General features: G+C 46.5%; 5 protein-coding genes across 5 annotated transcripts; all 5 read left to right on the forward strand.

Moving 5' to 3' along the window:
• Positions 1-9,721: 9,721 nt before the first annotated feature.
• LOC123106421 (uncharacterized) lies at positions 9,722-10,768 on the forward strand. The gene is made up of 3 exons (XM_044528593.1): positions 9,722-9,776; positions 9,872-10,068; positions 10,169-10,768. The coding sequence occupies exons 2-3, from the start codon at positions 9,895-9,897 to the stop codon at positions 10,535-10,537; spliced, it is 543 nt and encodes a 180-aa protein (XP_044384528.1). The 5' UTR covers positions 9,722-9,776; positions 9,872-9,894; the 3' UTR covers positions 10,538-10,768.
• A 3,042-nt stretch (positions 10,769-13,810) lies between these two features.
• On the forward strand, positions 13,811-14,784 carry LOC123106422 (uncharacterized). Its single transcript, XM_044528594.1, has 3 exons — positions 13,811-13,865; positions 13,961-14,157; positions 14,258-14,784. The coding sequence occupies exons 2-3, from the start codon at positions 13,984-13,986 to the stop codon at positions 14,624-14,626; spliced, it is 543 nt and encodes a 180-aa protein (XP_044384529.1). The 5' UTR covers positions 13,811-13,865; positions 13,961-13,983; the 3' UTR covers positions 14,627-14,784.
• Positions 14,785-17,900: 3,116 nt separating this feature from the next.
• LOC123106423 (uncharacterized) lies at positions 17,901-18,931 on the forward strand. Its single transcript, XM_044528595.1, has 3 exons — positions 17,901-17,955; positions 18,051-18,247; positions 18,348-18,931. Exons 2-3 carry the CDS (start codon positions 18,074-18,076, stop codon positions 18,714-18,716), a joined length of 543 nt encoding a protein of 180 aa, XP_044384530.1. The 5' UTR covers positions 17,901-17,955; positions 18,051-18,073; the 3' UTR covers positions 18,717-18,931.
• Positions 18,932-22,060: 3,129 nt separating this feature from the next.
• On the forward strand, positions 22,061-22,917 carry LOC123106424 (uncharacterized). The gene is made up of 2 exons (XM_044528596.1): positions 22,061-22,243; positions 22,344-22,917. The coding sequence occupies exons 1-2, from the start codon at positions 22,142-22,144 to the stop codon at positions 22,710-22,712; spliced, it is 471 nt and encodes a 156-aa protein (XP_044384531.1). The 5' UTR covers positions 22,061-22,141; the 3' UTR covers positions 22,713-22,917.
• A 3,140-nt stretch (positions 22,918-26,057) lies between these two features.
• Positions 26,058-26,715, forward strand: LOC123101168 (uncharacterized). The gene is made up of 2 exons (XM_044522747.1): positions 26,058-26,240; positions 26,341-26,715. The coding sequence occupies exons 1-2, from the start codon at positions 26,139-26,141 to the stop codon at positions 26,713-26,715; spliced, it is 477 nt and encodes a 158-aa protein (XP_044378682.1). The 5' UTR covers positions 26,058-26,138.
• Positions 26,716-71,730: the final 45,015 nt, after the last annotated feature.

Consider the following 71,730-nt stretch of genomic DNA (forward strand, 5'->3'; position numbering starts at 1 on the left):
ATCCTATTTGACGCTCGTGAGCGTCCAAACGTCGGGCCTTCGCTGAAGGCGCTCCGAGGTAGGCGGCCCAACTATGCATCGCTGTTTTTTCTGCTTCTGTTTCATTTCATTTTCTGTTACCCTTTTTGTTTATTTTATTTTATTTTTACTTTATTCTCTTTTGAAACATTTGTTCTATCATTAGAACAAAGATATGAATTTCAAAAAACATTTTTATACAAAACTGTTTAATCTAAAATTAAATATTGTTCAACGAATATCACAAAATGTCAAATGTGTATTTAAAATTTGTTCAGCACATAGTAAAAAAATGTTCAATATATAATTTAGAAAATTTCAACATGTATTTAAGTATTGTTCAGCGTATATCAAAAAATATTCAATTTTTATTTACAAATTGTTCAGCATATATAAACAAATGTTCAATATATGTTTTACAAAAAATAACGTATAAAAAATCAATAAACGTTTGGAATTGTTTTTAAAACAAATCACGTTTTCAATAATTGTTCAGGTTTTAAAATTTTTCTCAAATTTCGATATTTATTCATGATTTTCTAATGTATTTAAGGAAAATCATTCACATTTGTTTGCAAGAATCCTTGGAAATTTTGAAGGAAAAAACAGATTTGTCGTTGCACATTGTACTTTAGTGTTTGCGCTGCAATTTTTCTATACTTAGGATGTAGGTGATGTGGTTGGCGTCGCCGCTACTTAGCGTGAGGTTGTGTATTTGATACTATCGTCTGTGCTTTTCTTTTTTGAGTCATTTTTACTTTCGCTCGTTGCCTGGTTATGGGCCGTCCTGTTTGCCCGAGCTTTTCAACGAAAGCTCTACTGTTGGACGCCCGCGAGCATCCAATAGGAGCTCTCGGGTGTGGTTGTGCTGCTCAGGTCGTCCAATGGGCCTGTGCGGGCTGTGCGACCGCACATGACCCCTAAATTTCAATGACGCCAGTTTTGGGCCAAGCTTATATTTTTCTATAAAGCTATCTCTTTTGTTCGGACGTTTTCCGGCCTGCCGGCCTTGTCTTGTCGTCCGAACATCTTCGGTGCTCCGTTCCAATTGGGACCCACTATTTGGCGCGGTGTGCACTAGGGATCGTGAGACCGCACATCTTCCCTTCCCCCGGCACGCCAATTTGCGCCGGTCTATTTGCGGGGCAGAACACCCTGTTTTTTCGTTTTTACTTTTCATTCTCTATTTTTTGTTATTATTTTAGTATGTGTTAAAATAATTCGGGACTACAAGAGGTTCTAAAATTTAAATAAATGTGAATTGTGAAAAAAATTAAAAAAAATAATCTAAAAAGGCTTGCAGATTAAAATGTCCGTAATTGTTTTAAATGTTGACATATTTTAAAATTGTTTAGGAAATTAAAAAATGTTCACGAATTTTAAATAACTTTTTGTGAATTTAAGAAACGATCATATATTTGAATTTTTTTCGACATATTCAGAAAATGTCCACAGTTTCAAAAAACAAATGTTCAGGAAAAAAATGTTCTTGTATTCAATCAATGATCAACAATTCGAAAAAAATGCTTGAGAATTCAAAAAATGTTCATGATGTTTTAAAATGTTTTGCAAAATTAAAAAGAATGTTCACGAGTTCCAGCAAATGTTTGCCGATCGAAAAAGATGTACACGGTTTCAAAAAATGTTCATAAATTTGTAGAACATGTTCACAATATTCAAAGAGTAAATTGTGCTTCATTGGCACCAAGCTAAGATCTTCAGTTATATCTTTTGAAGTAGTTTGTTATTCACTCATGTACTTCACTTATATTGTAGAAGTAAATTGTTGAATGAATTGAATATTATAAATCTGAAATTATCCATGTTTCATATGCTTAATGGTAGTTTCACTTTGGGTGAATTATAGAGTGAATTGAAATTTGACAATCACTATATTGGTCATATAAGCAAATCATGAAATATCTATACCAATATAAAAAGACCCAAAAAGGCAGATCTAATTAATCTTGGCCATGAAATCATGTCAATCCAACGACCTAGACTACTTCAATGTCGAGCACTCAACACGTTTAGAGTGCAGTTACCTTCATGCCAAATATACTGCTAATCACATAATAACACATAAATAATATATTACTTAATGTTTGTATGCACTTAATATACTTTCAAATTAACGTGCATTGCACGTACACATTGACTAGTTAGTATAAGAAAGAGAAATTTCACATACAAATATATTACATATTTTATGATTGTGAATAACCATTGATTATTTTCAAACTTGATCGAATAAGTTGAAGTTGGACAAGGAAGACAACATAATGAGTTATGTTTGGATATATTTGCATATAAATTATAGTGTTATGGATTCTCCAACATGTGATGCTTGTTTATAATCTTTTGCTAGCCAAAAATTTCTGTACTAAGTAGGAATCTGCTTATACATCCAAAATACTTGGGCCAAGTTTATTTCATGAGTGTCCACCATATCTACGTGTATATGGTATTTCACTGCCATTCAACTAAATTTGCATGTGCCACCTCTAAAATCTTCAAATAAACGTCAGTTTTGTGCACCCTGGCCCGGGGAGGGCACAGCCGCCGCTGCGCGCGCAAGCTCTGGCCCTGCAAGGCACCACAACCCTGTCGCCCCACGAGCTCCGGCGGCATTCCTCCCCGGCATAGCCGCATCCACATGATGGGCGTCATTGTCGTCATGTTCTTCTCGCCACAGTGACTGCAGGTGGGGACGCTTGTTTGTTGAAGCGACGTGAAGCATTGCTCGGACATGTCCGGGCACCCTCATATTGTCCTCAGATTTGAGACGGGTTCGAGGTACGCAGGTCAGTCCGGTCGTTTACGATGAAAATAAGGAGCCCGGTTCGATCAGCTTTTTTTGACCGGGCACTGACGGGCGGGTGTTTTGGACGTTTGAGAAGTATGGATCCGGTTGTAGATGCTCTGAGACCAACATGCCGGCCGTGTGTCCGTGCATGCATAGAGCTGTACATGTTGGTCGGACGACCGCGACAATCGCAAAAGTTATATCATGCGGGGCCTCGTGGGTATGCAGTGGCGGGTCGCAGTGAGAGGAGCTCGGTCTCCACGGTCTTCCGTTTCAAAAAGGAAAATGTCCACACGATTCAGCTTGTTGTCATCGGAAAGAAGAAAAAGGGTCATGTTGATTCATAACACTGGTGCACGTCTCCATCATCTATCTCACCTTATTTCCCCTGAAAAAAACAAAAGCAATTGAAAGCAATCACACTCGCTGAAGAGCATCAGAGCTAGTGGCCTTGACAAAGTGAGACGGTCACTGTTCAGTCCACGGTGCACACACATGAAAAGTCTGCCGTTCAAAATTAAAGTCTGTAATCCAGAGCCAGTCTCTCCCCCCGACCCCCGCGTCGCCTCCCTGGCGGCTCGGGGGAAAACCCTAGCCGCCGCGACACCCATCCCCTCCTTCTCCTAGTCTCGCCGCTGCCGGAGGGTGCCTCCCGGCAAAGCTCGGGCCGGCCCTGAGGAAGGCGGCGGCGGGGCTTCAGCTCTCTCTGGCGCGTCGCGGGCGTGGGTGGTTTCGCTCGGCCCGGCGGCGGCTTGAAGCGGCGGGCGTCGGCGCGGTGAGGAGCGCGGGCGAGTCGCTGCCGGTGCGTGGAGGTCCTTGTGATTCGCAGTGGCCGGGCCAGATCTGGGCCTTGCCAGGCCGTGTCTTGACGGCCTCGCTCTGGGGCGTTGCGGTGCTGCCGGTCGGGCACATGGGTGGTGGCCGGCGCGGATCTGCTGCGCCGCTGCCTCGCGGTGCTGCCGGCCGGGCACCGCCGTGGGCGCGTGGTCCGGATCTGGGCTTGCACGAGTGAGGGCGCGACGTTGCCAAGGCGTGGGCGCGGCAGAAGATGCGGGAGATGAATGGCACCCCGGTGTTGCATCCTTCTGTTGGTGGTTCGGCAAGCTCGACGTTGCTTCGGGTGGGAGGATGAGATGGTGGTGGCTGGAGGGAGAGGAATGGCCTCGCTGCAGTTGTTGCATCCTTCATTGGGAGAGGAATGGCCGGCAGGCGTTGCATCCCCGGGGAGATGAATGGCGTTGCGCTTGGTTGCATCCTTCCGATGGGAGACGAATGACGCTGCTAGGGGTTGCATCCTCCGTCCAGTGGGGGATGCGGATGCAAGGTTGGAAGCACGTCGAGCTTGTCGGGGAGGTGCGGTTGGCCGTGGAGGCAGGGATAGTGGTTTGGTGTGTAGGCTGATCGGATCCTGGGTTCGGGCTATGCAGGTGAAACTGCCGGCGAAAGTCGTACTCCGGTTGCGGCCAGAGTCGTTGATGGCGGCGCTTTCCGGCGTCGCTCCCTCGTTGGAGGCATCGATGTAGCTGCTCTCATCTTGCCTTTCCCGACATGCTTCGGGGGAAACCCTTGATCTAGTTTAGATCGGACGATGGCGGCGCTATTTGGTGTCGCGTTCTCTCTTGGGGGCATCGTTTCTGGAGGTGGATTCGGTCAGAGGGACTCGTGGCTCGTGAGGGTGTGTGTGTTTGTTTGCTGAAAGGCGCCGTTTGTATGGTTTTTGGGTCCGGTTTCCCTCATAAACTGGACCAATCTTCTTTCTCCTGATCAATGAATTTGGTAGATCAACTACCAACATTCGAAAAAAATTAAAGTGTATGTAGACCTATCAACGCATGAAACATGTTAGGGTCCAGCAAAAATTCAAGATCCTAGCCAATTGATCCCTCACATGAGATCTCGAGGGAAAAAACACCTTACGCTCACAGCTTACCGAACGGCTATTAAATCAACTAGGTGCCCATGTCAGCTCCAGTGGTTCAATAACACCTGGTTTATTCCATTTAGGCCTCCTTTAGTTCATAGGATAGAAATGTTATAGGAATAGGAAAATTATAGGAAATGAGATGACATGCATCTCAATTTCTATAGAGAAAGAGATGTCATTTGATGCATAGGATAGAAATTTTTTCGTTGAGTCTTTATCTAATGTTTTTTCCTTCAAAATGTGAAGGATTGATTCCTATCATATATAGGAATAGAAATCCATTCCTACAAACCAAAGGGCCTCAAAGAAAATTTTCCTATGTAAATCATATCCTATAGAAATCCTATGACATTCCTACAAACCAAAGGAGGTCTTAGTTCAACCTAATTCCCATGGAAGAGTCTGCCTCTTCCTAACAAAGTAAAGAGAGAAGGAGAATAATAAAGAATGTGTTGTCCTCGTCTAGGAATTAGGAAAAGTTGTAAAAAAGAAGACGAAAGTAAGCTCACCCAAGATATTGCCGTAAAAACTTGAGTTGTTGGGAAGCACGTGATGCCTCACTACTTTATAGCTTGGTGAAGCCACACCATCGATTACCATCACATTTTTTTTCTTTTGACACGCTTTTCAAGTAGATGACAAGGGTCAAGCTGAACTGCATAGGCCTTTCAGAGCCCCACCATCCATTCATGACAGAAATATCTTAGTTGTTTGAAAACACACGATGCCTCATCACTTTGTGCCTTGGCGGAGACACATAAGACATCAATCATCATCATATTCTTTCTTTTCCTGACACGCTGTTTAAGTACATGACAACATGTGGACATTTGAAGCCCCACCTTACATTTTCAACAACAACAAATAAGTTGATGAATGGACTCGTAAAAGATCTAATCGATGATCTGTCAACAAGTAATGTAACTTAAAGTTGAGGTTGTACCCGCTGATGGCGTTCAAGCGTGATTGATCTATGGGAAGTTTTACTCCAATAAGTTTAGCGAATAAGTTTAGCGGACCGGCTAGAAACGACCAAAATTTAAAAGAGTAAAATTACTTCACTTAAGGATACTCGTTAGTTTACTCCTATAAATTATAGGGGGGCGGATAGAGTCCTCTAACATGTTTAAACAATGTTGTTCATAGAAGTTTGATAGATATTCCATGGGTTCATAATAAATTAAACAATGACCATCTCACTTTGTTAAAGCAACTAGCTAATATTTTAGGCTCTGGCAGTCGAACAACATTTTGAATCGTTGCTTTGGGAGGAAAACTAAGTCTTGAAGAGGATCCAATCTCTTTCAAGCAAAGTATAGAGAAACAAGATAATGAAATAGAGAATGACTTAGCTTTGTTACTCTAATCTAGAATTGTAGAAAAAAGTGGTGAAAAGAATAAAAAATAAAGCTCACTCAAGACAATGGAAGTGCCCCCCCACAACTTGGCATACCACGTGTGCGTGGGATATGGCCGAACACAACAGAAAGCACCGTATATGAACGAGAGGACAAGTTAGATGACTAGAAACACATATTTTACAAATTTATGCATCAAACTGACCGTCACGTGCAAGTTCTATAACTCCTAGTGTGTTTACCTCTATGTTGTTGAAAAGCACATGATGCCACATCACTTTATGACTTGATAGAGACATACCGTAAATCGCCATCACATTCTTTCTTCTGTTCACACACTTCCCGGGTAGATCACAATTTATAGACATTTGAAGCCCCACTTACCATTTTCAGCAAGGATAAAGAAGTTGACGAATGGGCTTGTAAAAGATCTAATAGATGATCCACCAACAATTAATGTAACTCAAAGCGGAGGCTGTACCCGTTGATGGCATATTTTTTAGAGTACCCTTAGGCGTACCATATTTATATAGAAGACGGAAATCAAGTACAAAAAATTACGACTTGCTGCGAACAACAAGTGTAGTTGGAACTCCACAACTAACGTGATAGTTACAGACACAACGCAAAAGGGCCTGCCCTAAACCAATCATCTAGCCGTGTCATAACAAATACCGACTGCCTCAAAGAGCAACAACTCCAACCGGATTTCCCTTGCCAACGCACTACCCACCCTTTAATACCGACAAGTGGATAGCGGGACTCGATCGGTCCCGAAAAAGGCATCATCTTCAAATCACCATCAGTTGTGTACGTAGCGCCCACAAAGGTCAACTCGGGCAGCGGCAAACACCAGAGAACCATCGACAGAACCTCCAAGCCAAGTCTCCACCCGCGATGCTCTCAATAGAGTAACGACGCCACACCGCCGCCATCGTCGTTCGTACAGTGGACCAAGGCTTTCGCCTAAAGACCACAATTTGATCAAGATAGGGAGATGGTGACACACCTCGACAAAGCCTCCAAGGAGGGAAACACCTGCAGGGTCGAGGAAAGACCTCTCCAGTTCCCATCCATCCTCATCCGCTGGCACCATGGGCGTGGGCTGGCACACCACCACCAGGCAACCACCCCATGCCACTTCTGCAATACAGGGCCCCTCAGAGAGAATCCGGCGCGCCGAGCTGCCCACACGGATGCGCGCGCGCCCTCCAAAGCTCCCCTATGCAGGCCTCTACTCTAGCCTCCATATCAGATCCAGCACCGATCCCGGCTGTGATTCCACCATCTCCCCAAAGGAGCCGCCTACCTCAAGCACGCCGGCGTCAGTAGCAGCTCATAGCGTGCCCGGGCCACCGCAGCAATTCCCGTCCGCCGCTCCCGGCCACCACATCTAGCCTAGATCCACAACCGCCAAGGTCCCGTGCCACGATCTCTAGCTCCCACCTCAGACCGCCGCGCCGCACCACCTCGCGACCGCGCTCTGCCACTCCCCGTGCTCTCCTCCATGCGCCGCAGCACCGAGAACCACCGGCCACCACGCCGCCCTCGAGACGGCTATCCCGCGCAAAGGAGCCCCGACATGGCAAGCAGACCTGGCCCGCCGCCTTTGTCGACCAGGCGCCACCCCATCGCCTGTGGTAGTGGCGGCGGCCAGGGATTACGCGGAGAGGAGGCGCTCGAGGCTAGGGTTTCGCCTCCGGAGCCGCCCGGGGGTTGGGGCGAGTTCTTCTTCCTGAAAAAGGCGGCCCCTGCTGATGGCATTTAAGCATAAAAAAGAAGAGAACCAGATAATCCAGTCACAAATTTGTACTTCTAGGCAGCTAGATGATCAAAATGTTGAGTGAGCCACGGTTTGACTGGTGGTTAGAGTGGTATGGGTGCTGGTAGTGCACGAAGCAACGTGGGTTACATGTGACCCTTATAGATTTAATGTTAAATTTAATGGGACCTTCTTAGATTCTATTGCACCGTTTAACGCATTTATCATGTAGCCTTTTCACTTTTCGTATGTGGGCATGTGAAGGATTAGTATCGTAGGATTTTGATTTGTCATGTTGGATGCTACAAGTTTAACGTATTGTGATGTCCCGAGACTTTTGATTGATTTTCGATGTGTTCAAAATAGGTTAAAAAATGACCATCTCACTTGTTAAAGCAACTAGCTAGTAATGAAGGCTCACGCAGTCCAACGACATTTGATTTGTTGCTTTTTGACCAAAACAGAATTCTGGAGAGGATCCAACCTCTTCCCGGCAAAGTAAAGAGAAACAAGGCACAACAATAGAAAATGACTTAGCTTTGTTGTCCTCGCCTGATATATATAAAAAAGTTATCAAAAGAGTGAAAAATAATGTTCACTCAAGATAATAGATTGAAAACTTGGGTTGTTGGAAAGAACACGATGCCTCATCACCTTATGCCTTGATGGAGACACAAGCCATCAATCTTATCACATTCTTTTTTTTTGACATGCTTTTCAAGTAGATGACAACATGTGAACATTTAAAGCCCCACCTCTCATTTTCAACAAGGATACATAAGTTGATTAATGGACTCGTAAAAGACCTAATTGACGATCCGTTAACAATTACTGTAACTCAAAGTTGAGGTTGTACCCGCTGATGGCGTTCAAGCGTGATTGATCTATGGTAAATTTTACTCCGCTAAGTTTGGGGATCAGTTTGAAACGACCAAAATTTAATGGAGTAAAATTACTCCACTTAAGGATACTAGGTCGTTTACTCCACTAATTTACAGGGGATCGGCCAGAGTCTTCTAACATGTTTAATGTGATGTGATGTCCATAGACTTTTTATAGATTTTCCCTAGGTTCATAATAATAAATTAAACAATGACCATCTCACTTTGTTAGAGCAACTAGCTAATAATTTAGGATCTGGTGGTCGAACAACATTTTGAATTGTTGCTTTTTGAGGAAAACTAAGTCTTGAAGAGGATCCAATCTCTTTCCAGCAAAGTAAAGTGAAACAAGCTAATGTAATAGAGAATGACTTGGCTTTGTTACTCTTGTATAGAAGTTACTAAAAAAAGTGATGAAAGAGAGAACAAAGCTTGCGTGGTTGAAAAGCTCATGATGCCTCATCGTTTTATGCCTTGATGGAGATATGCCATCAGTCGGCATCACATTCTCTCTTTTTTGTCGCGCTTTCTGAGTAGATGACAACATGTAGACATTTGGAGCCCCACCTACCATTTTCAACAAGGATAAATATGTTGATGATTGGGCTCGTAAAAGAGCTAATTAACTATCCATTAACAATTAATGTAACTCAAAGTTGAGATTGTAACCGTTGATGGCATTCAAGCGCAGAAAGAAAGAGATTCAGTTATAATTTTGCACTAGCTAGCTAGCTGATCAAAATGTTAAATGAGCCATCGGGTCACATGTGTATGCTTACTAGGAATCAATCACACATACGTAGTTTTCAAAGAGGGTATAGGCGCTCTGAGGCAACTTCCACATACGTAGTTTCCTGCGGTGAGAAATCATCGTATGTGTGGGTCTCTCGCTCGCATCGGACGCTCCCCGCTGCGTCGCTTGGCTATTTAAACAGCCCTCCGGCCGGCCGCCTCCAGGCCAGGCTCCAACACGACCCCCGCCCCCCTCCTCTGGCCGCCACCAGCAGCAAGCGAGGACCCAGCGACGGTGAGTCCCTCCCCTTCCCCTTCTTCCCTTTCCTTTCGTCTTGAGATGCGGAAGAGAATTATACAAGAACTAACCCGCGCAGTTGTCGTTGCTAGCTAGCTTGGATTGGATCCATTACATGGACACCCCGCAAAAGAAGGCTGGATCCACGGGCAGGAAGATAGCGTCTCCGTGCCCGGATGCTGTCCGGCTGGTCAGCCAGTGGACACTCTCCACCGGCTGCTTCTTCCTCGTCATCTTCGCACTCGACCACGCTTTCGACCACTTCAATTTCCAAATCCCGTGCAGCCCGGTAAGTAGAACCGTCATCTACCTCCATGATCGACATTTTGCTCCCACTTAGTTGGTCTTTTTTGCTCAAAAAGAATCTTAAAATGGGTGTTTGTCTGCAGTCCGGGATCTTTCTGCGGTGCGTCGAGCCCACGGACGCGGTGGCCCTTGCCAACGCCGCCGCAGAAAGCGCCGGCTGGATCGGGATGCTGTGGTGCGGCGCGGCACAGACGGCCGCGGCCGCGCTGGCTCTGCATCTCCCATGCCGCTACCGCCGGGTCCGCCGTGCCCTCGCCTACATCGCCCGCGCGCTCGCCATCGTCGGCCACAGCCTGCACGCCCGCGCCACCGTCCTCCTCTACGCCGCGGACCCAGGATCCCTCTTCGCCGTGATGGGCTGGACCCTGATCATAGTCTTCTTGGCGGTGTTCGACCTCCTCTGCTTCCTGATCCTCATGCTGGGACGTGAGGTGAGGACTGAGTGCGACTGATGATTAGGGCAAAGCAATTGATCGAGTGTGGTGAATCTAGCTAGCTGCTGTCGCAGTGTTAATTCTTGTTGATTGATACTAGTCACCACTACCACTTACTACCCAGTCCACCAGATGGGCTATATAATTACTTAATTAGTACTCCCTCTGTAAACTAATATAAGAGCGTTTAGATCACTAAAATAGTGATCTAAACACTCTTGTATTAGTTTACAGAGGGAGTACTTTGTATTGATCGTGGTCACTCTTGGTATGTATGTGAATGGTTATATGCATGCACTAATGTTGTTTCCCGTTCCGCCGTTGAGTCAGTGTGGCCGTGTGGGCGTGCATCTGCCCGTGGAGAGTGACCTGACCTGACCTAACCTGAGCTGAACCAATCTGCGAGCCAAGAATTCACGTGTTGTGGCAGAGCATTACGACGAATGTGCTCCCCATTCAGGCCTTGTTCGGTTGCATGTAAATCCGAGTGGATTGAAGGGGTTTGAGGAGGATTTAAACCTCTTCTAAGTCAAAATATGAACCAATCCTTGCCAATCCCCTCCAATCCTCTTGGGGAAAGGATTAACCGAACAAAGAGGGAGAACAGCTACGTACGTGACTTGACTTGCGGCTTCCACGCACGGGTCCTGACAAGGGCTCAACCTCTCTTGCACATCGCCTTACCTCTTCATGCTCAGCATAGTGATCTGTGCTCGTGACCCTACGAGCTGCATGTTGGTGTGGACAGTGCATGGGTGTTATGCTGCCGAGTGTCGTAGGCGCTCCACCTGCATCTTCATTGTAGGTGTCTACGTTTCTGCGATTTCCTGGTGCATGCATACAAACCACACGAACGAGGAACATGGCATAATCTCTCACGTCGTTCATTTCTCGGCTCCCCATTCCTCTCTCCTGACCAGGTCCCCAGTGAGATGCGGTGGCGACGGATTTGATCAGATCCCCGAAGAGCTGCGGTGGCCACCTAGCGGATCCGACCTAAACCACGGCATGGGTGGTGCTCGGGCAACACCAGGTGGACACCGCCTTGCACCCGTCGGGGGTAGGGGCTGCACCAGAAGGTGCTGCGACGGAGCCACCTCCTCGTCACGTCGCGGGGAGCCGGACGGTGGAGGCGAATCGGTATGGAGATTGTGGCTTGTCCAGCCCGTGAAGATGCGCGCATGGCCGACGAACAAATCGACGGCTTGGGGTGTGAAAGCAGCTCGTCCCCTCGGGCATGGAAATTGTCCCCGAGAGTTCTTCCCTTGGACGTTACTAAGGGGAAAAAGTCCAAAATAAACTTCAAACTTGTAGACAAAAGCTAAATCAAATCCTGAATTTCAATCCCGAAAATCAGCACAACGAACTCTCCAATTTCTTATCCGAAATAGCTTTCTCGCGCCTCACTTGGGTCTGACCTGACGTGTGGGCCAGAGGAAACTTTACCGAGGCCCGATTAGTCGCAAGTCCGGGCTCATGTCTTTTGGCCAGATTCAACGTCCAGGTTTTGAAAAGGAGTCGTCGGATCCTGATTGATGGTTGGATTCGATGAGTGTCCTCCGCGCATGTCCTAATTCGATCTGACTTTGGTGTTGGAATGAGCGCCTCTCAATCTTCCTTCGTCTTGTCTGACACCCAGCTCATGAAGGCTAGGCTCCCACGGAAACCCGCGACGCGCTTTGACTACTCAACCTGGGACAGATGTTTAGACCTGACCTAGCAGGTCGATTGAATATGTGACGAAGGCAAAATGTTGTAGAAGACAAAGATTTGACTTGGTATGAGTCATGCTGGTGCCGATCTGCTCGCCGATCTTAATCTCCATTGAATCACCGCGGTTACATAATGGTACCTGCATGGGCCATCATTGTCGGAGTTCATTCCGGTAAATCTTGGGTAGGGGGTGTCAAGCTAGTAGCCTTAACATGATGGTAACATGGGCATGGGTTTTTACCCATGTTCGGTCTCTCCTTGAAGATAAAACCCTACGTCCTGAATTAGTTGTATTGATTTCGGATGGAGTGAAAAGTACATGTTGATCTACAATGTGATCATTCGGTGACGTCTACGAGCCCTATTCCTCGGTTTATATAGGTATTTGGGGGTCTAGGGTTACAACCTAGTCGGTAACGTACAAAGCGAACCTGTAGTAGACGACCTCTAAATATCTTGGAGTATACGACAAGTCTTCTGGAGCCTTCCCATAATATGCCATGGGCTGCCTCGACGGCTGCCTCGACGTGGCCCACTGGTGAACCAACATGGGGATCCTTGGCCTGGCCCACCTGGCCGGGAGATGACATGATGAGTGAGCCTTAATTTGGGACATCGTCATGTAGAGACAACCGTTTAGAGGTATGGACTTTTCATTTGTGAGATGTGGGCATGTGTAGGATTAGTATGGCAGGATTTTGATTTGTTATGTTGGATCCTACATTTTTAATGTGTTGTGATGTCCCCAGACTTTTGATTGATTTTCCATGTATTCATAATAGATTAAACAATGACCAGCTCACTTGTTAAAACAACTAGCTAGTAATGTAGTCTCTAGTAGTCCCACGCCATTTGAATTGTTGCTTTTAGACCAAAACAGAATCCTGGAGAGGATCCAACCGTTTCCGCGCAAAGTAAATAGAAACAAGGTAAAGCAATAGACAATGACTTAGCTTTGTTATCCTCATCTATGATATATAAAAAAGTTATCAAAAGAGTGAAAATAAAGATCACCCAAGATAATAGATTGAAAACTTGGGTTGTTGGAAAGCACATGATGCCTCATCACTTTATGCCTTGGTGGAAACATAAGCCATCAATTGCCATCATATTCTTTCTTTTATTGACACGCTTTCCAAGTAGATGACAACATGTAGACATTTGGAGCCCCACCTACCATTTTCAACAAGGATAAATATGTTGATGATTGGGCTCGTAAAAGAGCTAATTAACTATCCATTAACAATTAATGTAACTCAAAGTTGAGATTGTAACCGTTGATGGCATTCAAGCGCAGAAAGAAAGAGATTCAGTTATAATTTTGCACTAGCTAGCTAGCTGATCAAAATGTTAAATGAGCCATCGGGTCACATGTGTATGCTTACTAGGAATCAATCACACATACGTAGTTTTCAAAGAGGGTATAGGCGCTCTGAGGCAACTTCCACATACGTAGTTTCCTGCGGTGAGAAATCATCGTATGTGTGGGTCTCTCGCTCGCATCGGACGCTCCCCGCTGCGTCGCTTGGCTATTTAAACAGCCCTCCGGCCGGCCGCCTCCAGGCCAGGCTCCAACACGACCCCCGCCCCCCTCCTCTGGCCGCCACCAGCAGCAAGCGAGGACCCAGCGACGGTGAGTCCCTCCCCTTCCCCTTCTTCCCTTTCCTTTCGTCTTGAGATGCGGAAGAGAATTATACAAGAACTAACCCGCGCAGTTGTCGTTGCTAGCTAGCTTGGATTGGATCCATTACATGGACACCCCGCAAAAGAAGGCTGGATCCACGGGCAGGAAGATAGCGTCTCCGTGCCCGGATGCTGTCCGGCTGGTCAGCCAGTGGACACTCTCCACCGGCTGCTTCTTCCTCGTCATCTTCGCACTCGACCACGCTTTCGACCACTTCAATTTCCAAATCCCGTGCAGCCCGGTAAGTAGAACCGTCATCTACCTCCATGATCGACATTTTGCTCCCACTTAGTTGGTCTTTTTTGCTCAAAAAGAATCTTAAAATGGGTGTTTGTCTGCAGTCCGGGATCTTTCTGCGGTGCGTCGAGCCCACGGACGCGGTGGCCCTTGCCAACGCCGCCGCGGAAAGCGCCGGCTGGATCGGGATGCTGTGGTGCGGCGCGGCACAGACGGCCGCGGCCGCGCTGGCTCTGCATCTCCCATGCCGCTACCGCCGGGTCCGCCGTGCCCTCGCCTACATCGCCCGCCCGCTCGCCATCGTCGGCCACAGCCTGCACGCCCGCGCCACCGTCCTCCTCTACGCCGCGGACCCAGGATCCCTCTTCGCCGTGATGGGCTGGACCCTGATCATAGTCTTCTTGGCGGTGTTCGACCTCCTCTGCTTCCTGATCCTCATGCTGGGACGTGAGGTGAGGACTGAGTGCGACTGATGATTAGGGTAAAGCAATTGATCGAGTGTGGTGAATCTAGCTAGCTGCTGTCGCAGTGTTAATTCTTGTTGATTGATACTAGTCACCACTACCACTTACTACCCAGTCCACCAGATGGGCTATATAATTACTTAATTAGTACTCCCTCTGTAAACTAATATAAGAGCGTTTAGATCACTAAAATAGTGATCTAAACACTCTTGTATTAGTTTACAGAGGGAGTACTTTGTATTGATCGTGGTCACTCTTGGTATGTATGTGAATGGTTATATGCATGCACTAATGTTGTTTCCCGTTCCGCCGTTGAGTCAGTGTGGCCGTGTGGGCGTGCATCTGCCCGTGGAGAGTGACCTGACCTGACCTAACCTGAGCTGAACCAATCTGCGAGCCAAGAATTCACGTGTTGTGGCAGAGCATTACGACGAATGTGCTCCCCATTCAGGCCTTGTCCGGTTGCATGTAAATCCGAGTGGATTGAAGGGGTTTGAGGAGGATTTAAACCTCTTCTAAGTCAAAATATGAACCAATCCTTGCCAATCCCCTCCAATCCTCTTGGGGAAAGGATTAACCGAACAAAGAGGGAGAACAGCTACGTACGTGACTTGACTTGCGGCTTCCACGCACGGGTCCTGACAAGGGCTCAACCTCTCTTGCACATCGCCTTACCTCTTCATGCTCAGCATAGTGATCTGTGCTCGTGACCCTACGAGCTGCATGTTGGTGTGGACAGTGCATGGGTGTTGTGCTGCCGAGTGTCGTAGGCGCTCCACCTGCATCTTCATTGTAGGTGTCTACGTTTCTGCGATTTCCTGGTGCATGCATACAAACCACACGAACGAGGAACATGGCATAATCTCTCACGTCGTTCATTTCTCGGCTCCCCATTCCTCTCTCCTGACCAGGTCCCCAGCGAGCTGCGGTGGCGACGGATTTGATCAGATCCCCGAAGAGCTGCGGTGGCCACCTAGCGGATCCGACCTAAACCACGGCATGGGTGGTGCTCGGGCAACACCAGGTGGACACCGCCTTGCACCCGTCGGGGGTAGGGGCTGCACCAGAAGGTGCTGCGACGGAGCCACCTCCTCGTCACGTCGCGGGGAGCCGGACGGTGGAGGCGAATCGGTATGGAGATTGTGGCTTGTCCAGCCCGTGAAGATGCGCGCATGGCCGACGAACAAATCGACGACTTGGGGTGTGAAAGCAGCTCGTCCCCTCGGGCATGGAAATTGTCCCCGAGAGTTCTTCCCTTGGACGTTACTAAGGGGAAAAAAGTCCAAAATAAACTTCAAACTTGTAGACAAAAGCTAAATCAAATCCTGAATTTCAATCCCGAAAATCAGCACAACGAACTCTCCAATTTCTTATCCGAAATAGCTTTCTCGCGCCTCACTTGGGTCTGACCTGACGTGTGGGCCAGAGGAAACTTTACCGAGGCCCGATTAGTCGCAAGTCCGGGCTCATGTCTTTTGGCCAGATTCAACGTCCAGGTTTTGAAAAGGAGTCGTCGGATCCTGATTGATGGTTGGATTCGATGAGTGTCCTCCGCGCATGTCCTAATTCGATCTGACTTTGGTGTTGGAATGAGCGCCTCTCAATCTTCCTTCGTCTTGTCTGACACCCAGCTCATGAAGGCTAGGCTCCCACGGAAACCCGCGACGCGCTTTGACTACTCAACCTGGGACAGATGTTTAGACCTGACCTAGCAGGTCGATTGAATATGTGACGAAGGCAAAATGTTGTAGAAGACAAAGATTTGACTTGGTATGAGTCATGCTGGTGCCGATCTGCTCGCCGATCTTAATCTCCATTGAATCACCGCGGTTACATAATGGTACCTGCATGGGCCATCATTGTCGGAGTTCATTCCGGTAAATCTTGGGTAGGGGGTGTCAAGCTAGTAGCCTTAACATGATGGTAACATGGGCATGGGTTTTTACCCATGTTCGGTCTCTCCTTGAAGATAAAACCCTACGTCCTGAATTAGTTGTATTGATTTCGGATGGAGTGAAAAGTACATGTTGATCTACAATGTGATCATTCGGTGACGTCTACGAGCCCTATTCCTCGGTTTATATAGGTATTTGGGGGTCTAGGGTTACAACCTAGTCGGTAACGTACAAAGCGAACCTGTAGTAGACGACCTCTAAATATCTTGGAGTATACGACAAGTCTTCTGGAGCCTTCCCATAATATGCCATGGGCTGCCTCGACGGCTGCCTCGACGTGGCCCACTGGTGAACCAACATGGGGATCCTTGGCCTGGCCCACCTGGCCGGGAGATGACATGATGAGTGAGCCTTAATTTGGGACATCGTCATGTAGAGACAACCGTTTAGAGGTATGGACTTTTCATTTGTGAGATGTGGGCATGTGTAGGATTAGTATGGCAGGATTTTGATTTGTTATGTTGGATCCTACATTTTTAATGTGTTGTGATGTCCCCAGACTTTTGATTGATTTTCCATGTATTCATAATAGATTAAACAATGACCAGCTCACTTGTTAAAACAACTAGCTAGTAATGTAGTCTCTAGTAGTCCCACGCCATTTGAATTGTTGCTTTTAGACCAAAACAGAATCCTGGAGAGGATCCAACCGTTTCCGCGCAAAGTAAATAGAAACAAGGTAAAGCAATAGACAATGACTTAGCTTTGTTATCCTCATCTATGATATATAAAAAAGTTATCAAAAGAGTGAAAATAAAGATCACTCAAGATAATATATTGAAAACTTGGGTTGTTGGAAAGCACATGATGCCTCATCACTTTATGCCTTGGTGGAAACATAAGCCATCAATTGCCATCATATTCTTTCTTTTATTGACACGCTTTCCAAGTAGATGACAACATGTAGACATTTGGAGCCCCACCTACCATTTTCAACAAGGATAAATATGTTGATGATTGGGCTCGTAAAAGAGCTAATTAACTATCCATTAACAATTAATGTAACTCAAAGTTGAGATTGTAACCGTTGATGGCATTCAAGCGCAGAAAGAAAGAGATTCAGTTATAATTTTGCACTAGCTAGCTAGATGATCAAAATGTTAAATGAGCCATCGGGTCACATGTGTATGCTTACTAGGAATCAATCACACATACGTAGTTTTCAAAGAGGGTATAGGCGCTCTGAGGCAACTTCCACATACGTAGTTTCCTGCGGTGAGAAATCATCGTATGTGTGGGTCTCTCGCTCGCATCGGACGCTCCCCGCTGCGTCGCTTGGCTATTTAAACAGCCCTCCGGCCGGCCGCCTCCAGGCCAGGCTCCAACACGACCCCCGCCCCCCTCCTCTGGCCGCCACCAGCAGCAAGCGAGGACCCAGCGACGGTGAGTCCCTCCCCTTCCCCTTCTTCCCTTTCCTTTCGTCTTGAGATGCGGAAGAGAATTATACAAGAACTAACCCGCGCAGTTGTCGTTGCTAGCTAGCTTGGATTGGATCCATTACATGGACACCCCGCAAAAGAAGGCTGGATCCACGGGCAGGAAGATAGCGTCTCCGTGCCCGGATGCTGTCCGGCTGGTCAGCCAGTGGACACTCTCCACCGGCTGCTTCTTCCTCGTCATCTTCGCACTCGACCACGCTTTCGACCACTTCAATTTCCAAATCCCGTGCAGCCCGGTAAGTAGAACCGTCATCTACCTCCATGATCGACATTTTGCTCCCACTTAGTTGGTCTTTTTTGCTCAAAAAGAATCTTAAAATGGGTGTTTGTCTGCAGTCCGGGATCTTTCTGCGGTGCGTCGAGCCCACGGACGCGGTGGCCCTTGCCAACGCCGCCGCGGAAAGCGCCGGCTGGATCGGGATGCTGTGGTGCGGCGCGGCACAGACGGCCGCGGCCGCGCTGGCTCTGCATCTCCCATGCCGCTACCGCCGGGTCCGCCGTGCCCTCGCCTACATCGCCCGCCCGCTCGCCATCGTCGGCCACAGCCTGCACGCCCGCGCCACCGTCCTCCTCTACGCCGCGGACCCAGGATCCCTCTTCGCCGTGATGGGCTGGACCCTGATCATAGTCTTCTTGGCGGTGTTCGACCTCCTCTGCTTCCTGATCCTCATGCTGGGACGTGAGGTGAGGACTGAGTGCGACTGATGATTAGGGCAAAGCAATTGATCGAGTGTGGTGAATCTAGCTAGCTGCTGTCGCAGTGTTAATTCTTGTTGATTGATACTAGTCACTACTACCACTTACTACCCAGTCCACCAGATGGGCTATATAATTACTTAATTAGTACTTTGTATTGATCGTGGTCACTATTGGTATGTATGTGAATGGTTATATGCATGCACTAATGTTGTTTCCCGTTCCGCCGTTGAGTCAGTGTGGCCGTGTGGGCGTGCATCTCCTCGTGGAGAGTGACCTGACCTGACCTAACCTGAGCTGAACCAATCTGCGAGCCAAGAATTCACGTGTTGTGGCAGAGCATTACGACGAATGTGCTCCCCATTCAGGCCTTGTTCGGTTGCATGTAAATCCGAGTGGATTGAAGGGGTTTGAGGAGGATTTAAACCTCTTCTAAGTCAAAATATGAACCAATCCTTGCCAATCCCCTCCAATCCTCTTGGGGAAAGGATTAACCGAACAAAGAGGGAGAACAGCTACGTACGTGACTTGACTTGCGGCTTCCACGCACGGGTCCTGACAAGGGCTCAACCTCTCTTGCACATCGCCTTACCTCTTCATGCTCAGCATAGTGATCTGTGCTCGTGACCCTACGAGCTGCATGTTGGTGTGGACAGTGCATGGGTGTTGTGCTGCCGAGTGTCGTAGGCGCTCCACCTGCATCTTCATTGTAGGTGTCTACGTTTCTGCGATTTCCTGGTGCATGCATACAAACCACACGAACGAGGAACATGGCATAATCTCTCACGTCGTTCATTTCTCGGCTCCCCATTCCTCTCTCCTGACCAGGTCCCCAGCGAGCTGCGGTGGCGACGGATTTGATCAGATCCCCGAAGAGCTGCGGTGGCCACCTAGCGGATCCGACCTAAACCACGGCATGGGTGGTGCTCGGGCAACACCAGGTGGACACCGCCTTGCACCCGTCGGGGGTAGGGGCTGCACCAGAAGGTGCTGCGACGGAGCCACCTCCTCGTCACGTCGCGGGGAGCCGGACGGTGGAGGCGAATCGGTATGGAGATTGTGGCTTGTCCAGCCCGTGAAGATGCGCGCATGGCCGACGAACAAATCGACGGCTTGGGGTGTGAAAGCAGCTCGTCCCCTCGGGCATGGAAATTGTCCCCGAGAGTTCTTCCCTTGGACGTTACTAAGGGGAAAAAAGTCCAAAATAAACTTCAAACTTGTAGACAAAAGCTAAATCAAATCCTGAATTTCAATCCCGAAAATCAGCACAACGAACTCTCCAATTTCTTATCCGAAATAGCTTTCTCGCGCCTCACTTGGGTCTGACCTGACGTGTGGGCCAGAGGAAACTTTACCGAGGCCCGATTAGTCGCAAGTCCGGGCTCATGTCTTTTGGCCAGATTCAACGTCCTGGTTTTGAAAAGGAGTCGTCGGATCCTGATTGATGGTTGGATTCGATGAGTGTCCTCCGCGCATGTCCTAATTCGATCTGACTTTGGTGTTGGAATGAGCGCCTCTAAATCTTCCTTCGTCTTGTCTGACACCCAGCTCATGAAGGCTAGGCTCCCACGGAAACCCGCGACGCGCTTTGACTACTCAACCTGGGACAGATGTTTAGACCTGTCCTAGCAGGTCGATTGAATATGTGACGAAGGCAAAATGTTGTAGAAGACAAAGATTTGACTTGGTATGAGTCATGCTGGTGCCGATCTGCTCGCCGATCTTAATCTCCATTGAATCACCGCGGTTACATAATGGTACCTGCATGGGCCATCATTGTCGGAGTTTATTCCGGTAAATCTTGGGTAGGGGGTGTCAAGCTAGTAGCCTTAACATGATGGTAACATGGGCATGGGTTTTTACCCATGTTCGGTCTCTCCTTGAAGATAAAACCCTACGTCCTGAATTAGTTGTATTGATTTCGGATGGAGTGAAAAGTACATGTTGATCTACAATGTGATCATTCGGTGACGTCTACGAGCCCTATTCCTCGGTTTATATAGGTATTTGGGGGTCTAGGGTTACAACCTAGTCGGTAACGTACAAAGCGAACCTGTAGTAGACGACCTCTAAATATCTTGGAGTATACGACAAGTCTTCTGGAGCCTTCCCATAATATGCCATGGGCTGCCTCGACGGCTGCCTCGACGTGGCCCACTGGTGAACCAACATGGGGATCCTTGGCCTGGCCCACCTGGCCGGGAGATGACATGATGAGTGAGCCTTAATTTGGGACATCGTCATGTAGAGACAACCGTTTAGAGGTATGGACTTTTCATTTGTGAGATGTGGGCATGTGTAGGATTAGTATGGCAGGATTTTGATTTGTTATGTTGGATCCTACATTTTTAATGTGTTGTGATGTCCCCAGACTTTTGATTGATTTTCCATGTATTCATAATAGATTAAACAATGACCAGCTCACTTGTTAAAACAACTAGCTAGTAATGTAGTCTCTAGTAGTCCCACGCCATTTGAATTGTTGCTTTTAGACCAAAACAGAATCCTGGAGAGGATCCAACCGTTTCCGCGCAAAGTAAATAGAAACAAGGTAAAGCAATAGACAATGACTTAGCTTTGTTATCCTCATCTATGATATATAAAAAAGTTATCAAAAGAGTGAAAATAAAGATCACTCAAGATAATATATTGAAAACTTGGGTTGTTGGAAAGCACATGATGCCTCATCACTTTATGCCTTGGTGGAAACATAAGCCATCAATTGCCATCATATTCTTTCTTTTATTGACACGCTTTCCAAGTAGATGACAACATGTAGACATTTGGAGCCCCACCTACCATTTTCAACAAGGATAAATATGTTGATGATTGGGCTCGTAAAAGAGCTAATTAACTATCCATTAACAATTAATGTAACTCAAAGTTGAGATTGTAACCGTTGATGGCATTCAAGCGCAGAAAGAAAGAGATTCAGTTATAATTTTGCACTAGCTAGCTAGATGATCAAAATGTTAAATGAGCCATCGGGTCACATGTGTATGCTTACTAGGAATCAATCACACATACGTAGTTTTCAAAGAGGGTATAGGCGCTCTGAGGCAACTTCCACATACGTAGTTTCCTGCGGTGAGAAATCATCGTATGTGTGGGTCTCTCGCTCGCATCGGACGCTCCCCGCTGCGTCGCTTGGCTATTTAAACAGCCCTCCGGCCGGCCGCCTCCAGGCCAGGCTCCAACACGACCCCCGCCCCCCTCCTCTGGCCGCCACCAGCAGCAAGCGAGGACCCAGCGACGGTGAGTCCCTCCCCTTCCCCTTCTTCCCTTTCCTTTCGTCTTGAGATGCGGAAGAGAATTATACAAGAACTAACCCGCGCAGTTGTCGTTGCTAGCTAGCTTGGATTGGATCCATTACATGGACACCCCGTAAAAGAAGGCTGGATCCACGGGCAGGAAGATAGCGTCTCCGTGCCCGGATGCTCAGCCAGTGGACACTCTCCACCGGCTGCTTCTTCCTCGTCATCTTCGCACTCGACCACGCTTTCGACCACTTCAATTTCCAAATCCCGTGCAGCCCGGTAAGTAGAACCGTCATCTACCTCCATGATCGACATTTTGCTCCCACTTAGTTGGTCTTTTTTGCTCAAAAAGAATCTTAAAATGGGTGTTTGTCTGCAGTCCGGGATCTTTCTGCGGTGCGTCGAGCCCACGGACGCGGTGGCCCTTGCCAACACCGCCGCGGAAAGCGCCGGCTGGATCGGGATGCTGTGGTGCGGCGCGGCACAGACGGCCGCGGCCGCGCTGGCTCTGCATCTCCCATGCCGCTACCGCCGGGTCCGCCGTGCCCTCGCCTACATCGCCCGCGCGCTCGCCATCGTCGGCCACAGCCTATACGCCCGCGCCACCGTCCTCCTCTACGCCGCGGACCCAGGATCCCTCTTCGCCGTGATGGGCTGGACCCTGATCATAGTCTTCTTGGCGGTGTTCGACCTCCTCTGCTTCCTGATCCTCATGCTGGGACGTGAGGTGAGGACTGAGTGCGACTGATGATTAGGGCAAAGCAATTGATCGAGTGTGGTGAATCTAGCTAGCTGCTGTCGCAGTGTTAATTCTTGTTGATTGATACTAGTCACTACTACCACTTACTACCCAGTCCACCAGATGGGCTATATAATTACTTAATTAGTACTTTGTATTGATCGTGGTCACTCTTGGTATGTATGTGAATGGTTATATGCATGCACTAATGTTGTTTCCCGTTCCGCCGTTGAGTCAGTGTGGCCGTGTGGGCGTGCATCTCCCCGTGGAGAGTGACCTGACCTGACCTAACCTGAGCTGAACCAATCTGCGAGCCAAGAATTCACGTGTTGTGGCAGAGCATTACGACGAATGTGCTCCCCATTCAGGCCTTGTTCGGTTGCATGTAAATCCGAGTGGATTGAAGGGGTTTGAGGAGGATTTAAACCTCTTCTAAGTCAAAATATGAACCAATCCTTACCAATCCCCTCCAATCCTCTTGGGGAGAGGATTAACAGAACAAAGAGGGAGAACAACTACGTACGTGACTTGACTTGCGGCTTCCACGCACGGGTCCTGACAAGGGCTCAACCTCTCTTGCACATCGCCTTACCTCTTCATGGCCAGCATAGTGATCTGTGCTCGTGACCCTACGAGCTGCATGTTGGTGTGGACAGTGCATGGGTGTTGTGCTGCCGAGTGTCGTAGGCGCTCCACCTGCATCTTCATTGTAGGTGTCTACGTTTCTGTGATTTCCTGGTGCATGCATACAAACCACACGAACGAGGAACATGGCATAATCTCTCACGTCGTTCATTTCTCGGCTCCCCATTCCTCTCTCCTGACCAGGTCCCCAGCGAGCTGCGGTGGCGACGGATTTGATCAGATCCCCGAAGAGCTGCGGTGGCCACCTAGCGGATCCGACCTAAACCACGGCATGGGTGGTGCTCGGGCAACACCAGGTGGACACCGCCTTACACCCGCCGGGGGTAGGGGCTGCACCAGAAGGTGCTGCGACGGAGCCACCTCCTCGTCACGTCGCGGGGAGCCGGACGGTGGAGGCGAATCTGTATGGAGATTGTGGCTTGTCCAGCCCGTGAAGATGCGCGCATGGCCGACGAACAAATCGACGGCTTGGGGTGTGAAAGCAGCTCGTCCCCTCGGGCATGGAAATTGTCCCCGAGAGTTCTTCCCTTGGACGTTACTAAGGGGAAAAAAGTCCAAAATAAACTTCAAACTTGTAGACAAAAGCTAAATCAAATCCTGAACTTTCAATCCCGAAAATCAGCACAACGAACTCTCCAATTTCTTATCCGAAATAGCTTTCTCGCGCCTCACTTGGGTCTGACCTGACGTGTGGGCCAGAGGAAACTTTACCGAGGCCCGATTAGTCGCAAGTCCGGGCTCATGTCTTTTGGCCAGATTCAACGTCCAGGTTTTGAAAAGGAGTCGTCGGATCCTGATTGATGGTTGGATTCGATGAGTGTCCTCCGCGCATGTCCTAATTCGATCTGACATTGGTGTTGGAATGAGCGCCTCTCAATCTTCCTTCGTCTTGTCTGACACCCAGCTCATGAAGGCTAGGCTCCCACGGAAACCCGCGACGCGCTTTGACTACTCAACCTGGGACAGATGTTTAGACCTGACCTAGCAGGTCGATTGAATATGTGAAGAAGGCAAAATGTTGTAGAAGACAAAGATTTGACTTGGTATGAGTCATGCTGGTGCCGATCTGCTCGCCGATCTTAATCTCCATTGAATCACCGCAGTTACATAATGGTACCTGCATGGGCCATCATTGTCGGAGTTCATTCCGGTAAATCTTGGGTAGGGGGTGTCAAGCTAGTAGCCTTAACATGATGGTAACATGGGCATGGATTTTTACCCATGTTCGGTCTCTCCTTGAAGATAAAACCCTACGTCCTGAATTAGTTGTATTGATTTCGGATGGAGTGAAAAGTACATGTTGATCTACAATGTGATCATTCGGTGACGTCTACGAGCCCTATTCCTCGGTTTATATAGGTATTTGGGGGTCTAGGGTTACAACCTAGTCGGTAACGTACAAGGCGAACCTGTAGTAGACGACCTCTAAATGTCTTGGAGTATACGACAAGTCTTCTGGAGCCTTCCCATAATATGCCATGGGCTGCCTCGACGGCTGCCTCGACGTGGCCCACTGGTGAACCAACATGGGGATCCTTGGCCTGGCCCACCTGGCCGGGAGATGACATGATGAGTGAGCCCTAATGTGGGACATCGTCATGTAGCGACAACCGTTTAGAGGTATGGACTTTTCATTTGTGAGATGTGGGCATGTGTAGGATTAGTATGGCAGGATTTTGATTTGTTATGTTGGATCCTACATTTTTAATGTGTTGTGATGTCCCCAGACTTTTGATTGATTTTCCATGTATTCATAATAGATTAAACAATGACCAGCTCACTTGTTAAAACAACTAGCTAGTAATGTAGTCTCTAGTAGTCCCACGCCATTTGAATTGTTGCTTTTAGACCAAAACAGAATCCTGGAGAGGATCCAACCGTTTCCCCGCAAAGTAAATAGAAACAAGGTAAAGCAATAGACAATGACTTAGCTTTGTTATCCTCATCTATGATATATAAAAAAGTTATCAAAAGAGTGAAGATAAAGATCACTCAAGATAATAGATTGAAAACTTGGGTTGTTGGAAAGCACATGATGCCTCATCACTTTATGCCTTGGTGGAAACATAAGCCATCAATTGCCATCGTATTCTTTCTTTTATTGACACGCTTTCCAAGTAGATGACAACATATGGACATTTGAAGCCCCACCTACCATTTTCAACAAGGAAAAATAAGTTAATGAATGGACTCGTAAAAGACCCAATTGACGACCCGTCAACAATTAATGTAACTCAAAGTTGAGGTTGTACCTGCTGATGGCGTTCAAGCGCAGAAAGAAAGAGATTCAGTTATAATTTTGCACTAGCTAGCTAGATGATCAAAATGTTAAATGAGCCATCGGGTCACATGTGTATGCTTACTAGGAATCAATCACACATACGTAGTTTTCAAAGAGGGTATAGGCGCTCTGAGGCAACTTCCACATACGTAGTTTCCTGCGGTGAGAAATCATCGTATGTGTGGGTCTCTCGCTCGCATCGGACGCTCCCCGCTGCGTCGCTTGGCTATTTAAACAGCCCTCCGGCCGGCCGCCTCCAGGCCAGGCTCCAACACGACCCCCGCCCCCCTCCTCTGGCCGCCACCAGCAGCAAGCGAGGACCCAGCGACGGTGAGTCCCTCCCCTTCCCCTTCTTCCCTTTCCTTTCGTCTTGAGATGCGGAAGAGAATTATACAAGAACTAACCCGCGCAGTTGTCGTTGCTAGCTAGCTTGGATTGGATCCATTACATGGACACCCCGTAAAAGAAGGCTGGATCCACGGGCAGGAAGATAGCGTCTCCGTGCCCGGATGCTCAGCCAGTGGACACTCTCCACCGGCTGCTTCTTCCTCGTCATCTTCGCACTCGACCACGCTTTCGACCACTTCAATTTCCAAATCCCGTGCAGCCCGGTAAGTAGAACCGTCATCTACCTCCATGATCGACATTTTGCTCCCACTTAGTTGGTCTTTTTTGCTCAAAAAGAATCTTAAAATGGGTGTTTGTCTGCAGTCCGGGATCTTTCTGCGGTGCGTCGAGCCCACGGACGCGGTGGCCCTTGCCAACACCGCCGCGGAAAGCGCCGGCTGGATCGGGATGCTGTGGTGCGGCGCGGCACAGACGGCCGCGGCCGCGCTGGCTCTGCATCTCCCATGCCGCTACCGCCGGGTCCGCCGTGCCCTCGCCTACATCGCCCGCGCGCTCGCCATCGTCGGCCACAGCCTATACGCCCGCGCCACCGTCCTCCTCTACGCCGCGGACCCAGGATCCCTCTTCGCCGTGATGGGCTGGACCCTGATCATAGTCTTCTTGGCGGTGTTCGACCTCCTCTGCTTCCTGATCCTCATGCTGGGACGTGAGGTGAGACTGAGTGCGACTGATGATTAGGGCAAAGCAATTGATCGAGTGTGGTGAATCTAGCTAGCTGCTGTCGCAGTGTTAATTCTTGTTGATTGATACTAGTCACTACTACCACTTACTACCCAGTCCACCAGATGGGCTATATAATTACTTAATTAGTACTTTGTATTGATCGTGGTCACTCTTGGTATGTATGTGAATGGTTATATGCATGCACTAATGTTGTTTCCCGTTCCGCCGTTGAGTCAGTGTGGCCGTGTGGGCGTGCATCTCCCCGTGGAGAGTGACCTGACCTGACCTAACCTGAGCTGAACCAATCTGCGAGCCAAGAATTCACGTGTTGTGGCAGAGCATTACGACGAATGTGCTCCCCATTCAGGCCTTGTTCGGTTGCATGTAAATCCGAGTGGATTGAAGGGGTTTGAGGAGGATTTAAACCTCTTCTAAGTCAAAATATGAACCAATCCTTACCAATCCCCTCCAATCCTCTTGGGGAGAGGATTAACAGAACAAAGAGGGAGAACAACTACGTACGTGACTTGACTTGCGGCTTCCACGCACGGGTCCTGACAAGGGCTCAACCTCTCTTGCACATCGCCTTACCTCTTCATGGCCAGCATAGTGATCTGTGCTCGTGACCCTACGAGCTGCATGTTGGTGTGGACAGTGCATGGGTGTTGTGCTGCCGAGTGTCGTAGGCGCTCCACCTGCATCTTCATTGTAGGTGTCTACGTTTCTGTGATTTCCTGGTGCATGCATACAAACCACACGAACGAGGAACATGGCATAATCTCTCACGTCGTTCATTTCTCGGCTCCCCATTCCTCTCTCCTGACCAGGTCCCCAGCGAGCTGCGGTGGCGACGGATTTGATCAGATCCCCGAAGAGCTGCGGTGGCCACCTAGCGGATCCGACCTAAACCACGGCATGGGTGGTGCTCGGGCAACACCAGGTGGACACCGCCTTACACCCGCCGGGGGTAGGGGCTGCACCAGAAGGTGCTGCGACGGAGCCACCTCCTCGTCACGTCGCGGGGAGCCGGACGGTGGAGGCGAATCTGTATGGAGATTGTGGCTTGTCCAGCCCGTGAAGATGCGCGCATGGCCGACGAACAAATCGACGGCTTGGGGTGTGAAAGCAGCTCGTCCCCTCGGGCATGGAAATTGTCCCCGAGAGTTCTTCCCTTGGACGTTACTAAGGGGAAAAAAGTCCAAAATAAACTTCAAACTTGTAGACAAAAGCTAAATCAAATCCTGAACTTTCAATCCCGAAAATCAGCACAACGAACTCTCCAATTTCTTATCCGAAATAGCTTTCTCGCGCCTCACTTGGGTCTGACCTGACGTGTGGGCCAGAGGAAACTTTACCGAGGGCCCGATTAGTCGCAAGTCCGGGCTCATGTCTTTTGGCCAGATTCAACGTCCAGGTTTTGAAAAGGAGTCGTCGGATCCTGATTGATGGTTGGATTCGATGAGTGTCCTCCGCGCATGTCCTAATTCGATCTGACATTGGTGTTGGAATGAGCGCCTCTCAATCTTCCTTCGTCTTGTCTGACACCCAGCTCATGAAGGCTAGGCTCCCACGGAAACCCGCGACGCGCTTTGACTACTCAACCTGGGACAGATGTTTAGACCTGACCTAGCAGGTCGATTGAATATGTGAAGAAGGCAAAATGTTGTAGAAGACAAAGATTTGACTTGGTATGAGTCATGCTGGTGCCGATCTGCTCGCCGATCTTAATCTCCATTGAATCACCGCAGTTACATAATGGTACCTGCATGGGCCATCATTGTCGGAGTTCATTCCGGTAAATCTTGGGTAGGGGGTGTCAAGCTAGTAGCCTTAACATGATGGTAACATGGGCATGGATTTTTACCCATGTTCGGTCTCTCCTTGAAGATAAAACCCTACGTCCTGAATTAGTTGTATTGATTTCGGATGGAGTGAAAAGTACATGTTGATCTACAATGTGATCATTCGGTGACGTCTACGAGCCCTATTCCTCGGTTTATATAGGTATTTGGGGGTCTAGGGTTACAACCTAGTCGGTAACGTACAAGGCGAACCTGTAGTAGACGACCTCTAAATGTCTTGGAGTATACGACAAGTCTTCTGGAGCCTTCCCATAATATGCCATGGGCTGCCTCGACGGCTGCCTCGACGTGGCCCACTGGTGAACCAACATGGGGATCCTTGGCCTGGCCCACCTGGCCGGGAGATGACATGATGAGTGAGCCCTAATGTGGGACATCGTCATGTAGCGACAACCGTTTAGAGGTATGGACTTTTCATTTGTGAGATGTGGGCATGTGTAGGATTAGTATGGCAGGATTTTGATTTGTTATGTTGGATCCTACATTTTTAATGTGTTGTGATGTCCCCAGACTTTTGATTGATTTTCCATGTATTCATAATAGATTAAACAATGACCAGCTCACTTGTTAAAACAACTAGCTAGTAATGTAGTCTCTAGTAGTCCCACGCCATTTGAATTGTTGCTTTTAGACCAAAACAGAATCCTGGAGAGGATCCAACCGTTTCCGCGCAAAGTAAATAGAAACAAGGTAAAGCAATAGACAATGACTTAGCTTTGTTATCCTCATCTATGATATATAAAAAAGTTATCAAAAGAGTGAAGATAAAGATCACTCAAGATAATAGATTGAAAACTTGGGTTGTTGGAAAGCACATGATGCCTCATCACTTTATGCCTTGGTGGAAACATAAGCCATCAATTGCCATCGTATTCTTTCTTTTATTGACACGCTTTCCAAGTAGATGACAACATATGGACATTTGAAGCCCCACCTACCATTTTCAACAAGGAAAAATAAGTTAATGAATGGACTCGTAAAAGACCCAATTGACGACCCGTCAACAATTAATGTAACTCAAAGTTGAGGTTGTACCTGCTGATGGCGTTCAAGTGTGATTGATCTAGGGTAAGTTTTACTCCGCTAATTTTAGGAATGTGCTATAAATGACCAAAATTTAGAGGAGTAAAATTCTCCACTTAAGGATACTCAGGTCGTTTACTCCTCTCTAAATTGTAGGGAGTTGCCTAGAGTACTCTAAGGCCTTGTACAATGGGAGGTGCTTAGAGAGATGCTTAGGAAAATAAACCGAATTTTTCTGAAGCACCGGTGCCTATTTTTACAGGAGAGACGCTTAGTTTAGCGTCTATCCTGTACAAATAAGCACCGGTGCTTAAGAAACGCCCAGTTTATTTCTCTAAGCATCTCCCCTAAGCACCTTCCATTGTACAAGGCCTAACATGCTTAATGTGTTGTCATGCCCATAGACTTTTTATAGTTTTTTCATGGGTTAATAATAAATTAATCAGTCAACGACTCACTTTGTTAAAGCAACTAGCTAACAATTTAGGCTCTGCGGTTGAACAACATTTCGAATTGTTGCTTTCAGAGGAAAACGAAGTCTTGAAGAGCATCCAATCTTTTTCCAGGAAAGTAAAGAGAAATAAGGTGATGTTGACTTAGCTTTGTTATCATCTAGAACTATACAAAAATATGGTGAAAAGAGTAAAAAAGTAAAGCTCATTTAAGATAATGGCTTGAAAACTTGCGTTGTTGAAAATCACATGATGCCCCATCATTTTATGACTTGATGGAGACATGCCAAAAATCGTCATCACATTGTTTTCTTCTGTTCACACGCTTCGCGAGTAGATGACAACGTATAGACATGTTCAGCCCCACCTACCATTTTCAACAAGGATAAATAAGCTGATGAATGGGTTTCTATAAAAGATCTAATTGACGGTCCGTCAACAATTAACGTAACTCAAAGTTGATGTTGTACCTGCTAATGGCATTGAAGCGTACAAAGAAAGTAGCAATCGATTCAGTCACGAATTTGTACTAGCCAGCCAGCTGATCAAAATGTTGAGTGAGACACCGTTTGACCGGTGGTTAGAGTGGTATGGATGCTGGTAGTGCACGAAGCAACGTGGGTTACATGTGTATGCTACTAGAAATCCCACTAGTTGAAAATAACCTTGTAGCTTAAATAAGCTACTGGCTAGCTTTTTGGGCCCTGTATGCATTTGAGTGTGTGCAGCTGCAAAGAAGCTAAGAGTCCGGCCCACTGCATGCATTGCCAAAGAGGGTATACGCGCTGTGAGGCAACTTCCCCGCGGTTTTTTGCGATCGATGACAAGTCATCGTATGCGTGCGTAGGTACAGCTCAGGCTTGACACGTCGTGGGATTGCTATGCTCGCACACGATCCATCCCACCAGCGACGGTGAGTCCCCGACCGGCCGCCCTTCTTCCCTTCCCTTTCCTTTCCTCTTGAGATTAGTTGAGATGGACCGATTTCTTCTTTTACGACAGAGAATTATACAAGGGAACCAACTAACCCAGCGTTGTTGTTGTTGCTAGCTTCGATTGGATCCATTCCATGGACGCTCCGCAAAAGAAGGCTGGATCCATGGACATGGACGGCAAGATGCCTCTGCTGCCTTTGACGGTCGGCAAGAAGAAGATGACCTCTCCGTGCCCGGATGCTGTCCGGCTGGTCAGCCAATGGGCACTCTCCACCGCCTGTTTCTTCCTCGTCGTCTTCGCAGTAAGCCAGACTCTGGACCACTACCATGTCCCCATCCCCTGCAGCCCGGTACGTAGCTGATGTCTCAGTGTTAATTCTTGTTTTTTTTTTTTTTTGCGGGAAAGGACCTTTTCATTGATCAACCATGATGATTACATTCAGATTCGACAATGCTAGCTATCTCCCTAGTGTTAATTCTTGTTGATCAATGCTAGTTACTACTTGCTACTCCAGTCTCCAAATGGGATATATATGTAATTACTTTGGACTGATCATGGTCACTCTTGTATGTACTATGCATCTACTATGAGACATGAGTGGTTGTATGCATGCACTCATGGTGTTTGTGTGAGTCACCATGCATGGGTGTTCATCTGTCCGTTTGGCTCGGAATTTTGTGTGCGGAGTAAGACGTGACCTGACCTGAGCTGAACCTCCGTTGAGCTGGTGGTGACGTACGTTGTGGCTCCATTTTAGTTTGGTATGGACTCTCGAGGCGTGGCGGTGCAATCTTTTTTTTTTGATAGCTTACCAAGATGACCACTTGGTGGTGCAATCTGTGAGCCAAGCATTCACGTGTTGTGGCGAGCCAGAGCATTACCACTCCGTGCTCTCCATTCAAGGAAACCAGCATCCGTACGTGCACTTACGGCTCCCACAGGGTCCTAAGAGCATCTACAACCGCAGACAGCAAATCGAACTCCTCAAACTTTTGTGGACGTGTCCGGACGTGTCCACTGGCACTGACTGGTCACACTTTAAATTTTTCTCTTAATATTTGCGTATATCATATCTAGCACCCTATATCCATACTACGCATGCAACGTGATGAACTACTCTACGTGATCAAACAACGAACGGAGAAATCAACATCAAACGGACAACGAAATGCACATAAACCCATTTTATATCATCCAATAGATCACCCCAGTTCATCGTTGGACAAGTTCAACAACTAAAAACTATAATTAAACATAAGAGGGAGCTTCTTCACGACTTCCCTGCCCGGCATTTCCCCTTTCGGTCGACGGCGTAGCTGTAGGCATCCGTGGCGGGTGGAGGTTTTTGGTCGTCGTTGTCGGAGGTGGAGCTGATGTTGTCGGAGTCAGAGTCGAAGAGGACGATCAAGCCCTTCATCCATCAGACGGCTCTGTCATGCTGTCGCTTCAACTTGGCGATCGGAGCCGCCTCCGGCACTGCCTCATTTGCCTCCTGCTCTGGCTGCTCTATGGCTACCTAGAGCGCCTTTGCGTTCTTCCATCGGAGGCGGCGAGCATCCGACTCCGCCGTCGTGAGCGGCTAGCGGTAGACCCGAGGAGCCGCTCGTCCTCGTCGGGCTCCACCGGCATCCCGTGGTGACGGCGCACAGACCACGCTGCCGCCTCCCTCTCGCGGTGGGCAACACGCCTCTCCTATTCAGGTGTGCGGGTGCGGGCCGGCGGTACGGGCACTACCACCCACCGCTGCCCGCGCGGAGGAGCGGCTGGTGGAGGAAGGGGACGCGGCGGGGGCCGTGCGGACTGCGCTGTCCTGCTGGAGTTGAGCGCAGGCCGGGAGGCTCCAGCTCCGACAGCTATGGCGACGCTGTAGATCCGGAGCTGCTCCCGGTGTCCACCTTGGACCTCTCCGATGCAATGCGGCGGGGGCCAGCTCCTCGTCGGCGTTGAGGTCGGAGCCGGAGTCGTTGCCGGAGTTGGACATTGCGCCGGAGTGGATCAGAATCGGAGAGGGGAGAGGAGAGGACGGTGCGAGAGAGAGAAGTGACTGAGCTAGAATTCCGAGCGAGGGGCCGAATGGGTTTTTTTGTGGGACAGTCATGTTGGCACCGCCTCCTCGCGTTGCAGCGCCACTCTTCTTCTTCCTCTATCTCACACAACTCAACTCTCTCTTCTCTGTTGCTTTAATTCACACAAGAACACACACACACACACACACACACACACACACGCGCGCGCGCACACACACACAACGCATGAACCAAGGAAGAGGAACAGCTTTGCCAAAGGCACTTCCTTGGTGACCCACGGTGGCTACATGTTTTTCTTCTCAGCCCTCACGGCCTCACTTTTCATTAACTCAATGTGCAACATATATACACAGGGGTGAGCACCCATGTGGCCATTCCACTCACGCCACTAACCAACTAAGACCTATTCTAGAATGGGGGTGAGGTCTCTAGCCCAAACAAAGCAAGAGATAAGACTGATACACCTCGGGGACATGACCTCGGAGAGAGTCTTGAAGCTCGAAGAGAAAATGATCTTAGAAGCAAATTGATGGAGCAGCATGCAGGAAGTCAGAGAGGAGGGTGCAGGGAGACGGAGTGGGCACGGAAGGGACTGGATAAAAGAACTGGCCCGAGCCGTAACTACGAGGAGGGAGGCACTAACGGGTACCATGCAGAATCGGGTCGGGTCGACCCACTGGGGGGGGGGGGGCAACATGCATGGGAAACCGGGGCAGGCGTCGAGGCTACTACGTGAGAAAGGACAGGAGGGATTTTAGAGAGGAACACCGATCGGATCCATATGGATGGAGAGATGATGGAAATAGAAAGCAGAGGCCGAGGCAAGTGTGGATAGCTAAGGGCGATTCAGAGAGATTGGGCAGTGAGGATGAGTTCATTCGCGAGACGAGGCGGAAAACTGCCTCAGTGTTTGGCCGCATCCAAGACAGAGATGATCAAGCGGCGGACCATGTCGTACAGGGCCGCCGGATGCCATGAATCTTTTTTCGTACGCCATGTGTGAAAATAAGATCTCGTGAAATTTTACACATACGTAATATACATGTGTGTGTGTTTACAAAAGAAATCAATATTTTTACGTTGTAGAAAATGGGTTTTTGAAAACGGGAAACATGCCATTTGCACCAGGCCAAGAACCTTGGCGGATAACATGTGTATACGGAAAGGCACAAACTCCTCTTCGGCATCAAACTTGGGATCTTATGAAGGGTATTAGCTTTACTAGCGACTTGCCGTGGCTTTGCTTCGGTGATTTCAACGAGGTACTTCAGCCATACGAACACGAAGGAGCAACCAACAGAAGCAATGCCCAGATACAGGGCTTCCGGGATACAGTTGACATCTACATGTTAATGGACTTGGGTTATAAAGGTCGCTTCTGGACGTTTGAGAAAAAGATAGCAGGAGGTGCATATGCGAGAGTGCGCTTGGACCGAGCGTTGGCCTCTGCCAGTTGGATGACTCGATTCCCACGAGCTTCGGTGACACATCTAACCTCAGCCACATCGGATCATGGTCCCATACTTGTAAATCTGGATGATACACATAACACGACAAGGCCAAAGCACACCTTTAGGTATGAGGTGATGTGGGAATCACATGATACATGGAAGGAGACAATAACCAATAGCTGGAATGCAGCGAACGCTGGCTATGGGGTCGGTGACTTTCGTGACAAGCTGCTGTCCATAACAAATGATTTGTCTACATGGAGCAAGGATACTTTCGGAAGTGTTCGCAAAGAGATAAGGCATATAAAAACCCAGCTTGAGTCGCTGCGCAATGATCCAGTGCGCACGAGGCCGTCTCATCCAGAGCTAAAGCTAAATGAGAGATTAGCGGAACTATACCACAGGGAAGAGTTAATGTGGCGTCAGAGATCACGGCTGGAATGGCTCTCGGCCGGTGATAGGAATACAAAGTTTTTTCACATGAGAGCAAGTATGAGGCGAAAGAAGAATATGATTCGGGCACTCACAAATTCTTTCGGTACTCATGTTGAAGATCCAGCTGACTTGAAAAACATGGTTCTGGAGTTCTACAAAACCTTGTATACGTCAGAAGGGGTTCAGGGGATGGACGAGGTCTTGAGGCACGTTCAGAGGAAAGTTACACCTGAGATGAATGAGATTTTATGTGCGCCATACACAAATGCTGAGATAAAAAATGCCTTGTTTCAGATGTTCCCAACCAAAGCTCCAGGACCTGGTGGTTTTCCGGCACAGTTTTATCAGCGACACTGGGATATTTGTGGTGATGAGGTCTCTGCAGTAATCATGCGCATCATTAGAGTAGAGGATAACCCGGAGAGCATTAATGATACGGTCTTGGTCCTTATACCAAAGGTAACAAATCCTAATCATTTGTCACAGTACATGCCGATTAGTCTTTGCAATGTCTTGTACAAAATAGCCTCAAAGGTGGTTGCCAATAGATTAAAAGTCATTCTTCCAGATATCATATCCGAGGAGCAATCCGCTTTTGTGCCAGGTAGAATGATCACAGATAATATAATATGTGCTTATGAGTGCTTGCATTTTATGAAGAGGAACAGATCCAAAACTAATAGTTTCTGTGCTCTAAAGTTGGATATGATGAAGGCCTACGACCGTGTAGAGTGGGATTATCTACAAGCAATTATGGTCAAACTGGGTTTCTCATCGGCCTGGATTGATATTGTTATGGGCATGGTTAGATCAGTTTCTTTCTCAGTTCTGTTCAATGGAGAAAAGCTTGAGAGTTTCAAACCAACAAGAGGTATTCGACAGGGAGATCCTATTTCCCCTTACCTATTCTTACTTGCAGCAGAGGGCCTTTCGTGCCTACTCAATTCCAGTTCTCGGTCATCAGCTCTAAGTGGTGTCAAGGTGGCTCCCACAGCTCCTGAGGTGAACCACCTGTTATTTGCAGATGACAGCCTATTGCTTTTTAAGTCTAGCGAGGAGGGTGCAAACTTGGTGTCAAACCTGTTGAATCAATACTGTAACGCGTCGGGATAGAGGATTAATAATGAAAAGTCCTCCATATTCTTTAGTAAGGGGTGCCCTCAAGGCACCAGGCAACGAATCAAAGATATCTTGGCTGTGCAGAATGAGTCACTCAGCGAGAAATACTTGGGGATGCCTACAGAAGTTGGACAATCAAAAAATGGCACGTTCAAGTATCTCCGGGATAGAGTTTGGGAAAGGATAAGAGGATGGATGCAGAAACTTTTGTCAGCGGCAGGAAAAGAGGTTCTTATAAAATCGATGGCCCAATCGATTCCAGTTTTCTCCATGTCTTGTTTCAGACTCCCGAGGGGGCTTTGTGAGAGCATAACTTCAACCATAAGGCAATTCTGGTGGGGAAGTAAGCAAGGAAAAAGAAAGCCATGTTGGGTGTCTTGGGATGTTATGACGAGGCCGAAGAACTTGGGAGGGCTAGGCTTCCGGGACCTTGAGATTTTTAACTTGGCGCTTTTGTCGAGACAAGCTTGGAAATGTCTAGAGAATCCTGACTCTTTGAGCACACGAATCCTAAAGGCTGCTTACCACCCTAATTGCACTGTGCTGGAGGCAGGACTGGGGCCGCACCCTTCTCAGATTTGGCGTTCGATACTAGATGGGAGGGACATTATCAAGCAGGGAATAATTAGAAGAATTGGAGATGGACGGACGACAAGCATATGGGATCATAACTGGATCCCAAGGGCAGGTTTGATGAGACCAGTATCTTCGCTGGTGCTCAATCCACCAACAAAAGTCGCTGAACTAATTGATGCCACTTCGGCCTCGTGGAAGGAAGAGCTGGTTCGGCAGATATTCACACCGGTGGATGCCGAGGCAATTTTGCGAATCCCTATATGCACTAGTGCAGAACCGGGCAATAGCACCGGTTCGTAAGGCCCTTTAGTGTCAGTTCCATAACTGGCACTAAAGTGTGGTCACTAAAGGCCCCCCCCTTTAGTATCGGTTCAGCATGAACCGGTGCTAAAGGGCAACCACGTGGCACGAGCCAGCTCCGGGGGCCGGGAGCCCTTTAGTACCGGTTGGTAACACCAACCGGTACTAAAATGTTTGGGGGGTTTTTGGTTTTATGATTCCTTTTTCATTTAATTTTGTGTTTTCCATTTTAATTCTTTTTCGTTTGCTGGTATTTTACGATACTACACATTGTACACGTTATGCATATATATATATATAAATAGAATTTCTAGTAGAACCAATCATATATATATCATCAATGTCTCACAAACCACCATGCATATTAATTCACACATACACACATGTATAGCTACATACAATTTCTCCTACATATGCATGTTGCCTTCGGAGCCAGTGGCATTAGCCTAATTGGTGCCTTCGGAGCACGATGACAATTGGAAGTGGTTCATGACCTGGTCGATGGGGGCGGTAGCGGGTAATAGTATTCTCCCTTCGGATTTATGACCTGGTCGAGCAAAAATCCCGCTATTTCCTCTTGAAGTGCTTCTACGCGCTCCGTTTCTAGGAGCTTGTCCCGCACCTCTTTGAACTGTTAAGAAGGAGATCAATATGCATGTGTATTAGTTGTGTGACTAGATATCGATAATGGTGTAAAAATTGTGAATAGTGTTCTGACAAGCGTACCCATTCCTGTCTTTGAGATCTGCTCCTTTCGGACGCCATCATGCGAATGTTCTCGCAAACGCAGAATGCACACAGATCAGTCCCCTGCGCCTGCTTCAGGGCCTTTATTACGAGAATGGAATTTAATTTGATCAGATAATAATTAATCAAGCATGATAATTAAAGAGATGGCAGCTAGCTAGCTAGCTAGTACTACTTAATTACTTACCTTGGGTCGAAACCATTTCAGCTGTCGTTTCCATTCGCCTTCCGTGACGCTGATGAACCTTGCCCAAGCCCTGCCCGCCGACAAAGAAAATGAATAAAGGGGTTATTAAATAGTTCATATCATGAAATGACGAACTAAATAGGCCGAGATATATAGTTAATAATGATTGAAATTACCTGTTGACTATCCCAAACAAGATGTTATAGTCACTATTTGCTTTGAGTAGTGAGTCCAGTATTTGAACTGTTCCGGCGTCAACTTTAATGATACACAAGATCCAGTGAAATCTGCATGCACACACGTTTGCATGTCTTAATTAAGCGGGCATATGTAAGCAAAAACATGTAGCTAGCTAGTAGGCAAAAACAGAGAATTTGTAGTACAAGAAAGTGTGACTCACTGGAAGTTGTAAGGAAGTAGTATATCTTCATTGTATTTGAGGCGCTTCAAGAACTCTAGCATGCTGTCCTCTACCTGCTTTTCATGATGCTTGTTTATTTTCCATGTGTATTCATTAACGGTGTTTGGGTCAATGAACCCAATGCCATAGCGTCCACCTTTTCTCATTTCATACATCTTCATCCTGCATAATACCACAGAAAAGAATATAGTGAGGATAATTACAGGTAATGATTGATCAAAAGGATCACTACAGCTAGCTTGAGACTTAAATTACAGAAAGAAATCACTTACAGACAATAGCAACTGACGATAGATTTGTCGAGTGCGTCTTGATTGTATAACTGAAACAGTTCAGAATACTCAACGGTCACAGGTTTCTCATGGTAGTAATGATCCTTCTTGACTTGCACCATGAGGGACTCTCGATCGGATCTCTTGGTAATGTCCATGTACCATTGATGCAATTCATACATTCTCGTTGGGAGCTTCTTGACCTCTTCTGGCTTGACCAAAGGTTGGCCCCGGGCATATTTCCGTTTTATTTCCTCCTCTGTAAGCACAGGCATGTCCTCGATCTCGAGGAGTTGTCCAACAGTGATGTTGAGAGTTTCAGCCTGCATTATATGCTCCTGGGTTATTACCACATCGCCCACCTCGGGAACGTAAACTGTTTGCCCACAATAATATTGGGCGCGCGTACTGTCACGTGTTGTTGGCGGCACAACAAGCGGGGGGATCGATTGCGCCGCCTGTTCTCCCAGCTGGGCAACGGTTTTCCCGCATTTTTTGACAGCTGCTTGTTGTTTGCTCGAGCTCGAGCTCGCCTCCTTCTGTAGACGTTGTCGATGTAACTTCCTGATGTGGCGCTCATAGTCTGTGTCAACAGGCTTAGGAGCTGGTGGTTGAGCCATACGAATGAAGTGGTCAACTACTTCCACAGGCACTTTCTCCCTTGGCGGCGGTGGCGGTTTCGGTCCAAAATGGGCGTCGACTTCTGCCCGCACTATGGCATTGGTTTGCTCCTCGGTCCTGTCGTAAGCCCTCTCAGGAAGAGGAGTAGTGAGGTTTGGACCATATTTATATCGCTTGCCTCCGCCTGTACTTCCTGTACTATGACCTCGACTCGTACCGCTACGCACCATAGCTGCGGGGTGTCTCTTCTGCGATTGCTGAGGCGGCGGAGACGGCTGACGGGGCTGAGTTGGACGAGGAGGAGTGGCCTGAAGCTGTGCCGGACTTGGAGGAGTGGCCTGAGGTTGTGCCGGACTTGGAGGAGGAGTGGACGTCTGACGCTGTGTCGGACTTGGAGGAGGAGTGGCCTGACACTTTGCCGGACTTGGAGGAGGAGGAGTGGCCTCACGCGTTGGTGGACTTGGAGGAGCGGGAGTCTGCTGACTCGGTGGCGGACTTCGACGAGGAGTCGGGTGACGCGGTGTCGGTGGCCTTCGAAAGATGATGCAATCCTTTCTCCATAGGATGATACGATGTTTGGCATCTCCGAGTGTGTGCTCCTCGTCACCTCCAGGAATGTCAAGCTCTAGCCCCGAATATTGGTCCACCACCTCATCAACCACGACACGAGCATAGCCTGCTGGAATCGGGTTGCAATGGAAGGTTGCATCGGGGGAATTTGTATAAGCAACGCCGTCCGCCACCTTCAAGGATATGTTCTTAATTTTGAAGTGTAGCTCGCAGTTAGTGTTCTCCGCGATGTCATCCACGGGGTATCTATCCAGCATTGCGTCAAACGGGGCGGAACCCATGCTGCTTCTCGGCATGGATGGGGCGGTGGTATCCAATGCTGGATCATCCGCTAGCTGCTGCAGCTGCTGAGACCCCCTTTGCTGGCTAAGTGAGTCGATCTGCTCCTGCTGCCGCTGGAATTTGATTGCCAAGTCCGCGTGCGCTGATTCTAGGCCTTGAAGGCGTTCATAGTCGAGCTTCCTCTGCTCCTCCTCCATCTTCCTCTTCTTCTCCTCCGCAATCTTCTTTCTCGCACGGGTTCTGTAGTCGGCGTTCCAGTCCGAAAACCCCTCATACCACGGAATAGCGCCCATGCCTCGTGTTCTTCCCGGGTGTTCAGGATTTCCCAGGGCACGCGTAAGCTCGTCGTTCTCTCTGTTGGGCTCGAACAACCCGGATCGAGCCTCTTCTATTGCAACAAGTAGCTTATCTTCGGCTCCGTCCAGACATGCCTTCTTGGAAACTTTGCCTGTCTTCGGGTCCAACTCCCCCCCATGCGCATAGAACCAAGTCCTGCACCTGGGGGGCCAGCTCAATGTTTCTGGAGTGACACTTGCATCCAGCATCTCTTTCTCAGACTTATCCCACTTAGGCATTCCCACCGCATAGCCACCTGGCCCCAGCTTATGGAACTTATCCTTTTTTGCGGCATTGGCCTTGTTTATTCTTGACCGTTCCTTAGATAATTCTGAATCCTTGAATTTCACGAAATCGTCCCAATGAGCACTTTGATTCTCTAGTGTTCCCTCGAATACTGGAGTCTTCCTTCCTCCCTTGACGTACTTGTCCCATTCACGATTCTTGTGGTTCTTGAATGCAACCGCCATCTTCCTAAGAGCAGCGTCCTTGACTTTCTGCACATCTGCTTCTGTGAAATGATCTGGTAGGGTGAAATGTTCCATGAGAGTATCCCAAAGCAGACTTTTTTGTCTGTCGTCGACAAAAGTAAGATCTGGACGTGGCTTTGCTGGCTCTCTCCATTCTTGAAGGGAGATCGGGAGTTGGTCCTTCACAAGAACTCCGCACTGACGAACGAACTTGTCCGCAATCTTCTTAGGCGCTAATGGTTCGCCATTAGGTTTGATTGCCTCGATATTATACTTTACGCCCTCCTTCAACTTTTTGTTCGGGCCTCGTTTCGTCCTGTTGCCTGAAGATTTGCTCGATCCGGATGGCTGAAAGAAGAAAGATCGATTCGTTAATATATCTACAACTCATTTAAAACATGTGATGATCACCAGATGCCTGCTTATATAAATATATATACCTCTCCGGTGTTGTCATAATCGTAGTTCATGACTTCATCAATTCAGTCGTCGCGATCGAATATCATATCACCCTCTCCGGTGTTGTTTAGAAATTTGGAGCCGTCATAATCTTCTTCATTCTGATCATCATCTGGCCCGCGTATTATATCGAACATCGTCTGTTCTCCCTCTCTGTCGGTATTGTCCGCCATAGCTTTTATTTAACTATGCCAAAAGAAATATAAAAAATTTAGTATTCAAATTACATCGTCTCGAATAATAGATGTAATCTCGAATACATCGTCTCGAATAATAGATATAATCTCGAATACATCGTCTCGAATAATAGATATAATTTCGAATACATCGTCTCGAATAATATATAATCTCAAATACATCGTCTTGAATATTATATATCAAGTACATCACTGGCTAGGTAGCTAATAAAGATCGAATACTACAGAAGAATCTAGGACACTCGCGGTTCCTGCGGTGCGGGCGGTGGACACCCAAAGAGAAGGAACCCTCACAGGATCATAGCTGAAGTGAGATCCCTGAAGAAACTGCCAGGTATTGGAGAACCTGCCGCCCTCGAACGCAACCATGTAGCGATGAACGTGCTCGTCCTCCATCCTGACACGGCGACGTACCACCTCCGGCGGGGCCGGCTCCCTTCGCACCGAAACTGGCCCACGCGAACGCCACCAAATGAGATCAGGGTCGACGACGGGACCCGGGGCCGGGTTCCTCATCAAGCGGCGCGCCCCTCCAGGCAGCACCTCCCAGTGCCAGCCCGGCGGAGCCCAGTCCCGGACATGGGTCAGTCGGACGTCGTCGCGGACGGGTCGACGGCGAGGATGCGGGCCGGGCATCGTCGAGAACAAATACTAGCTATATGCCCGCAAAAAGTAACATTTTTTTAATGATTGGATTTTGATAACTAAAATTTCTAACATTTCTATATAACACTAATTATGCTATCATTGCATATGTCAAAATTCTATATGCTATTTCATACTAATTAAGCATCTAACACTAAAAACAGAAAACACAACTTTTATACATCCATTAAAAAACTGAAAAACAACATTATATAAAAAATTCCATAATAATTAAACACTAATTATATCCATCTAACATGCATTCATACATATATACTAGTGAAAAAATAATAATCTAAAAAATCTAAACTAATTAAACATACAAAATACGTATATACTAATATATACATGCATTAATTCATACATATGTACGTGTGTGTGTGTGTGTGTTCATCATGCTTGTGTGTGTGTGTATGGGCTCGGGGAGGGGCGGCGCCCATGGTGGCCGCCGGGGGCGAGGGAGAGGGGTTAGAGGGGGAGAGCTCACAGCGGGGCGACGGCGACGGCGAGGCGACGGCCGGGGGCGGCGACGGGCCGGGGCTTGACGCGGGGGCGGCGACGCGGGGACGGCGCGACGGGGACGGGCCCGGGGCGGCGACGGAGACGAGGGCGGCGACGGGGACGGGGGCGGCGACGGGGACGGGGGCGGCGACGGCGACGGCGTCGATCGATCGGGGCGCGCGGGCGGTGCTTCAATGGGGAAACAGAGGAAGAAACAGAGGGAGAATGAAATTTTCGTAAGTGTTGTATATATAGAAGGCACCTTTAGTACCGGTTGGAGCCACCAACCGTTACTAAAGGCCTGTTTTGGCCAGGCCAAGCGGCGGGAACCGCACCCCCTTTAGTACCGGTTGGTGGCTCCAACCGGTACTAAAGGCCCCCCTTTAGTACCGGTTGGTGCCACGAACCGGTACTAAAGGGGGTGCGCTGGCGCAGGTGCGGTGCGCAAGTTTAGTCCCACCTCGCTAGCCGAGGGGCGACCGCACTGGTTTATAAACCCCCGTGCGGTAGCTCTCTCGAGCTCCTCTCCAAAGCAGGCCTACTGGGCCTACATGTTCTGTGCTGCCCTGTTGGCCTACTGGGCCTTTGCGGGCCTGCATCCTGGCCCAACAACAGGTTGGGTTTCTAGTCGTATGCAGGCCGCTCTGGCCTAGTAGGCGGGCTTTTTTTATTTTTTTGCTTTATTTATTTTTGAGTTGTTTTTTTGTGTATTTAGAGTTTCTTTGTGAATATTTTTGCTTTAGGTACAAAAAATTACAAACTTTCTGTTAGTGCCCGTAGTTTTCAAATTTGAATAGTTTAAATTTTGAATTATTTGAAATTAGTGTGAATCACTAGTTTGTGAATAACTTAACTTTAAAAATCAGTAAAGGCATGAAAGAATTTGTTTGCACATAAAATTTCTTCGCGTTTCAAATGCCAAAACACATAATTAACTACCCTAACTATTACAGAGATTCCCTTCTGGGTGTGAAACACAGAAGAAAGTGATGATAGTGAAGCCGATCACATCCCAGATCTTTGGGTGTGAAACTTTTTCTTCGCGTGTGTCCCTTTGCGCCGTAACCATGGAAAATCTTCATCATTTAACGGGATGCTCGGGTCAATATTCACTGTGAATGGAGCAATTTCATCAAACTTTTCATAATCTTCTGACTTGTCTGTCTTGTCATCCACTCCCACGATGTTTCTCTTCCCAGAAAGAACTATGTGCCGCTTTGGCTCATCGTACGATGCATTCGCTTCCTTATCTTTTCTTTTTCTTGGCTTGGTAGACATGTCCTTCACATAGAAAACCTGTGCCACATCATTGGCTAGGACGAATGGTTCGTCTGCATACGCAAGATTGTTGAGATCCACTGTTGTCATTCCGTACTGCGGGTCTTCCGTTACCCCGCCTCGTGTCATATTGACCCATTTGCACCGAAACAAAGGGACCTTCAAACCACGTCGATAGTCAAGTTCCCATATGTCCTGTATATAACCATAATATGTTTCCTTTCCCGTCTTGGTTTCTGCATCAAAGCGGACACCACTGTTTTGGTTGGTGCTCTTCTTATCTTGGGCGATCGTGTAAAATGTATTACCATTTATCTCGTACCCTTTGAAAGTCATTATATTCGAAGATGGTAACTGGGACAGCAAGTACAGGTCATCTTCAATAGAGGTGTCATGCATGGTACGTGTCTGCAACCAGCTGGCGAAACTCCTGGTTTGTTCACGTGTAATCCAGTCATCAGACCGCTCCGGGTGTTTGGAGCGTAGCAAATTCTTGTGTTCATCCATATACGGAGCCACCAAGGCGGAATTCTGTAGAACTGTGTAGTGTGCTTCAGTGAGAGAATGTCCGTCCATACATATTATTTGTTCCCCTCCTAGCGTGCCTTTTCCATCCAGTCTGCCCTTATGCCGCGATTCAGGAACACCAATCGGCTTAAGGTCAGGAATAAAGTCAATACAAAACTCAATGACCTCCTCATTTTGACGGCCCTTGGAGATGCTTCCTTCTGGCCTAGCACGGTTATGAACATATTTCTTTAAGACTCCCATGAACCTCTCAAAGGGGAACATATTGTGTAGAAATACAGGACCCAAAACGTTAATCTCTTCGCATAGGTGAACTAGGACGTGCGTCATGATGTTGAAGAAGGATGGTGGGAACACCAACTCGAAACTGACAAGACATTGCACCAAATCATTCTCTAACCTTGGTATGATTTCTGGATCGATTACCTTCTGAGAGATTGCATTGAGAAATGCACATAGCTTCACAATGGCTAATCGAACGTTTTCCGGTAGAAGCCCCCTCAATGCAACCGGAAGCAGTTGCGTCATAATCACGTGGCAGTCATGAGACTTTAGGTTCTGGAACTTTTTCTCTGCCATGTTTATTATTCCCTTTATATTCGACGAGAAGCCAGACGGTACCTTAATACTGAGCAGGCATTCAAAGAAGATTTCCTTCTCTTCTTTGGTAAGAGCGTAGCTTGCATGACCCTGATGTATGCCGTCTTTTCCGTGCATACGTTGCTGGTCCTCTCGTGCCTCAGGTGTATCTTTTGTCTTCCCATACACGCCCAAGAAGCCAAGCAGGGTCACACAAAGATTCTTCGTCACGTGCATCACGTCGATTGCGGAGCGGACCTCTAGGTCTTTCCAATAGGGCAGGTCCCAAAATATAGATTTCTTCTTCCACATGGGTGCGCGTCCGTCAGCGTCATTCGGAACAGGTTGTCCACCAGGACCCTTTCCAAAGACCACCTTCAAATCCTTGACCATATCATGTACATCAGCACCAGTACGGTGGCGAGGCTTCGTCCGGTGATCCGCCTCACCTTTGAAATGCTTGCCTTTCTTTCTTACGGGATGCCTGCTCGGAAGAAATCGACGATGTCCCAGGTACACATTCTTCTTACAATTAGCCAAATATATACTGTCGGTATCGTCCAAACAGTGCGTGCATGCGCGGTATCCCTTGTTTGTCTGTCCTGAAAGGTTACTGAGAGCAGGCCAATCATTGATGGTCACGAACAGCAACGCCTTTAGGTCAAATTCTTCCCCCATGTGCTCATCCCACGCACGTACACCTGTTCCATTCCACAGTTGTAAGAGTTCTTCAACTAATGGCCTTAGGTACACATCAATGTCGTTGCCGGGTTGCTTAGGGCCTTGGATGAGCACTGGCATCATAATGAACTTCCGCTTCATGCACAACCAAGGAGGAAGGTTATACAAACATAGAGTCACAGGCCAGGTGCTATGGTTGCTGCTCTGCTCCCCAAAAGGATTAATGCCATCTGCGCTTAGACCAAACCATACGCTCCTTGCGTCATCTGCAAACTCCTTCCCGTACTTTCTTTCGATTTTTCTCCACTGCGACCCGTCAGCGGGTACTCTCAACTTTCCGTCTTTCTTACGGTCTTCTCTGTGCCATCGCATCGCCTTGGCATGCTCTTTGTTTTGGAACAAACGTTTCAACCGTGGTATTATAGGAGCATACCACATCACCTTGGCAGGAATCTTCTTCCTGGGGCGCTCGCCCTCGACATCACCAGGGTCATCGCGGCTGATCTTATAGCGCAATGCACCACATACCGGGCAAGCGTTCAAATCCTCGTACTCACCGCGGTAGAGGATGCAATCATTAGGGCATGCATGTATCTTCTGCACCTCTAACCCTAGAGGGCAGACAACCTTCTTTGCTTCGTACGTACTCTCGGGCAATTCGTTGTCCTTTGGAAGCATATCCTTTATCATTACCAGCAACTTTCCAAATCCCTTGTCAGATACACCATTCTCTGCCTTCCATTGCAGCAATTCCAGTGTGGTGCCCAGCTTTTTCTTGTCACCTACGCAATTCGGGTACAACAATTTTTTGTGATCCTCTAACATGCGCTGCAACTTCTTCTTCTCCAAATCACTTGCGCAGTTTCTCTTTGCATCGGCAATGGCCCGACCTAGATCATCAACGGGCTCATCTGATGCCTCTTCTTCAGCTTCTTCCCGCATTGCCGGCTCAGCTTCTTCCCGCATTACCGGCTCAGCTTCTTCCCCCATTGTTGTATCATCGTATTCAGGGAACCCATGGCCAGGATAGCTGTCGTCGTCCTCTTCTTCTTCATTGTCTTCCATCATAACCCCTCTTTCTCCGTGCTTGGTCCAAACATTATAGTGGGGCATGAAACCGGACTTAAACAGGTGGACGTGAATGGTTCTTGACGTAGAGTAATTGTGACCATTCTTACAGCGAGCACATGGACAAGGCATAAAACCATCCGCCCGCTTGTTTGCCTCAGCCGCAAGCAGAAAAGTATGCACGCCCTCAACGAACTGGGGAGAGCATCGGTCATCGTACATCCATTGCCGGCTCATCTTCATTACACAACACCGAATAGACCAAATTAATACAAGTTCATACATAAAGTTCATACAACACTTAAATGCAACAAACAAATAACTCTCTAGCTAAAGCATTTAAATGCAACAACAAATACGATCAAGATCGCAACTAAGGTAACAATGGATCCAACAGCATAATGATACCAAGCCTCACTATCGATGGCATATTTTCTAATCTTTCTAATCTTCAAGCGCATTTTCTCCATCTTGATCTTGTGATCATCGACGACATCGGCAACATGCAACTCCAATTCCATCTTCTCCCCCTCAATTCTTTTCAATTTTTCTTTCAAGTACTCGTTTTCTCTTTCAACTAAATTTAACCTCTCGACAATAGGGTCGGTTGGAATTTCCGGTTCACATACCTCCTAGAAAAAATTTCTATGTCAACTTGATGGGCATAATTTGTCATAAACACGAAATGCAACTAGTTTTAAAAGAGAATATATATACCACATCCGAATCATAACAAGGACGAGGGCCGACGGGGACGGATATCAAAACCATGGCACTATATGTATAACAAACAACGTACGGGTAAGATAATTATACGAGTAACTATATATCCAAATCACACAAACATCAATTTTTATATAAAATTTCATGAACAAGAGGCTCACCACAAGGTGGTGCCGGCAACGGGACGGTGCGGGCGATCGACGGTGGTTACGACGGAGATTTAGAAGGCACTAAGTAAACCACACCTATATATGCAAACTAAGTGTTATTTTGACCTCAAATTGCATATAAATCAAATACGAGCATATATATATATATATATATATATATATATCCTCCCAAATTACTAAACTCACAAATTAATCACTATATAAAGCATTGCAAGAGCTAATCTAGCAATGAGAGATGAAAGGACAAAGTTGCTAACCTTTGTGATCATTTGAATGGATGGGGGCCTTCAAATCTTGACAAATTTTGGGCAAAATGTGTGATGAGCTCGAGAGGAAGAGGGGAAGAACAGAGAGGAGAGGGGAAATGGGAAGAACAGAGCGAGCTCGGGTGGACGAAGGGTTTATGTAGGACGACCTTTAGTACCGGTTCGTGCCAAGAACTGGTACTAAAGGGGCTGGAGGGGCCCCAGTCTGACAACATCCTGCCACCACTTTCATTAGTACCGGTTCGTGGCAATAACCGGTGCTAAAGGTTCGCCACGAACCGGTACTAATGAAAGCGGTCCGGCTAGCTGTTGGAACCGGCACTAATGTATACATTAGTTGTTGGGGAACGTAGCAGAAATTCAAAATTTTCCTACGTGTCACCAAGATCTATCTATGGAGAAACCAGCAACGAGGGGAAGGAGAGTGCATCTACATACTCTTGTAGATCGCTATGCGGAAGAGTTCAAGAGAATGGGGTTGAAGGAGTCGTACTCGACGTGATCCAAATCACCGGAGATCCTAGTGCCGAACGGACGGCACCTTCGCGTTCAACACACGTACAGCCCGGTGACGTCTCCCATGCCTTGATCCAGCAAGGAGAGAGGGAGAGGTTGAGGAAGACTCCATCCAGCAGCAGCACAACGTCGTGGTGGTGGTGGAGGAGCGTGGCAATCCTGCAGGGCTTTGCCAAGCACCACGGGAGAGGAGAAGGACTTGGGAGAGGGGGAGGGCTGCGCCAGAACATTGGTCCGGCTGCCCTCCCACCCCCCACATATATATAGGGGCAAGGGAGAGGGGGGGGGCGCAGCCTTGGCCCTTCCTCCAAGGAAGGCTGCGGCCAGGGAGGAGTCCATCCTCCCCAAGGCACCTAGGAGGTGCCTTCCCCCTTTAGGACTCTTCCTTTCCCTTATCTCTTGGCGCATGGGCCTCTTGGGGCTGGTGCCCTTGGCCCATATAGGCCAAGGCGCACACCCCTACAGCCCATGTGGCCCCCCGGGGCAGGTGGACCCCTTTGGTGGACCCCCGGAACCCCTTCGGTGGTCCCGGTACAATACCGATAAAACCCGAAACTTTTCCGGTGACCAAAACAGGACTTCCTATATATAAATCTTTACCTCCGGACCATTCCGGAACTCCTCGTGACACCCGGGATCTCATCCGGGACTCCGAACAACATTCGGTTACCACATACAAACTTCCTTTATAACCCTAGCGTCATCGAACCTTAAGTGTGTAGACCCTACGGGTTCGGGAACCATGCAGACATGACCGAGACGTTCTCCGGTCAATAACCAACAGCGGGATCTGGATACCCTTATTGGCTCCCACATGCTCCACGATGATCTCATCGGATGAACCACGATGTCAAGGACTTAATCAATCTCGTATACAATTCCCTTTGTCTAGCGGTACGATACTTGCCCGAGATTCGATCGTCGGTATCCCGATACCTTGTTCAATCTCGTTACCGGCAAGTCTCTTTACTCGTTACGTAACACATCATCCCGTGATCAACTCCTTGATCATATTGTGCACATTATGATGATGTCCTATCGAGTGGGCCCAGAGATACCTCTCCGTTTATACGGAGTGACAAATCCCAGTCTCGATTCGTGCCAACCGAACAGACAGTTTCGGAGATACCCGTAGTGCACATTTATAGTCACCCAGTTACGTTGTGACGTTTGGCACACCCAAAGTATTCCTACGGTATCCAGGAGTTGCACAATCTCATGGTCTAAGGAAATGATACTTGACATTAGAAAAGCATTAGCATACAAACTACATGATCTTGTGCTAGGCTTAGGATTGGGTCTTGTCCATCACATCATTCTCCTAATGATGTGATCCCGTTATCAACGACATCCAATGTCCATGGTCAGGAAACTGTGACCATCTATTGATCAACGAACTAGTCAACTAGAGGCTTACTAGGGACATGGTGTTGTCTATGTATCCACACATGTATCTGAGTTTCCTATCAATACAATTCTAGCATGGATAATAAACGATTATCATGAACAAGGAAATATAATAATAATCAATTTATTATTGCCTCTAGGGCATATTTCGAACAGTCTCCCACTTGCACTAGAGTCAATAATCCAGTTCACATCGCTATGTGACTAACACTCAAGGTCACATCCCCATGTGAATAATACCCAAAGAGTTTACTAGAGTCAATAATCTAGTTCACATTACCATGTGATTAACACTCGATTAGTTCTGGGTTTGATCATGTTATGCTTGTGAGAGAGGTTTTAGTCAACGGGTCTGCAACATTCAGATCCGTATGTACTTCGCAAATCTCTATGTCATCTTGTAGATGCAGCTACCACGTTCTATTTGTAGCTATTCCAAATAACTGTTCTACTATACGAATCTAGTTTACTACTCAGAATAATCTGGATTAGTGTCAAAGTTTGCATCGGCGTAACCCTTTACGACGAACTCTTTTACCACCTCCATAATTGAGAAAATTCCTTAGTCCACTAGTTACTAAGGATAACTTTGACCGCTGTCCTGTGATCCATTCTTGGATCACTCTTGTACCCCTTGACTGACTCATGGCAAGGCACATTTCAGGTGCGATACACAGCATAGCATACTGTAGAGCCTATGTCTTAAGCAAGGGGACGAACTTCGTCCTTTCTCTATTCTGCCATGGTCGAGCTTTAAGTCTTAACCTCATACCTTACAACTCAGGCAAGAACTCCTTCTTTGACTGATCCATCTTGAACACCTTCAAGATCATGTCAAGGTATGTGCTCATTTGAAAGTACTATTAAGCGTTTTGATCTATCCTTATAGATCTTGATGCTCAATGTTCAAGTAGCTTAATCCAGGCTTTCCATTGAAAACACTTTCCAAATAACCCTATATGCTTTCCAGAAATTCTACGTCATTTCTGATCAACAATATGTCAACAACATATACTCATCAGAAATTCTATAGTGCTCCCACTCACTTCTTTGGAAATACAAGTTTCTCATAAACTTTGCATACACCCAAAAACTTTGATCATATCATCAAAGCATACATTCCAACTCCGAGATGCTTACTCCAGTCCTTAGAAGGATTGATGGAGCTTTGCATACTTGTTAGCATCTTTCAGGATTGACAAAACCTTCTGGTTGTATCACATACAACCTTTCCGCAAAACTCGTCGAGGAAACAATGTTTTGACATCCTATCTGCAAGATTTCATAAATAATGCAGTAATCGCTAATATAATTCCAACAGACTCTTAGCATCGCTATGAGTGAGAAAGTCTCATCGTAGTCAACTCTTTGAACTTGTCGGAAAACATCTTAACGACAAGTCGATCTTTCTTAATGGTGATACTTACCATCATTGTCCGTCTTCCTTTTAAAATCCATCTGTACTCAACAGCCTTACGACCATCGAGCCGTTCTGCCAAAGTCTACACTTTGTTTTCATACATGGATCCTCTCTCGGATTTTATGGCCTCGAGCCATTTATCGGAATCCGGGCCCACCATCGCTTCTCCATAGCTCGTAGGTTCATTGTTGTCTAGCAACATGACTTCCAAGATAGGATTACGTACCACTCTGAAGTAGTACGCATCCTTGTCATCCTACGAGGTTTGATAGTGACTTGATCTGAAGTTTCATGATCACTATCATAAGCTTCCACTTCAATTGGTGTAGGTGCCACAGAAATAACTTCCTGTGCCCTGCCACACACTAGTTGAAGAGACGGTTTAATAACCTCATCAAGTCTCCACCATCCTCCCACTCAATTCTTTCGAGAGAAACTTTTCCTCGAGAAAGGACCCGATTCTAGAAACAATCCTTTATTGCTTTTGAATCTGAGACAGGAGGTATACCCAACTGTTTTGGGTGTCCTATGAAGATGCATTTATCTGCTTTGGGTTCGAGCTTATCAGCTTGAAACTTTTCACATAAGCGTCGCAGCCCCAAACTTTTAAGAAATGACAGCTTAGGTTTCTCTAAACCATAGTTCATACGGTGTCATCTCATCGGAATTACGTGGTGCCCTATTTAAAGTGAATGTGGTTGTCTCTAATGCCTAACCCATAAACTATCGTGGTAATTCGATAAGAGACATCATGGTATGCATCATATCCAATAGGGTGCAGTTATGATGTTCGGACACACCATCACACTATGGTGTTCCAGGCTGTATCAGTTGTGAAACAATTTCCACAATGTATTAATTCTGTGCCAAACACATAAATCAGATATTCATCTCTATGATCATATCATAGATATTTTATCCTCTTGTCACGACGATCTTTCAACTTCACCCTGAAATTACTTGAACCTTTCAATAATTCAGACACGTGATTCATCAAGTAAATATACTCAACATCTACTCAAATCATCTGTGAAGTAAGAGCATAACGATATCCACTACACGCCTCAGCACTCATTGGACTGCACGCATCAAAATGTATTACTTCCAACAAGTTGCTTTCTAGTTCCATTTTACTGAAACCGAGGCTTTCAGTCATCTTGCCCATGTGGTATGATTTGCATGTCTCAAGTGATTCAAAATCAAGTGAGTCCAAACGGTCCATTTGCATGGAGTTTCTTCATGCATATACACCAATAGACATGGTTCACATGTCTGAACCTTTTCAAAACGAGTGAGCCCAAAGATCCATCAACATGGAGCTTCTTCATGCGTTTTATACCGATATGACTTACGTGGCAGTGCCACAAGTAGGTGGTACTATCATTACTATCTTATATCTTTTGGCATGTACATGTGTATCACTACGATCGAGATTCAATAAACCATTCATTTTAGGTGCAAGACCATTGAAGGTATTATTCAAATAAATAGAGTAACTATTATTCTCTTTAAATGAATAACCGTATTGCGATAGTCATAATCCAATCATGTCTATGCTCAACGCAAACACCAAATAACAATTATTCAGGTTTAACACCAATCTCGATGGTAGAGGGAGCGTGCGATTCTTGATCATATCAACATTGGAAACACTTCCAACACATATCGTCAGCTCACCTTTAGCTAGTCTCCGTTTATTCCGTAGCTTTTATTTCGAGTTACTAACACTTAGCAACCGAACCGGTATCTAATACCCTGGTGCTACTAGGAGTACTAGTAAAGTACACATCAACACAATGTATATCCAATATACTTCTATCGACCTTGCCAGTCTTCTAATCTACCAAGTATCTAGGGTAATTCTGATCTAGTGGCTGTTCCCCTTATTACAGAAGCACTTAGTCTCGGGTTTGGGTTCAACCTTGGGTTTCTTCACTAGAGCAGCAGCTGAATTGCCGTTTCATGAAGTATCCCTTCGTGCCCTTGCCCTTCTTGAAACTAGTGGTTTCACCAACCATCAACAATTGATGCTCCTTCTTGATTTCTACTTTTGTGGTGTCAAACATCACAAATATCTCAAAGATCATCATATATGTCCTCGATTTGTTATAGTTCATCACGAAGCTCTAGCAGCTTGGTGGTAATGACTTCGGAGAAACATCATTATCTCATCTGGAAGATCAACTCCCACTCGATTCAAATGATTGTTGTACTCAGACAATCTGAGCAGAAGCTCAACAGTTGAGCTTTTCTCCCTTAGTTTGTAGGCTAAGAAAATCGTCGGAGGTCTTATACCTCTTGACGTGGGCACGAGCCTGAAATCCCAATTTCAGCCCTCAAAACATCTCATATGTTTCGCGACGTTTCAAAACGTCTTTGGTGCCTCAATTCTAAATCGTTTAACTGAACTATCACGTAGTTATCAAAATGTGTATGTCAGATGTTCGCAACATCCACAGACGACGTTCGAGGTTCAGCACACTGAGCGATGCATTAAGGACATAAGCCTTCTATGAAGCAATGAGGACAATCCTCAGTTTATGGACCTAGTCCGCATAATTGCTACTATCAACTTTCAAGTAAATTTTCTCTAGGAACATATCTAAACAGTAGAACTGAAGCGCGAGCTACGACATAATTTGCAAAGACCTTTTGACTATGTTCAGGATAATTAAGTTCATCTTATGAACTCCCACTCAGATAGACATCCCTCTAGTCATCTAAGTGATTACATGATCCGAGTCAACTAGGCCGTGTCCGATCATCACGTGAGACGGACTAGTCAACATCGGTGAACATCTTCATGTTGATTGTATCTACCATACGACTCATGCTCGACCTTTCGGTCTCTTGTGTTCTGAGGCCATGTCTATACATGCTAGGCTCGTCAAGTCAACCTAAGTGTTTTGCATGTGTTCCGAGGCCATGTTTGTACATGCTAGGCTCGTCAACATCCGCTGTATTCGAACGTAAGAATCTATCACACCAGATCATCACGTGGTGCTTCGAGACGACGAACTTTCGCAACGGTGCACAGTTAGGGGGAACGCTTTCTTGAAATTTTAATGAGGGATCATCTTATTTACTACCGTCGTTCTAAGCAAATAAGATGTATAAACATGATAAACATCATATGCAATCAAATAGTGACATGATATGGCCAATATCATATTGCTCCTTTTGATCTCCATCTTCGGGGCTCCATGATCATCATCGTCACTGGCATGACACCATGATCTCCATCATCATGATCTCCATCATCGTGTCTTCATGAAGTTGTCTCGCCAACTATTACTTCTACTACTACAGCTAACAGTTAGCAATAAAGTAAAGTAATTACATGACGTTTGTGTTGACACGCAGGTCATAAATAAATTAAGACAATTGTCATACTCATCGACATGCAAGTCGTGATTCCTATTACAAGAACATGATCATCTCATACATCACATATATCATTCATCACATCCTTTGGCCATATCACATCACATAGCATACCCTGCAAAAACAAGTTAGACGTCCTCTAATTGTTGTTTGCATGTTTTACGTGGCTGCTATGGGTTTCTAGCAAGAACGTTTCTTACCTACGCAAAAACCACAACGTGATATGCCAATTGCTATTTACCCTTCATAAGGACCCTTTTCATCGAATCCGATCCGACTAAAGTGGGAGAGACAGACACCCGCCAGCCATCTTATGCAACTAGTGCATGTCAGTCGGTGGAACCAGTCTCACGTAAGCGTACGTGTAAGGTTGGTCTGGGCCGCTTCATCCCACAATGCCGCCGAATCAAGATTGGACTAGTAACGGTAAGCATATTGAACCAAATCAACGCCCACAACTACTTTGTGTTCTACTCGTGCATAGAAACTACGCATAGACCTAGCTCATGATGCCACTGTTGGGGAACGTAGCAGAAATTCAAAATTTTCCTACGTGTCACCAAGATCTATCTATGGAGAAACCAGCAACGAGGGGAAGGAGAGTGCATCTACATACCCTTGTAGATCGCTATGCGGAAGCGTTCAAGAGAACGGGGTTGAAGGAGTCGTACTCGACGTGATCCAAATCACCGGAGATCCTAGTGCCGAACGGACGGCACCTCCGCGTTCAACACACGTACAGCCCGGTGATGTCTCCCATGCCTTGATCCAGCAAGGATAGAGGGGGAGGTTGAGAAAGACTCCATCCAGCAGCAGCACAACGGCGTGGTGGTGGTGGAGGAGCGTGGCAATCCTGCAGGGCTTCGCCAAGCACCACGGGAGAGTAGAAGGACTTGGGAGAGGGAGAGGGCTGCGCCAGAACATTGGTCCAGCTGCCCTCGCACCCCCCATATATATATAGGGGCAAGGGAGAGGGGGGGCGCAGCCTTGGCCCTTCCTCCAAGGAAGGGTGCGGCCAGGGAGGAGTCCATCCTCCCCAAGGCACCTAGGAGGTGCCTTCCCCCTTTAGGACTCTTCCTTTCCCTTATCTCTTGGCGCATGGGCCTCTTGGGGCTGGTGCCCTTGGCCCATATAGGCCAAGGCGCACACCCCTACAGCCCATGTGGCCCCCCGGGGCAGGTGGACCCCCGGAACCCCTTCGGTGGTCCCGGTACAATACCGATAAAACCCGAAACTTTTCCGGTGACCAAAACAGGACTTCCTATATATAAATCTTTACCTCCGGACCATTCCGGAACTCCTCGTGACCCCCGGGATCTCATCCGGGACTTCGAACAACATTCGGTTACCACATACAAGCTTCCTTTATAACCCTAGCGTCATCGAACCTTAAGTGTGTAGACCCTACGGGTTCGGGAACCATGCACACATGACCGAGACATTCTCCGGTCAATAACCAACAGTGGGATCTGTATACCCATGTTGGCTCCCACATGCTCCACGATGATCTCATCGGATGAACCACGATGTCAAGGACTTAATCAATCCCGTATACAATTCCCTTTGTCTAGCGGTACGATACTTGCCCGAGATTCGATCGTCGGTATCCCGTACCTTGTTCAATCTCGTTACCGGCAAGTCTCTTTACTCGTTCTGTAACACATCATCCCGTGATCAACTCCTTGATCATATTGTGCAGATTATGATGATGTCAAACCGAGTGGGCCCAGAGATACCTCTCCGTTTATACGGAGTGACAAATCCCAGTCTCGATTCGTGCCAACCCAACAGACACTTTCGGAGATACCCGTAGTGCACCTTTATAGTCACCCAGTTACGTTGTGACGTTTGGCACACCCAAAGCATTCCTACGGTATCCGGGAGTTGCACAATCTCATGGTCTAAGGAAATGATACTTGACATTAGAAAAGCTTTAGCATACGAACTACATGATCTTGTGCTAGGCTTAGGATTGGGTCTTGTCCATCACATCATTCTCCTAATGATGTGATCCCGTTATCAACGACATCCAATGTCCATGATGAGGAAACCGTGACCATCTATTGATCAACGAGCTAGTCAACTAGAGGCTTACTAGGGACATGGTGTTGTCTATGTATCCACACATGTATCTGAGTTTCCTATCAATACAATTCTAGCATGGATAATAAACGATTATCATGAACAAGGAAATATAATAATAATCAATTTATTATTGCCTCTAGGGCATATTTCCAACATTTGTGCCGGCTCAAATACAAACCGGCACTAATGTGCTTCACGTTTGACCCTTTTTCTACTAGTGACTAGAAGAACACCCGTGCGTTGCAACGGGGCCACATTAACTTTAAGAGTTCAATATTACGACATTGGCGACCTTTTTTACCATCAAATCCTCACACACACACACAGACACACACTCTCCCTCCCTCTTCCTCACTCTCTATCCCCCTCTCCCTCTCTCTCTAACACACACATATCCATCTTATTGGGTACGGGACCATAATCCATCTATTTCACACATACACGCTAGTGCATAACAATATGGATTATGTGTATTATATTTGCCACCAGAACTGAGGGAATTAATTTCATGAAAATCGACCAGCCACAGCTCCAAGAATACGCGGACGAGGTGGCTCGGGTCGGCGTCGGCGCCGTCCAGCGCGGGCCACGGGCCCGCTTCCAAGTGCACGTGCAATGCACGTATTCACAAATATTATAACCAGATGTGAGAAATCACATGCATAGAAAAGACATTCTGATAGCAATCCAAATACCATACTCAATTGAATACCTAACCTGGACAATACTCTTATTTCTATGCGCCAGAAAAAATGGAATAGCAAAGCTAAGTATGCCTACATACGCTCAGATTATATATATGAATCTTGGGTGAACAATTGCAACAAAGCACTAAGCAGCGATAAATTTAAATAAAAAATCCATTAACTATGCAGGCAGCAGGCTTGTTAGAACATAGAGAGATAGAAAAATGTCACCTCCAGTAATGTAGCGCAAAGGAGTGGAACGAAGCATGAATGAGCGGTTGTTTGTTCTTCTCCATGTACATGGATCAGCAGTAGAGGCCAAGTATATAAGTACTTGACTGAACTCCACTCTTCGTGTACGGAGAGCCATGTCACCTTCTCGCCGCTGCAGCATGGGAGGACGCTGGTTCACGTGACCCTCCAGCTGGGGGATCCATGGTGGCTGACCGTCGAGCTCGAGGCAGAGAAGTTGAGGGCAGCAGTGGCGAGATCCATGCCGGCTAACCGTGTGAAGAGGAGGTCGTCGGGGAGGGACACATCGGCAAGATCCGGTCACCACGCGACCTGAAGAGCAACAGTGATCTCCACAAGCTGTAGGCCGACGGCGTGCTCCATCCCCTGCGATGGGGTGACCATGGCGGTGGCCACAGCTCCTCATGCTCGCCTCGATCTCGGCGACACACCCTGAGTGTAGGAGGCAGCAATGACCTCGACGAAATCATGGCCTCCATCCCGAAACGCATGAAGGACCTCGGCCCCGTCGCTACTCCTCCCGCCTTAGCCGCATGCGGCAGCGGACCGTGGGTAGGAGGGCAGGCGGCGTCGCCTCGGCTGGCGGCAGGGAACAGCGTTGATTTTGGGTAGGTGGCATCGCGAGGACGGCCGTGGCCGCGGGGAAGCACCCCGATCATGCTGCCAGGCCAATCCTTCTCCTCCGATCCCCTATCCCCGAAGATTGCGCCGCCGCCCCGGTCGTGTTGTTTCCATATATTATGCCATTTTTTCCTGTACCTAAACAAACGATGGCGAGCGGATGGCAGAGTTTTGGTCCGCCCTCTAAAATTGCTAAACGCACTTTTGGTGAGGATTATTGTTAATAAATGAATTCAATCATGTCGCTCTAAATAAATGGATTCAATCATGTGACTCTAATTACTTCGGATTGTTATGTGCACACTAAGCGGGGTGCAGTTAGGAAAGAAAATGTTTTCTAATTAAAGTGATTGAGTGATTTAAGGTAAGGTTAATTAATTTAAATTTGATTTTTAGTGATTGTTAGTAAAGTATGATGCGTCTTCAAAATCTTTTATTTGTTTCCTTAAAATCTATTATTTGTTTCCTAAAGAAATTTGCAATAATGGAAGGTATCGGTTGATTTGGATAAGTTAGTAAATTTAGATCCGTGATTGCGTGCACGTTTGGAAAGTGCTGATTTGCAAGGAAAGAGCTGAGGGGTAAATAAACCGGTGAATAAGAAACCAGCATCGAAAAAAATCTACGACGGTTAACCTACGAAAAAAAACCGGACGAAAGTGGTGGGACGAAAAAAAACCTGGAAGCGAGACTACCAACTGCTCCATTAGGAGTAGAGATGCTCCAAGCCACTAGAGGATTTTTGGGCATGGTACGAGGACCCGCGGGGCCGTTTTTCTGTCAGGACGGCCTATACGATGATTTTCAGAATAAAAATGGGGAGAGAGGCATGGTTGGAGGAGTCTGAAAGTCTGTCAAATGTAGAGATGGAGAGGAAAGGGTGGAATGATCTCTGGAAAATCAAGGTGCCCTCGAAACTGAAGGTTTTTGCTTGGAGGCTGGCACAACATTCTTTGCCTACCGAGGACGTCCTTCAGCACTGGAAAATGGCAACTACTTACGTATGTGCTGTTTGTGGAGCTCCGGATAGTTGGCGCCATGCACTACTGGAATGTGCCATCTCTAGATGTACTTGGGCTCTGTCTAATGAAGACTTGGTGCAGCACATGTCTTCCAACCATGACCATAATGCAAAGCGCTGGCTACATTCCATGGTAGAAGTTCTAAAGGAAGATGAGGTCTCCGTCCTGATCGTGACCTTGTAGGCGATTTGGTCTGCTCGCCGCAAGGTGATTCATGAAGGCATCTTCCAATCTCCTCATGCTATTAATGGTTTTATAGCAAGCTATCTATCCGACATCGAGTTTCTAAAGAAGCCAGCAGTGACAGCAAGACCTGGACCGGGGCCAAGGCCGACGACATGGATCCCTCCTCCGGATCAGCATTTAAAAATGAACGTTGACGCGGCGGTAGCAAGGCACGGTGGGCTTGGATCGGTAGCAGCAGTGTGCCGCGACGGCAACGGCATTTTCCAGGGGGCGTCTGCACTCATATTCAACAATATCGATGATCCTGAGGTTTTGGAGACGTTGGCTATACGTGAAGCTCTGGCTCTCTCAGAGGACTTGTACATTCAGAAAATCTCGGTGGCTTCCGATTGTAAGAAAGTGGTAGAGGCAATCAAGGCAGGCACGTCGGCTTCATATGGTGCAATAGTGCGAGAAATAAGAGACCGAGCTAGGTCATTTTCTTCCTGTTTGATTAGTCATGAGTTTAGAACCTCCAATGTCGAGGCTCACAAACTTGCAAAGCATGCTTTAACGCTGGGTACTGGCCGCCATGCTTGGTTAGGCCAGCCCGGAGATCTTGTTTTCGTCCCTGTAAACTGTGTGACGGATGAATAAAAGCTTTGCGGGTTTGCCTAAAAAACCTATTTTTTTCTCTTTTTTACTTTCATATATACTTTATATTAAAAACATATATTTTAAAAACTTAGATTTACATAAAAATTAAAAAGTCGCTCAAAAACTTAAGAATTTAAAAACGTGACATTGGAAAAATGTTAATATAGTATTAAGATTTGTGTAGTTTTAGCTTTTTCGATAACTTTCAAAAATATGTCTGTGACACTGAAAAAATGTCCCCATGTCTCAAGAAAGTGTATGCGAATTTTTTATAAAAATGTTTATAGAATATAAATAAATGTTTCTGTTAGGCAAAGAAAAAATTGCAGTGTTAAAAAAATGTACATAACATTTGATAAAAATATTCCTGCATTTCAAAAAATATATTCGTGACATTTAAACAAATGTAATATATAAATGTAAAAATATGTAATATAGACATTGGAAAAAAGTAATATAGAATTTTTTATTTTCATTAAAAATGTATGGTAAAATTTAAAAGGGGTGTTTACAAAAAGATGTGCGTGAAAATTGTAAATTCTTTATACAATTTTAGAAAGTATTCATGTAGTTTAAAAATATGTTTATTGACGTACGTCTCCATCTTCTATCTCATGTTTGCCCCCTCGAGAAACCAAACCACCGCAACTGAGCTAGTTGCCTTAACAAATCCAAATGATCACGGTTTAATCTGTTCTGAAACACATGGAAAAGTGATCAATCAACATTAAAATCTAAATCTCTCAACACATGAAACACATTGGCATCCACAGCCAAAAATATCAAGATCCTAGTGCTCAGAACTCATTGAACGGCTATTAGTACAGAAGATATTATCTCTATTGTTAAAGCAGAATCAAACGTCGTTTTATTTCGACCTTGGTCGACCTCCCCCTCCTATTGCTAGCTCCTCCACTGATTTTCAATCCCTACGAAAACTAGAGACAAGTAAACAAGATAACCAAGTGGTTCAAGATCAATCAAGATTCCTTCCCACGATCGATAAAAGAAATGTGAGCCCACCGCTCCCTCGTTTTCCGTTCAAAAGGAAAAACAATGAGAATCACTCGCCCACGAACTCACGTCCCACACACCCCCCGTATAGCAGTGTATTGCTTCATGCAGGCACTTTTTATCATTCATTTATATTATTCAAATCTCTATATGGTTGTCATAGATGCTTCTATTACATCAATTTATTACTATTTTTCATGTGTTGTTGTAAATAGAACTCACTCATATATTTGTCAACAGAGGGAGTAGTATACAGTAAGCTTCATTTCACTTAGGAGAGCTTCCCTTACATGCAAGTTAATTAATCTCAATATGAATTCAGAATTCAGTACCCACACAAATTTCATAAGATGCTTTGATCGAGACATGCATTGCATGTACATGCTTATTAGTCCTAACAAAAAGTCACAGGCGTTTGACCCATATTCAGTGCAAGTAGTAATGCTTAGCCTTGGTGATAACCCACAAGTCAAATGAAGCAATCCTATACGCAACACATCTTCAGTACGAGATTCATGCTATCATTCTCATGCTATTCTTTTTTTTTTGAGAAATCTACAGGAGCACCGCCTTTTCAATAAGGAAGAAATATGTACATGTTGGCATGTTTTAAGGAGGACATGCCGAAACCACTAGGTAGACCAATACCACATGTGACCTACTGTTGGATTTCAATAACTCTACGCCTAAAAGCCAAATCTCACCCCCACAATCTCCTCGAAGGTGAGATGGGCCTAGACTGATTTAGATCATCTCTAAAATGATGCAAGCACTTCAACAATACCCCAAAATCAAAAGCAATCAAAATTCCTATTACTAGTCTCACAAAGCCTTCTATTTAGAGAGACTTCGATTTAGATAAACCGCATTCTGATCCAACTGATTGAAAGTGAATTTAAGAGTGCGCCGGTAATCCTAAAAAGCTAGATGAGTTTCAGATAAATGCTTAATGTACTTGTTAAAAGGTTGTAAATTTACCATGTTAATTTTGTTCAATCTTTCTAGGAAAAATGAAGTTGCCTATAAAGAAAAAAGTTATTATTTACTACTTTATTTGGAATAGGTAGACAAGCGGTATTTCCTTGTTATTTTGCTTAATGTAATGGGTGTAGTTATACGTGATTTGATATTTTGGTTGTTTATACTATTTTAGAATTTTATAAATAGTAAAATATGCAGAGATGTGTGTGTGTGGGGGGGGGGGGGCAAACAACAAAAAATTCCACCGAAGCCTTTCAAATTTTCTCAACTTCGCATTATTTCGAAGGTTGGGGGCAATCGCCCCCCCCCCCCCCCCCCCGCCCCCTCCCCCCGTGCCCCATACACATTGCTTTATTAGTAGGTATATATATAGATTTTCAACTAAGTTTGATACACCAAAATTTTAGAATTCTTAAAATGTTCCCAGTATTTTTTTGAATTTACTATTTATGTGGGTGCGAGTGAAACCATGTTCACCATTTCAAGTCACACTGATGTGTGACTGATCTGCCAAAGGTTCATTGCTATGCGAATGAATGCAAAAACAGTTAATGCCTCACTGACTCCGGGTGACAGCTAGCAATGCCGGAGTAGTTCATACCCGGAGTACGACAACCATACTAATGCCATTTTTGGCCTAATACACACCCATTACGCCAGGCAAGAGTTGTTTTTGGGCTTCACTACAAACCATGGCCTGCTTCATCACGCAACTTAAAGTACCCCCTCCTCCCTCGCCAAATCGCCGCTCCATTCTTTTCCTTCCTTGTCCCATCATCCCCATGCGTAGCTTCCACCTCCATGGCCACCCATAGGCAATTCATGGTATCTTCCTTAACGGCCGCTTTTGCCGTGGGTTTCTCTGTTTTGCTGGATACGGAGACTCCCGTACGCGTTGCTCTGGAGGTTTTAGTAATCGATTTTGCGAAGGTGGTCGCGACCGAGATATGCACTACCACCACCCTTGGCTTTCGCCGTGCGACGGCGCACATCATGATGACGGTCGCGGGATCACTAGCGGAGCTATATTGAGGCCTAGGGGGCCGCTGCCCCCCCCCCCCCCAGCCTTGGACAAAACTCTGAAGGAATTTCTTGAGGGAGGGCTTAGATGGGATTTTTTTTTAGCAATTTATACCCCTAAATACTTATGTTTTTGCATTAGCCCCTCAGTCATTTGTGCCAAGCTCCGCCACTGCATATGATACTGGGTCGGTGCCATGCCAGGGCTGGCGGTCCTGGTGTTGGCTCCGCACCTAGCTCGCTTCTTGACAGCTACCGCCGCGGTCCTCCTCGCCGCAGTGGCGCACGGGGACCCTGCGTCCTCAGGGAACCTCCTCGTCCAACTCATGTTGCGCACATTCGCTGCCAGACGTGCTCTGCGTGGCGTCTACCTTGTCCTGGAACGTTCATAGGGATGTCGCGCAGCGACGGTGAGCAATTCTTCTTCTTCTTCTTCACTTTCCTTTTCATCTTGTGATTAATTGAGATGGCCGGATCAACTTTCTCCTTTGCCACAGAGAATTATCCAAGGGAACCAACTAATCCAGCGCTGTTGTTGTTGCTAGCTTGGATTGGCTCCATGGACGCCAGGCCAAAAAAGGCTGGATCCATGGACGGCAAGATGCTTCTGCTGCCTCTAAAGGTGGGCAAGAAGAAGATGGCCTCTCCGTGCCCAGATGCTGTCCGGCTGGTCAGCCAGTGGAAACTCTCCATCGCCTGCTTCTTCCTCCTCGTCTTCGCAGTAAGCCAGACTCTCGACCACTACTATGTCCCCGTTCCCTGCAGCCCGGTACATATGGCTAACTAACTACCCTTGGATGCTGGACATTCCCTTCCGATCGATCGCTCGCGCGCCAATTTAATGTCCATCTGCAGTCCTCGCTCGTTCTTCGGTGCGTCGAGCTGACGGACGCGGGGGCTGTTGAGGCAGTTGGCGACGCCGCAGAAAGCGCCGGCTGGATCGGGATGCTTAATATACATTGTGTGTCTCTCAATGGGCATTCAGTTTTCAGGGTCGGTCGTGGGATTTTGGGGTTCCGGGGCGAACTAAAAATTGAGGACCCTTAATATACATGTCATTGTAATATTGTATATATAAATTATTATCAGTAACGTTCAAATGCATCCAAAACTAGTACACGTACGAAATAATTATACATATTACCTTCAAATTTTCTTCTAACATTCCTCAGTGCAAAGTCACTTATAATGGGGTCGATGTCAATCTCGTTCAATAATTTCTTCTCGATGCATAATGTTGCCAAACCATTTAACCTCTCTTAGTAATTGTTGACCTCAAATAATTCTTCAATAATTTCAACTTTGAAAAGCTTCTGTCGGCTGATGCGAGCATCACAGGCACAGTAAAAAAATCCTAATATATCTTTAAATACCTCTGCGTTGTGTGTGTATCAATTTCTCCACTTCCATCTTCGTTTTCCTTTTGTCGCTACCCGATGGGTATTTCCTCTTACTGGAGCACGTCATAATAACAGACGCACAATGCTGAAAACAAAACAGTGTGTTCTATGGATTGCTGAACAGTGTTGGCTACGCATCAAATGCATTTTCTTCTATCAATATTATATGAATATATCTCAATACTTGATGGAGTGATGGTCAAATTTCAGTGCGTGTGCGTAATTGCGTATGCAAATACGCATGGAACTACACAGCGCCTAGAGTCTGCACTCTGCAGACAATTGAGCAAATTTGCAAATGCCAAAGGGGGGCCCGGAATTGAAATCATATCAGCGGACATAACCAGATTAGGAAGGAAATTACCAGGGGGCGGCGAGGCGGGAGTGCCTGCGCGTACCGCGGCGGCGGCAAGCAGCAGCTAGGGCTGGGACCTGGGAATTGTGATGGAGCAGTCGAACAGAATAGGAAGGAAACCGTCCAGGCCAATGATCGCTCTTTTCTATACGTGCAAAAAAGGAACTACCGCTGATAGCTCGCTATCGAACGACTCGATCGCAGATCGCCAGATCGGTGTGCTGCTCCCTGGCGCGTGTATGTATGGGCCATAGGCCTAGCCTATCTAATATATCTCGGGGGTGCCTCTGGATTTGGCGGGCCCTGTCAGGGCATCTTCAATGGTTGTAAGATAGTTATTGATAGACTTTGTCACATAGAATTTTTGATGATGTGTCATACAATAAATGAGGAAAGAAAGGAATATTGTATGTACATGAGCCAACACCCCATGCACAAGCTCCAATGTAGAATGAGAGAGCACCTTATTTATTATCTCATATCCTATTGGGCAAACTAGATACAACCCATTGAAGTTGTTGTATGTTAAAGTGTTGGTTGATGACATGACATATTTTAAGCTAACATACAAACTGTTGGACATGCCCTCAGTTGTCCGTTTGGCTCCGAATTCTTTGTGGGAAAAAGGGGCGTAGCCGGGATTTAGGTGGGAGGGGGGGGGGGGGGGCAAGTCAAGTAGACAAAAAAATCCAAGTGCAAAAAATAATCATATAGAACAAGGTTCTGGTTCCCTCTATATTATATCTAGATGTGAAATAATATCTCATATGTAAGTATGATGTCAACGTTGACAGAAAATAATCATATAGAACAAGGTTCTGGTTCCCTCCTCATTGTTTATCTTGTTTGTCCCATTTTGCTACATCTGTCTGCTCCTGTGCGTGCATGGTAGATCGATAGATCATATTAGATCGGATGGCGAAGCAAGGAGAAGTAGCAAGCACCTTGGTAAGTTGTGTTGCGTCACAACTCAAAGCTAGCGATCAAATTTCTTTTCCAGGAAGATCTAGTGATCAGATGTATGTCAGTGAAAAATAAAGTAGCTCTACCATCAATTTGTTGGATTTTGCATTTTATTGCCATCTATTTAGCAGTGTGTCTCCGATCGCTAGCTTCTAGTATGCTATACATGATTTACTTTTTTGCCCTTTTGTTTTTGCTTTTCCATTCCACTCTTTATATTTTATGCATTAATTTTCAATAAAAGACAAAGTTTGATAAAAAAATCAGAAACATGTTCCCGAATTTGTGGTAATATACATTTAATTTTTGAAATATATAGTGAAGTTCTTTAGATACAATGAACCTTTTAAATTATATTCACTGAATGTTTTTAATACACACTAATTTTTTAAATACAAACTTAACCTTTTTTTAATATACATAGAACCGTTTTAAATATATGATAAAACATTTTTATAATATACACTGAATGTTTTTAAATCACATACTGAACAATTGATCGTGCATCCAAATCTATTAAAAATTGTTCTAGATTTAGAAAATGGTCGCCGATTCAAAATAAGTAAATCACAAAGTTCTAAAATATTCACGAATTTAAAATTGTTCATATATTTGGAAAAAGGGTCAAAAATTTTAAAACCATATGTGAAGGAAAATAAGAAAAAATTGAAAAAACCAAATAGAAAAAACCAAAAGAATAACCAGAAACCCCAAAAGAGGAAAATAGACAAAAAAGAAGAGGACAAAAAAGCCGGTTGCAACCATCCAAAACCGCCAAAAAGGTTCCTAAAACCGGATCCCCAAACCACAACTCGCTCCCAGGAATCCTCGACCGCTTCCTAAAAAACACTCGCTAACAACACAAACGGTCCAACCTACTATGAGCGAATAGTGAGCGACCGCTAAGCTTAGTGATTGTATCAGCGCCCCCCGAGGTCCTTATTGTAGGTATTAGCGGGCCTTGTTGTTTTATTAGCGACATGCAACTGGGACAAAGGTCGAGTCATGCAACTGCAAGTCCATCCTTGGTTGCGTGTCGAAGGTGGACATGCAATTGGGTAGGGTTCGGGCAAGTTACATCTAGGGTGAAAACAAAACAACACCCTCCCAAGTTGCAAGTCGAGGGTGGACTTGCAATTGGGCCGACAGAAAACCCTAGTTTCAGGTCGAGGGTCTAATTGCAACTACTATGAAACAAGAACAAAAAACAGCACCCCTCCCCCCCCCCGAGTTGCGAGTCGAGGGTGGACTTGCAACTATGGCAACTACAAAACAACACCCTCCCGAGTTGCGAGTACATGGTTGACTTGCAACTAGGGCGATTACAAACTACATCGCTCGAGTTGCAAGTCGGGGGTGGACTTCAATTGGAGCGAAAACAAACAACGCCCTCCCCGAGTTGCGAGTACATGATTGACTTGCAACTGGGTTGATTACAAACTACATCTCTCGAGTTGCAAGTCGGGGTGGACTTGCAACTGGGGTGAAAACAAAACAACACCCTCTTGAGTTGTAGACGAGAGTAGACTTGCAACCGGGCCGACATAAATCCCTAGTTGCAGGTCGAGGGTCTAATTGCAACTACTATGAAACAAGAACAAAAAACAACCCCCCCCCCCCCCCCGAGTTGCTAGTCTAGGGTCGACTTGCAACTAGGGCAACTACAAAACTACACCCTCCTGAGTTGCGAGTACACGGTTTACTTGCAACTGGTGTGATTACAAACTACATCCCTTGAGTTGCAAGCCGGGGGTGGACTTGCAACTGGGGTGAAAACAAACAACAAACAACACCCTCCCGAGTTGCGAGTACATGGTTGACTTGTAACTGGGGTGATTACAAACTACATCCCTCGAATTGCAAGTCAGCGGTGGACTTGCAACTGGGGTGAAAAAAAACAACACCCTCCCGAGTTGCGAGACGGGGGTGGACTTGCAACTAGGCCGACAAAAACCCCTAGTTGCATGTCGAGGGTCTAATTTCAACTACTATGAGACAAGAACACAAAACAACACCCCCCCCCCGAGTTGTGAGTGGAGGGTGGACATTCAACTAGGGCAACTACAGAACTACACCCTCCCGAGTTGCGAGTACATGGTTGACTTGCAACTAGAGCAATTACAAACTACATCCTCGAGTTGCAAGTCGGGGTGGACTAACAGGGGTGAAAACAAATAAGAAACAACACCCTCCCAAGTTGCGAGTACATGGTTGACTTGCAACTGGGGCAATTAGAAACTACATACTTCGATTTGCAAGTCAGGGGTGGACTTGCAACTGGGGTGAAAACAAAACAACACCCTCCCGAGTTGCGAGTCGAGGGTTGACTTGCAACCGGGCCGACAGAAACCCATAGTTGCATGTCGAGGGTCTAATTGCAACTACTATGAAACAAGAACAAAAAGAACAGCCCCCGAGTTGTGAGTTGATGGTGGACTTGCAACTAGGGCAACTACAAAACTACACCCTTCCGTGAGTCGGGGGTGGACTTGTAACTAGGACAACAACATACTACGAGCTCAGTTGCGAGTCGAGAGTGGACTCACAACTAAGATGAAAAACAAAATAGAGGCCTAGTTGCGAGTTGAGGATGGAATTGCAACTAGAACAACAACAAACTATGGGACTTACCCGAAAAAAAAACTATGGGCCTAGTTAGAGTCAGGGGTGAACATACAACTTTGGCAACAACAGAAGTACGTATGAACCTAGTTGCGAGTCAAGGATGGACCTGCAATTAGGACAACTATGAAACAGTGGACCCAGTTGCGAGTAAATGGTTGACCTGCAATTGGGATGAAACAAACTATGGACCCAGTTGAGAGTCAAAGGTGTTGGGGAACACAGTAATTTCAAAAAAATTCCTACACACACGCAAGATCATGGTGATGCATAACAACAAGAGGGGAGAGTATCGTCTACGTACCCTCATAGACCGTAAGCAGAAGCATTATGACAACACGGTTGATGTAGTTGTACGTCTTCACGATCGACCGATCTAGTACCGAAGATACGACACCTCCACGATCTGCACAAGTTCGGCTCAGTGACGTCCCGCGAACTCACGATCCAGTAGAGCTTCGAGGGAGAGCTTCATCAGCATGACGGCGTGATGACGGTGATGACGTTGCTACCGGAACAGGGCTTCGCCTAAGAACCGCTATGATATTACCGAGGAGGATTATGGTGGAAGGGGGCACTGCACACGGCTAAAGATCAATAATCAACCCGTGTGTCCATGGGGTGCCTTCCTCCCTCGTATATAAAGGAGTGGAGGACGAGAAGGGGCCGGCCTCTCTAGGCGCGCCCTAAGGGAGTCCTACTCCCACCGGGAGTAGGATTCTCCCTTCCCTTTGTTGTTTCTATGAGAGAAGGAAGGAGGAGGAAGAAGGAAGGAAGGGGGGCGGCCCCCTCCCAATTCGGATTAGGCCGAGGGGGGCTCCTTTGCTTCTTTTGCATCTCTTCCACTAAGGCCCAATAAGGCCCATATACCTCCCGGGGGTTTCGGTAACCTCCCCGTGCTCCGGTATACTCCCGATTTCATCCGGAACCATTCCGATGTCCAAACATATGCTTCCAATATATCGATCTTTACGTCTCGACCATTTCAAGACTCCTCGTCATGTCCGTGATCAAATCCGGGACTCCGAACTACCTTCGGTACATCAAAACACATAAACTCGTAATACCCATCGTCACCAAACGTTAAGCGTGCGGACCCTACGGGTTCGAGAACTATGTAGACATGACCGAGACATGTCTCCGGTCAATAACCAATAGCGGAAACTGGATGCTCATATTGGTTCCTACATATTCTACGAAGATCTTTATCGGTCAAACCGCATAACGATATACGTTGTTCCCTTTGTCATCGGTATGTTACTTGTCAAAGATTCGATCGTCGGTATCTCAATACCTAGTTCAGTCTCATTACCAGAAAGTCTCTTTACTCGTTCCGTAATGCTACATCCCGTAACTAACTCATTAGCTACATTGCTTGCAAGGCTTATAGTGATGTACATTACCGAGAGGGTCGAGAGATACCTCTCCGACAATCGGAGTGACAAATCCTAATCTTGATCCATGCCAACTCAACAAACACCATCGGAGACACCTGTAGAGCACCTTTATAATCACCCAGTTACGTTGTGATGTTTGGTAGCACACAAGGTGTTCCTCCGGTATTCGGGAGTTGCATAATCTCATAGTCAAAGGAACATGTATAAGTTATGAAGAAAGCAGTAGCAATAAAACTGAACGATCATTATGCTAAGCTAACGGATGGGTCTTCTCCATCACATCATTCTCTAATGATGTGATCCCGTTCATCAAATGACAACACATGTCCTTGGCTAGGAAACTTAACCATCTTTGATTAACGAGCTAGTCAAGTAGAGGCATACTAGGGACACTCTGTTTGTCTATGTATTCACACATGTACTAAGTTTCCAGTTAATACAATTCTAGCATGAATAATAAACATTTATCATGATATAAGGAAATATAAATAACATCTTTATTATTGCCTCTAGGGCATATTTCCTTCAGTCTCCCACTTGCACTAGAGTCAATAATCTAGTTCACATCATCATGTGATTTAACACCAATAGTTCACATCTTTATGTGATTAGTTCACATCTCCATGTGACTAACACCCAAAGGGTTTACTAGAGTCAATAATCTAGTTAACATCGCTATGTGATTAACACCCAAAGAATGATCATGTTTTGCTTGTGAGAGAAATTTAGTCAATGGGTCTGCCACATTCAGAGCCATATGTACTTTGCAAATTCTCTATGTCTACAATGCTTTGCACGGAGCTACTCTAGCTAATTGCTCCCACTTTCGATATGTATCTAGATCGAGACTTAGAGTCATCCTGATCGGTGTCAAAGCTTGCATCGACGTAACTCTTTACGACGAACTCTTTGTCACCTCCATAACCGAGAAACATTTCCTTATTTCACTAAGGATATTTTTGACCGTTGTCCAGTGATCCACTCCTAGATCACTATTGTACCCTCTTGCCAAACTTATGGTTAGGTACACAATAGGTTTGGTACACAGCATAGCATACTTTATAGAACCTATGACTGAGGCATAGGGAATGACTTTTCATTCTCTTTCTATTTTCTGCCGTGGTCGGGTTTTGAGTCTTTACTCAACTTCACACCTTGCAACACAGGCAAGAACTACTTCAAAATCTTGTCAAGGTATGTACTCACTGAAAATATATCAAGCGTCTTGATCTATCTCAATAGATATTGATGCTCAATATGTAAGTAGCTTCACCGAGGTATTTGATTGAAAAATTCTTATTCAAGTATCCTTTTATGCTATTCAGAAATTCAGTATCATTTCCGATCAATAATATGTCATCTACATATGATATTAGAAATGCTACAGAGCTCCCACTCACTTTCTTGTAAATACATGCTTCTCCAAAAATCTTTACAAAACCATATGCTTTGATCACACTATCAAAGCATATATTTCAACTCCAAGAGACTTGCACCAGTCCATAGATGGATTGCTGGAGCTTGCACACTTTGTTAGCACCTTTAGGATTGACAAAACCTTCTTGTTGCATCATATACAACTCTTCTTTAAGAAATCCATCAAGGAATACAATTTTGACATCCATTTGCCAGATTTCATGAAATGTGGCAATTGCTAACATGATTCAGATATACTTAAGCATCGCTACGAGTGAGAAAATCTCATTGTAGTCAACATCTTGAACTTGTCAAGAACCTTTTGCGACAATTCGAGCTTTGTAGATAGTAACACTACTATCAGTGTCCGTCTTTTCTTGAAAATCCATTTATTCTTAATGGCTCATCGATCAATGGGCGAGTCAATCAAAGTCCATACTTTGTTCTAATACATGGATCTCATCT

Source organism: Triticum aestivum, chromosome 5A (assembly GCF_018294505.1).
Source record: "Triticum aestivum cultivar Chinese Spring chromosome 5A, IWGSC CS RefSeq v2.1, whole genome shotgun sequence".
Taxonomy (NCBI): domain Eukaryota; kingdom Viridiplantae; phylum Streptophyta; class Magnoliopsida; order Poales; family Poaceae; genus Triticum; species Triticum aestivum.

Bases quoted from the DNA above. Each gene is read 5' to 3' on its own strand.
- LOC123106421 (XM_044528593.1), top strand. From the start codon at position 9,895: ATGGACACCCCGCAAAAGAAGGCTGGATCCACGGGCAGGAAGATAGCG. The intron at 10,069-10,168 runs GTAAGTAGAACC...GTTTGTCTGCAG, and splicing joins TCCAAATCCCGTGCAGCCCG to TCCGGGATCTTTCTGCGGTG.
- LOC123106422 (XM_044528594.1), top strand. From the start codon at position 13,984: ATGGACACCCCGCAAAAGAAGGCTGGATCCACGGGCAGGAAGATAGCG. The intron at 14,158-14,257 runs GTAAGTAGAACC...GTTTGTCTGCAG, and splicing joins TCCAAATCCCGTGCAGCCCG to TCCGGGATCTTTCTGCGGTG.
- LOC123106423 (XM_044528595.1), top strand. From the start codon at position 18,074: ATGGACACCCCGCAAAAGAAGGCTGGATCCACGGGCAGGAAGATAGCG. The intron at 18,248-18,347 runs GTAAGTAGAACC...GTTTGTCTGCAG, and splicing joins TCCAAATCCCGTGCAGCCCG to TCCGGGATCTTTCTGCGGTG.
- LOC123106424 (XM_044528596.1), top strand. From the start codon at position 22,142: ATGCTCAGCCAGTGGACACTCTCCACCGGCTGCTTCTTCCTCGTCATC. The intron at 22,244-22,343 runs GTAAGTAGAACC...GTTTGTCTGCAG, and splicing joins TCCAAATCCCGTGCAGCCCG to TCCGGGATCTTTCTGCGGTG.
- LOC123101168 (XM_044522747.1), top strand. From the start codon at position 26,139: ATGCTCAGCCAGTGGACACTCTCCACCGGCTGCTTCTTCCTCGTCATC. The intron at 26,241-26,340 runs GTAAGTAGAACC...GTTTGTCTGCAG, and splicing joins TCCAAATCCCGTGCAGCCCG to TCCGGGATCTTTCTGCGGTG.